This window comes from Microcaecilia unicolor, chromosome 2 (assembly GCF_901765095.1).
Source record: "Microcaecilia unicolor chromosome 2, aMicUni1.1, whole genome shotgun sequence".
NCBI classification, from domain to species: Eukaryota; Metazoa; Chordata; class Amphibia; order Gymnophiona; family Siphonopidae; genus Microcaecilia; species Microcaecilia unicolor.
The window spans coordinates 405,500,619-405,572,707 of record NC_044032.1 but is presented as its reverse complement, the minus strand read 5'-3'; the positions used below and the strand labels follow the sequence as shown (position 1 = coordinate 405,572,707).

The 72,089-nt window shown below is 42.0% G+C and overlaps 1 protein-coding gene across 1 annotated transcript; it reads left to right on the top strand.

Annotated features, from left to right (window-relative positions):
* The first annotated feature begins 17,881 nt into the window (after positions 1–17,881).
* Positions 17,882–61,308, top strand: LOC115462513 (odontogenic ameloblast-associated protein-like). The gene is made up of 11 exons (XM_030192505.1): positions 17,882–17,968; positions 22,631–22,699; positions 22,840–22,881; positions 28,035–28,100; positions 37,358–37,624; positions 38,568–38,615; positions 40,753–40,803; positions 44,980–45,054; positions 47,297–47,458; positions 54,288–54,357; positions 61,116–61,308. Exons 2-10 carry the CDS (start codon positions 22,646–22,648, stop codon positions 54,315–54,317), a joined length of 795 nt encoding a protein of 264 aa, XP_030048365.1. The 5' UTR covers positions 17,882–17,968; positions 22,631–22,645; the 3' UTR covers positions 54,318–54,357; positions 61,116–61,308.
* The last annotated feature ends 10,781 nt before the right edge of the window (positions 61,309–72,089 follow it).

Sequence of the window (72,089 nt, the reverse complement as noted above, 5' to 3'; positions counted from 1 at the left end):
ATTTTTTACAGGTGCACTGAAAAATGATTCTGCACACGCCCAAAACCCGCATCTAAGCTACCGCAGGCCATTTTTCAGTGCGCCTTTGTAAAAGGACCTCTATATGTTCCATCTTTGCTTTTACCCTACGCTGTCTATTAAAATGTTCTATTATGTATTGTGTTGACATTGTAAGTAGTATACTATGAGGGGCATAATCTAATGGGGACGACCATCTCTAAGGGAGCCCATCTCTAAGGACGTCCCGACGAAGGGGCGGGGAAACCGCTATTATCGAAACAAGATGGGCGTCCATCTTTCATTTCGATAATACGGTCGGGGACGCCCAAATCTCAACATTTAGGCCAACCTTAGAGATGTTTGACCTAAATGTTGAGATGGGCGACCTTAGAGATGGTCGTCCCAGGTTTTCAATGATAATGGAAACTGAGGACGCCCATCTCAAAAACGACCAAATCCAAGGCATTTGGTCGTGGGAGGAGCCAGCATTCGTAGTGCACTGGTCCCCCTGACATGCCAGGACACCAACCGGGCACCCTAGGAGGCACTGCAATGGACTTCACAAATTGCTCCTAGGTGCATAGCTCCCTTATCTTCGGTGCTGAGCCCCCCAAATCCTCCCAAATCCCACTCTCCACAGCTGTACACCACTACCATAGCCCTAAGGGGTGAAGGGGAGCATCTACATGTGGGTACAGTGGGTTTCAGGTGGGTTTTCAAGGGCTCACATTTACCAGCACAAGTGTAACAGGTAGGGAGGGGATGGGCTTGGGTCTGCCTGCCTGAAGTGCACTGCACCCACTAAAACTGCTCCAGGGACCTGCGTACTGCTGTCATGGAGCTGGATATGATATTTGAGGCTGGCATAGAGGCTAGAACATTTTTTTAAAATTTTTTTTTAGGGTGGGAAGGGGTTGGTGACCACTGGGGGAGTAAGGGGAGGTGATCCCTGATTTCCTCCGTTGGTCATCTGGTCAGTTTGGGCACCTTTTTGAGGCTTGGTCATGAAAAAAATGGACCAAGTAAAGTCGACCAAATGCTCGTCAGGTACGCCCTTCTTTTTTCCATTATCGGCCGAGGACGCCCATCTCTTAAGTATGCCCCAGTCCTGCTCTCGCTATGCCTCCAACATGCCCCTGTGAACTTTGGTCATCCCCGCGACGGACTGCAGTTGAGTACACCCAAAATCGGCTTTCGATTATGCCAATTTGGGCGACCCTGAGAAAAGGATGCCCATCTCCCAATTTGTGTCTCCTCTTCTCTTTTGAAAATGCCCCTGTATGCCATACTTTGTATTGTTATTTGAATATTTTTACTGCTGTACTTATGTTTGATTTATTATTATTGTACACTGCCTTGAGTGAATTCCTTCAAAAAGGTGTTAAATAAATAAATAAATAAATATAGATGTATTCTGCTTGTATTTCAGAAGAGATCTACGATGGCAGATTCTTTTCAAAAATACTATTAGAATTGCATGTTTTTTTCCTAGTCATATCAATTCTGATTTCTATGTTCTATCTAACATGGACCTTATAATTAAAATTACTTGTAAGTTAATATGAAAAGAAGAGGTTTTTTTTAGAATCAATGATTGAAGAACTGACCGTATGAGTTTTTAACTCTGGAATGGAGGATATTTCTGAGGCCCTTTTCTTCTCTATGAAGTGACCATACTTCTTCCCGTTGCTGCCGAATTGATATAGATATTGATTGACTTATGTAAAGGCAACTGTAATTAAAAAAAACAAAACAAAAAAACAATGGTTTCCCAGGTGGGGACCACAAGGCATTCATAGATTTTTGGCAATGTATAAATAATCATTTGTGTGGATGAGTTGAAGTAAAAATAAATAAATAAACGCTAAATATGCTTAACTGAAAGTAATACAACCATTATGCAAAGTTATTGGAATAGACTTCAAAGTAGTTCCCAAACAACTTATTGTTCATTTGGAACAAAAAAAATTGGGAAATGACTCATAGAATTTGTAACATATGTATTTTAATTTGACCTTTATGTAACCATGAATATGTTACCAAATTACACAGACTCTCACACAGAAAAGCAAAGTTAAGACAGTAACTTGACACTTAGCACACACTGATTCCCATGTTAACCGCATAGAAGGGCCTAATCGAACACGAACGCCCATCTCCATGGGCGTCTATGTCCGAGAACGGGTACATGAAGAGGCGGGACAAACTGTATTTTCAAAAAAAATGGCCGCCCATCTTTTTTTTCGATGATACGGTTGGTGCCCGGCAAATGCATCAGATTTGTGCGGATTTGAGCTGGGCGGTTTCGTTTTTCAGCGATAATGGAAACCGAAGGTGCCCAGCTCAAAAATGAACAAATCCAAGGCATTGGGTCGTGGGAGGGGCCAGGATTCGTAGTGCACTGGTCCCCCTCACATGCCAGGACACCAACCGGGCACCCTAGGGGGCACTTGTAACAAGTAAAAAAAAAAATTAAATACCTCCCAAGTCCATAGCTCCCATCCCTTGGGTGCTAAGCCCCTCAAATCCCCCCCCCCCCAAATCCACTGCCCACAACTCTACACCATTACCATAGCCCTTATGGATGAAGGGGGGCACCTACATGTGGGTACAGTGGGTTTTGGGGGCGGTTTGAAGGGCTCCCATTTTCCACCACGTGTAACAGGTAGGGGGGGATGGGCCTGGGTTCACCTGGGTGAAGTCCACTGCACCCACTAACAACTGCTCCAGGGACTTACATACTGCTGTGATGGAGCTGGTTATGGCATTTGAGGCTGGCATACAGGCTGGAAAAAAAGTTGTTTCTTTAATGGTGGGAGGGGGTTAGTGACTACTGAGGGAGTCAGGGGTGGTCATCCCCGATTCCCTCCGGTGGTCATCTGATCATTTAGGGCACTGTTTTGGGACTTGTTCATGAAAAAAAGGGTAAAAAAATGACCCAAATTCGCGCTAAAAATGCCTTTCTTTTTTCGATTATCGGCTGAAGGCGCTCTTCTCTCCTTGGCCGATAAACACACCCCAGTCCCGCCTTCACCACACCTCCGACATGCCACTGTCAACTTTGTTTGTTCCCGCGACGGAGTGCAGTTGAAGACGCCCAAAATCAGCTTTCGATTATACCGATTTGGGCACCTTTGCGAGATGGGCGCCTATCTCCCGATTTGGGTTGAAATCTGGGCGCCCATCACTTTCGAAAATAAAGCTGATAGTGTGAAATGGGCTGGGGAATGGGCACGGACCACACCTTGCAGTTAACATACGGTAACTTACTGCATGTAACTGTTAATGCTGCAGGATAATGCAGCCCACTTAAGACCAGTTCAATAAGTTGTGTTAAGTGTATGGCAAGTTTATTGTTTCTGTGTTACCTCATGGGCAGATGCTGAGTACACCCTTGCACAATTAACAAAGAAGTTTTGCAGGTCCCACACAATAATTTGGACAATTATGTATGGTAATTATATAAAACTCTACTACACTTTAAGGGCCCTTAAGTGTCCTTGCTATATTGCTAGACGCAAAATGTCAGGTGCATAGTTCTGAAGGTTTTAAATGTGCAAAGATAATACTTTCAGGCAAAAACCTCAGCACAAAGCTATCTGATCTCATTTGCAATTGGACATATACCCTCCTCTTGGAAGCATGCCCTAATTACCCCTTTGCTGAAGAAACCTAATCTTGACCCTTCTCTGTCCTCTACCTCCAATCTCTCATTCTTCAGGAAAATTTAGAGAAAATTGTCCTTGAACATTTTCTTGATCAGAGGAACATTCTTCATCCTTATCAGGCGGGCTTCTGGATTAATCATAGCACTGAAACTCTCCTTGTCTCCTTGTGTGATATTATCCGTGTGGCCCTCGACCAGCATTCTTCTGTCATAATTGTCTCATTAGATTTATCTTCTGCCTTTGGTCTGGTGGATCATTCCCTCTTTCTAAAGTATCTTTGTGCTATTTTAATTTGTGGCTCTGTTTTCTCTTGGTTTACCAGTTATCTCTCTTGTCACTCTTTCCAGCTCATTCGCTCCGATTTGCATTCAGCCATCTTTCTGGTCATGTCTGGTGCTCCCCAAGGAGCACCCAATGTTAAACAGGCATATAGCATCCTGTTTAACATATTTCTCACCCCATTGCTGTCATTCAAGAACAAGGTTGCTTGTCATTTTGTTATGCAGATAATATCTAAATTCTCTATCATACCACTGATCCCACCTCTTCTCCTGATCTCTTAAGTTCTTGCCTTGCCACTGTCTCTACATGGTCTCTCACCGGTCCCAAATGTTTCTCACCTCCTGTGCAAGTTTTGGATAATATTCAGCTTGCTTTTCAAAGATTCTGTCAGAATTTTGGGCGTAAGTTTTGACTCAAAACTCACCTTTAAGAAGCAAATAGATAATGTGGTCAAATCATCTTTCTTTGCACTACATCAGATCCATTCAGTTCGCCCTTTTCTCTCCCCCAAATCCATCAGCTCCCTCATCCTGGTCTTGGTCATTAGTCGAATAGACTATTATAATTCTCTGTATGCTGGCCTCCCATTATTCACTTTAAAACGCTTACAATTAGTCCACTCCATGGCTGAGAAACGTATTCATCGTGCTCATCATTTTGACCCTGTGACCCCTCTCCTCCATTTGGAACTGGCTCCCCATTTCATATTGCATCCGTTATAAACTCCTCATACTCACCTTCAAAGGGCCATTCACCTGATGCCCCTGTGTATTTGCACAGACTTCTTGTTCCCTATTATACCGCAAGACTTCTTCAGTTTTCCTCAGATAATCTTCTCCGTGTTCTATCCCTCATGGCTCTCCATCTCACACTCTCTCATGACACAGCTTTCAGTTATCTGGGTCCTAGGTTGTGGAATGATCTTCCTTCCTCTCAGAGTTTCTATGCCTCTTCAATAATTTTAAAGCCCTTTTAGAAACCTTTTTATTTTCTTCTTCTTTCCCTTCTGCTAATTAGTTGTCTTCCACCCTTCTCCTTCCTCTTCACACTTCCATCCTTTCACGTCCATCAACGCATCCTCAGTGCAGACTTTTATGATTAGATGGCTGTATGTAACCCACTTAGTTTACCTGTAAAGGACTAATTTGCGGTATATCAAATGACTGGAATAAATAAAATAAATAATGCTCAAATATGAGCACTATTCTATAAAGGGCACATGCCCTTTATTAGATGCACTTGATATACTGCTCAAAGCCTACACATAGGCACTTTCTGTCCCAAATGGGCTCACAATCTAAGTATTACTTGTACCTGGGGCAATGGAGGGTTAAGTGACTTGCCCAGAGTCACAAGTAGCTGCGGTGGGAATCGAACGCAGTTCTTGAGGATCTCAACACACTTCCCCACTTGTTAGGCAGCAGCGGGAATTGAACCCAGGTTCGCAGCCCACTGCATCTAATCACTAGGCCACTGCTGCTGATTCCTTTGGGTGCCAGACTTATGCCTGCTGAAACCTGGTGTAAATGCTGGCAGAGTTATGTGCACTTGTCCAGTGTTCTATATATAACTACATGTGTAACTTTTTGGGATGCCCCTGACATGCCCATGCCACTCCCATGGCCACACCTCTTTTGGTATACACGCTATGGGAGTTAGGCATCCTGCCTTACAAAGTAGCGTGTAGCCAGATGCATGTGCAATTTTTAATGTCAATTAATATCAATAATTGTTTGTTGGCACCCAATTATTGATGGTTACGAACTCGTTAACCAATTTATTTGCAAACACACATCTCAGTAGTGCGCTCAAATTTGGGTGCCATATATAAAATCTGGAGGATAATGTCAAAGAACTATTTCACTCTAATGCATTTTTAAAAATCTATATTTAAAGCATATCAAAAGCTTCAGCACACTGAGGCATCCTGGAGTTTAGTATTTGAACATATTAATTCCATCTTTTCAATGTCTGGAACAGCTGATGTACCAGTTCTACTGATTTGGGTGGTCAGCTCACATGTATTTTTTGTTTATCAATTTTCTACAGCTGTTTTTCATGTTTTTGAGAGTTGGCTATAATGAAAGCTGAAGGAAAACAATTTGATCTTACTAAGTCTCCCACCACAACAATAATTAAGATGAAAACAGAAAACAATACGCCAGCAGTTAATGATTGATGGCCATGCTGAGCAGCTCATGCCAGGTGCAGAGGAGATAGCAGTGCAGTCAGGTCATTTTGCAGTAATGATGAATTTTCTAATCCTTGACGTCATGCTAAGGGTCCCGCGAAAGTTTTCTGTTCCCACTTACTGCATGTCACTGAACCACACTATTCAGTAATTACACCCTGTGGCTCAGACAGGCAGCTTACTGTTCTGTTCTTATTAACTCGACAAAAGAGTCCCAGACAATGCTGCTAATCAGTTTCTCAACATTATCACAGTCTTGTGCTTTACCTTATGGACTAAATTGTGATCTCTGTCTGGAATGTCTGGAAGCAATACTCAGCCTCAATTTCTGGAGATGGTGCACAGAGTGCATGCATATAGAATATATATAGTTCTAATAGTTTTCTATAGTGCTGCAAAGAGTATATGTATAATTTATATCTCTTTTTTTATTAATTATTGTTCCACTAAAACAAATTAATTTACTGTATCAAAAATTTACAATATCATAACATTATCAATTTAATGCAATTGAAGGACTACAGATTAATAACTTAGGAGGGTAGTTATCAAACTATGTTAGGGCACTAGCCCATAATATTTGCCCCTTAGTGGGTGTTAAAGAGCTCTGACTCTGGTTTCAGTGCCCTAACACAGTTCTTTGCCCTTATATGGAAACACTAGTAAAAAAGGCCAGTTTCCGAAACCAATGAAACGGGCGCTAGCATGTGTTTTTTTTTGTGTGTGTGTGTGTGTATGTGTCACAGAGTTATTTTGTGTGTGTGTGTGTGTGTGTCACAGAGTTATTTTGTGTGTGTGTGTGAGTGTGTGAGGGTGCGGTGTGTGTGCAGGTTGTTGATGTGTGTCTTTTTTTGTTTTGTTTTTTGCTTGGGGGTTGGGGGATGTGCTGTGCTGTGCTTTGCTGGCAAAGTGGGTTGGATTGGTGTGTGGCTTTGACTGTGTGTTTCTGTTGTATTGTTATGTGTGGTTTTGTCTGTCAAGGAGGTTTGTGGAGGGGGGTCTTTCTGTTGGTGAAATGTAAATGTGGTTGTAGGGGGGTCAGCCTTTGTTGAGTGTTGGTTTTTTTTTCCATGTTTTTTTTTTTGTGTGTTGTGCTGAGGCAGCAGTGTTGTTTTAGATGGGCGGAAGGTAGAGGAGCACGTTCTTTGTCTGTCGGTATTTTTTGGCCGTTTCAGGGCTGCTGTAGGGGAATGCTGGAAGAGAAATGTGCTGTTGGAAGCAGCGCCATCTTTTTCCATTGGGCTGGGGTTCTGGGCATCCTGGAGGTGGGTGACGGCTTGCCTGAGGACGGGGATGGTTGTTTTAAGTTTGCGGAAGGGAGAAGAGCACGGTCTTGGGCCGTCGGGGGGTGATCCGGTATGTTTGGTCCATTTCAGACCGGCTGCAGGGGAATGCTGGAACATTTATGCGCTGCAGGAATCAGCGCCATCTTTTTCTGGGTGCTCGGGGAATCCCCGAGGTGGGAGACAGCTTGCCTGAGGCTGGGGATGGTTGGGCACGTCCTTGGCCGCTTCGGCAAAAGGGGAAGAGGAAGGGGGTGGGGAGTTACCTGCAGCCGCCTGAGAAACCATGTATTCTTTGTTTGTTTTGTATTATTAGTTTGCATTTCTGTTGAAGAAAGAGTGGATGCCTTTCGAATGATGGAGGTGGTGCGTCGGTGTGCGGTTTTTTCGTTAGTTTGGCAGCCAGTCTCCAGCGATTCCTAGGCAGGGAAGGAGTACTCCTCCCCCTTCCTTGGTCGCTGTTTGCTGCTGGCTGGGTCGTGGGTAATCCTTCCAGCTGGGCCGCAGCTTGTCCTGTTCGCCCACGTCCCAGATGGTGACGGGCACGTTGTTTTCCGGCTCCTCTGACTCCATGTCTAGCAATCCCAAATATAGTCTGTGCTATAGGCCCTCTGGCACTCTTCAGTACTGGCATTAGGCATTTAAAAATTTCTCTCCCCCCCTCCCCCGGTCTATTTTTGCACATACCCACAGCAGGAATATTCTTCTCTCGTTCCAGCGGTGGTTCTGTGCTCTCCGTGCTGCACAGATAATGAGCCATTCTGCTGGGGAATGCTCCTCCCTTATTGTCACGTAGTTTCCTCTGATTGTTCCGTCTTACGTTGCCTAGTGTTGCCTGGGAATGGTGTTGTGATGGTCCTTTGTGTTACAGAATGTTGAGGGTGTTTTTTCTGATTGGTCCATCATGCGAGGGCGGGGCAGAGAGACATGGTCAGTGTTGTGGCTTCACCACCATGAATCCATGAACCCTTCAGTGAGTGACTGAGTGACTTCAGAACGTTGTCTTAAGAACGTTGAGGGTGAGTTTTATTATAGTAGATGGTCTCTAGTGCAGTACAGCAAGACTGCCACTAATGATCACTGGTGCCATTTTTAACCTGGCGCTGGTGAGGGCAGGAGCAACTGAGGTAGGGATCAGGGATTTTCAAAGGTAGGCCTGGGGAGCCTTCAGGATTGGGAGGCTGGCAGGGGGCCAGGAGTGTTTGAAGACTTGGGAGGTATTTTAGTTAGGGGGAACCTTCTGGGTAGGGGGTTCTACATGGGGGGGTCAGGTTGGGGGAGCTTCTGGTTAGGGGGGCTTGATTTGGAGAGGGTTTTTGTGCTTGAGGGTATGCTTGGGGAATAGTTATTTTGAAATGTTGCTGGCCTCTTTAAGATGTGGCCTGGAAGATCAGGCTTCAGCTGTGTGGCTCAATCCTCCTATGACAACGATATAACACTGCTTGTGAGGTGGTTCATAAACAGTGCTACTCATTTTACATGGGTATCAACAACCTAAGGTATTGAGATACAAGTTGGTGACTCTTGTGGTACATCAGGGTGCAGTAAAAGCTTGTCTTTTTTTAGTGCATCTAGATAACTAACCCCTTAGAGGGGCATAATCGAACGGGGCACCCTTCTATAAGGGTACCCATCTCTAAGGACGGCTCCGTAAAGGGATGGGGCATAACATATAATCGAAACAAGATGGGCGTCCATCTTTCGTTTCGCTAATATGGTCAGGCCGGCCAAATCTCAACATTTAGGTCAACCTAAATGTTGAGATCGCCGACCTTAGAGATGGGCGGCCTCGGTTTTCGCCTATAATGGAAACTGAGGACGCCCATCTCAAAAATGACCAAATCCAAGGCATTTGGTCATGGGAGAAGCCAGCAATTCGTAGTGCACTGGTCCCCCTCATATGCCAGGACACCAACTGGGCACCCTAGGGGGCACTGCAGTGGACTTCAGAAATTGCTCCCAGCTGCATAGTTCCCTTACCTTCGGTGCTGAGCCCTCCAAAACCCACTCCCCACAACTGTACACCACTACCATAGCCCTAAGGGGTGAAAGGGGGCACCTACATGTGGGTAAAGTGGGTTTCAGGTGGGTTTTGGAGGGCTCCCATTTACCACCACAAGTGTAACAGGTAGGGGGGATGGGCCTTGGTCCGCCTGTCTGAAGTGCACTGCACCCACTAAAAACTGCTCCAGGGACCTGCATACTGCTGTGATGGAGCTGGGTATGACATTTGAGGCTGGCATAGAGGCTGGCAAAAATGTTTTTTAATTTTTTTTTTGGGGGGGGGGTGTCAGGGGGTTGGTGACCACTGGGGGAGTAAGGGGAGGTCGTCCCTGATTCCCTCCGGTGGTCATCTGGTCAGTTTGGGCAGCTTTTTGAGGCTTGGTCGTGAAACAAAAGGGACCAAGTAATGTCGGCCATCTCTTAACCACGCCCCTGTCTCACCTTCAGTACACTGCCAACACGCCCCCTTGAACTATGGCCGTCCCCGCGATGGAAAGCAGTTGAGGGCGGCCAAAATTGGCTTTCCATTATGCCGATTTGGCCAGCCCTGAGAGAAGGATGCCCATCTCCCAATTTGTGTCGGAAGATGGGCGCCCTTCTCTTTCAAAAATGAGCTGGATAGTCTCTGTATGCAAAGAAATTAAAACTTGTAACTTAGTTGAACAGAAAGCACATAACATTTTGGCAGTCTTAGGGGTCCTTTTACTAAGCTGCAGTAAGCACTAACGCATACTTACCGCAGCTTAAAATGCCTTACCATGGGTTGCGCTCAGGAGTTGCACGGTTATTTTGGTATCACCATGTGCTTCCCTGGCGCTAATAAATAGTTTTTATTTTTTAATGCTTGCGAGGATCCCGGGGCAGAGAGTAGGTGTGTCTTTTGCTAATTGATTAATGCAGATAGATTGGCACATGCTAGCCAATCAGTGCGTGGTTAGCGCATAGGTCCTTATCTCCTACAAAATAGGTAGCAGTAGGGGCTCGCAGGCTAATGGCCACGTGCAAATGGGAAAATTAATATGTGGCCATTAATTGAATAAATAGGAAATTTGGCCATTTTACCCATGCAGGAAAAATGGCGTTAGCACGTGGGAATGACCCATGTAAGCATGCGTAAGGCCAACCTTTACAGCGTAAGGTCCCCTTAGTCTAATAAATAAAAATCCTTTTCAATTACAAAACCACAAAATACAGTAAATAATCTTAGGTCAGCAAAACACGAAGCACTAATAATACTGTACTCTCACAATAAATACCATTGTATTGGGGTGCTTTTGGTTTGAAGATGTATACTATGAACAAAGATATGGTGTGGCTATGAGAGCCTTCCACTGTTACTTTGCATGTAGCACTCTTCGAAGAAACATATTATGCTTCTTATTTTGAACACATGTTGGTCTGAAAAGCTTCCCTGGATGATGTGTTTTCCCTTTTTACAGGTTGTGCCTTGACCTATTATAGCTTTCGGGGTATACCAAGGTTGAATAAATGATAAATTTGTGGTTTGCTTTAATATTTTGGATCTCCATGACATATGATTTTATGGAAATAGATTTTTTGGATTTACATATCTATAAGTCAAAGGGAGTTTTGCATACTACTTCACATCTTTATGGAAGCAGGATACTGAGCAAGATGGATCACTGGTCTGACCCAGTATGACTATTCATATGTTCTTAATTATAGCCTGCCTTTATCCAAGGTGGGTAACAACTCAACATACATAATCTAAAATACAACAAAAAACAGATTATTCAAATGTAACAAATAAATAAATAAATAAGACTGTAGACCTTTACAAATTAACTAACATTTCATAGTTTCCATCTTTATTGACTTAAAGCCAGCTTACTTATAAGTCAGTTCCTATACTTTGCTTTGGAAGAAATTAAATTTCAAGTTTTTTTTTAACTTACAAAATGATGCTATCAGTGGGGATACTCAAAAGCTATTGTTAAAACGAGCATACCTTAGAGAGAGATGTACTTTTACACTCTCAAACAAAGCAGTCAGTGGATATTTTGTCATTTGTTCTACCATACTCTAGGCTATCTTGTGCCATCAGTGATATTGTGCACAGACATTGGTATTTATCAGGGCTGTTCCATATATTTCCAGAGACACTACAGTGAGGTAAGAATGTAAGAAAATTTCTGTGGACTGCCCATAGAAAGGATATTGGAGATACCCACCCTGTCATCATGTGAAATGTGGATGTTGTCAATGGTGTACCTACACCTTGGAGGGACCACACTGGATTCATCCTACCACAAATATGAACACGTCACGAATCCCTACCTCCTGCACAACTAACTATGCTGTGTACTTTTTATATGTACATAAGTAATGCCATACTGGGAAAAGACCAAAGGTTTAGTCTTTGTACTGTGCACCACTCAACTCAATCAACTGGGGCGAGCAATGCACAGTATAAAAAATACAAGCCTACGGCTAAACTGAAAACTTAATGATGTAGTCAGTACAGGGCAGTGCATTGCCTGCAGACACATTCTTTGACTAAGAGCCACAACATGCAAAGGACTGTAGCCCCTCACTTGTCCTTTGCTCTCCCATTCTCTCTCTCTCTCTACCATTATAATTAGTTGATTCCAAAACATTACTTTGCTTCTAATCCAGTGCACTCCTATATCTTTTACTCACCTTCAGAAATGAATAGGTTATCATTATGTCCACATTTTTCTATATAGCCGTGTAATATCATTATGAATTTTGCCTTTAGTAATTAGCGTCTGTCTCCATGGTAATAGATTATTAGTATGAACATCTGTACTGAAGTGACCACCTTGCTAACTATTGAATGCAAGCACTTTTTCCATGACATCAACATTAAAGTATACAAAGTACTTAATAACTGTCATCTCATTAGGTCATGAATTAGCAAACCGGAAAAGTGTTCTCTTCTTCAGTTCACTTCAGACCACTTTTCACTGCCTCAATACACTTGTTTTTACACATTTAAGATGCAGTGTTGCCCACTGATATTTTGTGTTATTCAGGGTTCTGGAATCCTCTTACACAGAGAAAAAAAAAAATCCTTCCTTCTTTTCAATTATAGGATGATATCATAGAAAACCATATCAGTTTGTCATTTGCAATATGCTGACAAGGCAACAAAAACCTGTCTATCATAACTCAAAAAAAGTAGCTCAGGTACAGATGTTATGTTCTGGATGTGCTCTTTTCTGATTCATGTTGTCTGGATCCCATGGATTTTGAAATGCAATATCGTCAAATATTAATAAAGGACATTCGGGAACTGAAAAAGTTTGAAAGACATATCTAGATGGTACATTTTGTTTATGCACATTTGTGTCTCTGTGCAGTATGTGGTGTGTGTATTGTTTATGTATGTGTATATCTGCGTCTATGTGTTTGCATACGTTGTGTCTCTATTGTGTATATGTGCTCATCTGTGTGTGTGTCTGGTGTGTATATTTGTGAGTACGTATTTATCATCTAACATACAAGAGTGAGACGCCCCAGGTGTAGACAGCAAGGGGATGCACTGAGCAGTCGTGTGGCTATCAGCTTTGCAGGTCCCCTGCCTACTCTGTCAATTTCCTGTTCCAGGGCAGGGGATCGGCAGCAGGACTGCTCAGTGCACCTCCCTTGCTCGGAGGAGGGGGAGGCAAGAGGCTCCACCCCAGGTGGCAACCAAGGTAGGTACACCACTGTATATATCCCTGTCTGTTTCTGTGTGAATAGGAAAGGGGAAAGGCAGTTTGAAAGGAGTAATTTTTTAATTTCTGTGTTTCAGTGTATCAAAGTTTCTATGCCTTAGAACGTGGAACTGATTCTTTTTTGGGAAGCTTATTTTTCTGAAACTTCCATTGTGATGCAGCTCATTTTAAAACACAGACCCGTTCCCCCCCCCCCCCCCCCCCCCCGATATTCAAAACCATTTAACCAGCTAGGAGATAACTGGCCATATCATGCGATATAGCCAGCTACCTTTGAATATTCAGCGCATAGTTGGCTATTGCAAACAGCCACATTGGGCCGCTTAAATAGCTGGAATATCTTTGTCCAGTTTAAACTTAACTGGTTATCTCCAGATATCATCTTAGCTGGTTAAGTTTAAACCAGCCAAAAATAAAATGGATATTCAACGCTGGTCACCGGAAACAGCCCGGCATTGAATACCTGGGCTGACTGTTGACCGAGGAGGTTGGCCGGGCTCCCTCCTGCAATCTGATTATCAGCCCCAGTGTCTTTTCACCATTTACAGAAACAAAACATAGAAGAACACCAGAACTTTGCTGTACCTCGTAGGAGAAGAAAAGGCGGAGATGGCCAAAAGGAAAAAGGGATGTCACAGGAGCCACACTTTTGGAATCAGTTTATTGATGAGACCCGATACGGACGTGTTTTGGTGTGTGCCTGCATCTGGGGTCCTTAATACACTTAGCTCAGAATGATCTGTATAATCTATCAGCACAGTGACGAATGTTCAGAAAGATGTATGGTCCCAATAACGTCTTTCCTATCTACCATGATGGAATAATAAACTTCACATGAAACATAAAATCACAACTGGCAATCATCTGTCAAGCTTTTTGTAAGAGCTTCAAAAAAACCTGACAGACTATTGCCAGTTGTGATTCGTTGTTTCATGTTCAAACCTAAATACTCCTCCCCCAATGAGGATTATCTTCCGCCAAATAAACACAAAATACAGCAGAATAAAACTCATTTACAGTTATACAAATACATAAGTACATAAGTATTGCCAAACTGGGAAAGACCAAAGGTCCATCAAGCCCAGTATCCTGTTTCCAACAGTGGCCAATCCAGATCACAAATACCTGGCAAGATCCCAAAAAAGTACAAAACATTTTATACTGCTTATCCCAGAAATAGTGGATTTTCCCCAAGTCCATTTAATAATGGTCTATGGACTTTTCCTTTAGGAAGCCGTGCAAAACTTTTTAAAACTCTGCTAAGCTAACCGCCTTTACCACATTCTCTGGCAACGAATTCCAGAGTTTAGTTACACGTTGAATGAAGGAACATTTTCTCCGATTCGTTTTAAATTTACTACATTGTAGCTTCATCGCATGCCCCCTAATCCTAGTATTTTTGGAAAACATAAACAGACGCTTCACATCTACCTGTTCAACTCCACTCATTATTTTATAGACCTCTATCATATCTCCCCTCAGCTGCCTTTTCTCCAAGCTGAAGAGCCTTAGCCACTTTAGCCTTTCCTCATAGGGAAGTCATCCCATCCCCTTTATCATTTTCGTCGCCCTTCTCTGTACCTTTTTTAATTCCACTATATCTTTTTTGAGATGCGGCAACCAGAATTGAACACAATATTCGAGGTGCGGTCGCACCATGGAGCGATACAAAGGCATTATAACATCCTCATTTTTGTTTTCCATTCCTTTCCTAATAATACCTAACATTCTATTTGCTGTCTTAGCCACAGCAGCACACTGAGCATAAGGTTTCAACGTATCATCAACGACGACACCTAGATCCCTTTCTTGGTCCGTGACTCCTAATGTGGAACCTTGCATGACGTTGCTATAATTTGGTTTCCTCTTTCCCACTTGCATCACTTTGCACTTGCTCACATTAAATGTCATCAGTCATTTAGATGCCCAGTCTCCCAGTCTCGTAAGGTCCTCTTGTAATTTTTCACAATCCTCCGGCGATTTGACTTTGAATAACTTTGTGTCATCAGCAAATTTAATTACCTCACTACTTACTCCCATCGCTAGGTCATTTATAAATATGTTAAAAATGTTCACAATGGGGCTCTGTTTTCATCAGGCTCACCCTTAGTGCTTTCTGATTGCAGTTTACACCATCCTAGTGAGCTGTTTCATCTGTCTCTGTCTAGGGAAATGTATAGCACCAGACTTACTTGGCTCCTGGCTTTCCTAAGCCCCATCCACGGGCTGGCATTCCTTGCCTTGTACAGCTCCTCCAGCTTACCTAGGAGAGAATAGCACTAGGAACTACATTTCCCACTATTCCCTGGGACTTCTTTCTCTCTAAGAGCTGGAGTTGTCTGCTTTCTGGAGTCTTGCAACTAACCCTCCCCTATCATGGATCACAGCAATGCTTTTCTTTAGACTCTTACCTGTGACCTGGCTGCTGCTTCTTCAGGTAGGTAGGCTTATCTCAGTTTCTTATTGTCTTCCTTTCTTCTAAAAATAGAATTTCGGTGGTGCCTTATGGAGAAATACGCAACCCTATCCCTTGCAGCAGGCTGTGAGTGAGGCACTCAGTCACAATGCGTGGAACACCTTCACAGTGTAGGTAGTGGACAACTGTATCTGAATTCAGGAAAGCATGGGACAGGCACAAAGGATATCTGAGGGGAGGACAAGACTATAGAACTTGATAAGCTGTATGATCTTTATCTACTGTCATTTTCCATGTTTTTGTGTAAGGAACAACATAGTTACATAAAATTGTTTCAAATGAATTTATGAAAACTTCACAAAATAGAATCATAGGTGCCAGCTTTCTATTCTTTCCTGTAACTTTGTAAACTTGCAACAGAAAACTCCATGCAGCATAGCTACAGAGAAAGCAGGAAGAAAGTTTTCTGTATCCTAGCTACTGCTGCTCCTGCCTTCACCTGCAGCCTATTGGCTGACTGTGTCTGACCAATGGGCTGCAGTGAGAAGAGGGACCTGCTGCAGCCATTGGCTGGTTGTGTCTGACTGATGGGCTGTAGAAAGAGAATGAAGTTGTTGTAGCCTAGGATACACAAACTTCCTGCCTACAGCTGTTAGTGACGGGAAGGACAACAGGTAGCTACTGAGGAAAAGAAAGGAGAAACAAAAGATAACTATATTGACATGACAATTTTTACATGTGTTGCCAAAGTAACACATTTAGTAGTTAAGGTGAAAAAGACATAGAAACATTGGGAGATAAATAGAAAAGCCAGGAAGTGGTGAAGGATAATGTGAAGGGCTGGAAGAGGCAGAAAGGAGCTATAAGGAGACTAGATGATAGGATAGTAGCTGGGAGTGGAGCTGTGGGAGGGAAATAGGAAGGTGTTACTGCCTTGGAGATAGAGGGGTTCTTTTACTAAGGTGCGCTGAAAAATGGCCTGAGGTAGTTTAGGCGCGTGTTTTGGCCGCGCGCAGAATCATTTTTCAGCATACCTGTAAAAAATGCCCTTTTGGCTGAAAATGGACTGCGGCAAAATGAAAATTGGTATGCATTAATTTTGGGTCTGAGACCTTACCGCCAGCCATTGACTTAGTGGTAAGGTCTCACATGTTAACCGGGCAGTAATGAGCAACACACGTTCAAATGCCGATTACCGCCCACGTGCCAGAAAATAAAAATATTTTCCGGTGCGCGTAGTGGACGCACATAAAAAATGAAATTACTGCTTGAGCCACACGGTAGTCGGGCGGTAACTCAGAATTGATGCGCATAGGCGCTTAAGCGGCTTAGTAAAAGGAATCCAAAATGGTGCTGTAAAGGGTTGGAAGAGGCAAAAAGGAGCTTTAAGGGGAAGATAGGCTGGATGATGGGGATAGGGACTGGGATTATGTAAAGGTTTAACTGAAATCTGTGCTGAATAATTTAATGAATAAGCAAAGTTTGCAGAACATTTGCAAAACTGCAATGTTCAATTTTCATTCTGTACAAATCCTTGCTGTGCCTTTTTGAGAAAATCGATCTTCCAATATTCATGTGTCTTTGTTATGTATTGGTGTGCATCTGTATATAGTATTTATAGAAACAGATACTGTAGATATAATGGCTTCTCAGAATTTGTCTTGGTGACCCGACTGTGCCCTAACTGGGCTTTTAAGATATTCACACAGAATTTGTATGAGATAAATTTGCTTATGCTGGAGACCCAGTATATGAAAATGTATTATATGCATATCATTGTGGAAATTGTGAAACCCAACTGGCTGCGGGGTCACCAGGACAGGTTTGGAAAGATCTTAGGTACATTCTCTCTTTTTCTCTCAGTCTCTCTCTCCCCCCCCCCCCCCCATTTATATTGACACAGATATGTAGAGAAATGCATACATAGATGCACCATTCAATTAGAACGCTTTTAAAAGTACATTTGAAAAGACTTATTATATTGTATACTATAGGTTGAAGCATCTCCACTGTCATCACTATTTGTGCTGGATTGCATAAAAATTCTGCTGAAGGGGGGATGTGAAATATAGCCATATTAGGAAGATATCAACTGGATTAATTTGCTTCTTGGCTGGGAATGACTCCTCCAGAGCAGTTACTATAAGTATAAATTACTGACGGAATACCTAAATGAGGTAATAATCATTTTGCTGAAGAATGGGAATCAACAAAATGCCTTGCAGATTATGGAAGGGGTAGTTAGCTGAATAATTGCTTGACACTGAGTCATCTTGCTCTAGGAATTATGATTGGCTGTTTGGAAGTGGAGACAGAGTTTAAAATGCATGGAAGAAGAATTTGCAAGCAAAGCCAAAACAAGAAGAAAGGAAGGGTGACCCTATCACTGTTCCATTTCCTATCATTGTGAGGCTAAAGGCAAGGTAAGGTTATGAATGAAATACAAAGCAAATTGAATATTTTTGTGTAAATATGTCCCTTTGTTGCACTTTACAATGGTTTTCTTTCAAGCCTTATTGAAGGGTACAGAAGTTTTTTTTTTTAATCAGTTCTGCAGGCAAAATAGTGTTTTACCGATCAAAATGAGTGGTTTCAAAGAACATTGTTCCTCAACATTGCACTACAACTCGGGCATTCGGCACACACTCAGACCCTTTATCGTATTCTATCGACCACGCTGCGAGGCCATATGTTTGTTAAAGTTGGATTTATTTTGGCTGCAGCCAGGAACATCAAACATTGAATGCCTGATCTGTGCCACAGGTTGGGCCGTCCCAAACCCCTGTGGCTCCACTGTGCTGTCTCTCATAGCACACACTGTCACTTTGTGCCTTCCCTTGAAGGAGGCACTTGCCATCTTTTACAATCCGACCTTCTAGTCCTCCCGGCCGTCGAAACCGGGAGACAAGCTGTGTCCACGTTGCTTCCTGTTTATAAGGCTGCTAACATGCAAGCCTAACTTTGCATAAACTTGTAACTTGTTAAACAACTGTTTCTGCACACGTAGTTACCACAACACTTGCAAGTGTTAACTGCTAAGCTGCTGTGTACCCACTGCTGTCCCTGGGTAAAATTGTAGCCAGACGCCTTGCTGCGACAAGTTAGCCTTCGCAAAGTGGGTGGGTGGGCGGGTGAGAGCTGCTCTTCTCCTGCCTCCTAATTCTAAAATGATTTCCCTGTGTTTTTCCTATCCCTTGCCCCTGCTCCTCCCCTCTTCCTCCTCCCCTTCCTATCCCTCCCTTATCTTGTTAACCCTTTGTTGCCCTATCTGCTCCTACCTATACTCACTAGCTGGCCCACCCCACCCTATACCCTCCCTTTCTCCTCTGTCTTCGCCGGCCTTCAGCCCAGTTGTGTGTGTCCCCCCTTAACGGGTGTGCCTATTTCTTTACTTTCACTCACATTGAGAGAATGCATTCCCAGGGAAGTGAGTAGTTAGGGTGGAGATTATAACCCAACCAGGTGTCTGTATTTACAACACTCATCCTGTCATTTTAGGCTGGAAAACATACCTTCAGAAAAAGTATATGCAAGTGTCAGTGGGTACTTTCTCTGTGGAGGATTTTCAAAGTAAAAGCATACACATGATTTCCCTTACAAAACTGATGAAAAATCTGCCAGAAAATAAGTCTCTACAAACTTCAACAATATGGGCAGTTTGAAACTTGCATTCTAAAAACCTGTTTTTTTCCCCATTGATACAGAATGGGGAAAAGTCTTTTTTTTTTTTTAATAAAGTCCTTGTATGGGAAAGGTTCTCCGAGAATTAGAAATTGTAGAAGTGAATTCTTTGCCAGTTATAATACCTTTGCTTGAATTACTATAACAATTATTACAAGCAATAATGTTGTTCCTGAGTGTTTGGGACCACAAAAATTGCAAAAATCTCTTGTACAGGACCATCTTTGGATAATTTTACAGTTTGTTAATTACATTTAACAACATAAAAAAGATACAGTTTCCTTCAGTAAAAGCATTAACTGAAATTTTAATTTTGATGGCACAAAGCAAAATGCATTTATGTAGATTTAAGTGTAGATTGTTTAATCTGTGAATATGCAGAATGCTGTAAAAAAGTGTGGTCCAGCCTAGTGGCTCAGTGGCAGTGTTGTGTACTGCCATGCGCAAAATCCCCAGTTCAGTTCCCAACTTGGGTTTTCCAAAACCCAGATCAGCTGGATATAAGGATATTGTGCCCATATGGATGCCCACCTTGCATTTACCTGCTGTGTCTCTTACGTGCGCCATTACAAAATAATGAATAGGCATGCTGCTGTCACTTTCACAGGTACATGTACACTATGGGTGCTCAATGTCATTCCTCGAGGTCTACAACTTAGTCGGATTTTTAGGATTTCCACAATGAAGATGCATGAGATCTTTTGCATACAATGGAGGCATATGCACTGGGGAAATCCTGAAAACCCAACTGGAATACGAACCTCGTGGACTAATGTTGAGCAACCTGGTGTACACTTACACGTGGAACTGCTAGTATTCTAATCATTTACATGCACAAGGGATGTATGAATACAAGCACGTAGATTATAAGAAGTGCCCTTCAAAAGGGCAGGTCTGTAATCTAGGTATCCCTATTTGCATCCATTATGCACATAAATGTCTAGAACAGTGGTTCTCAAACCTGTACTGGGGGAGCTCCAGCCAGTCGGGTTTTCAGGATATCTGCAATGAATATGTATGAGAGAGCTTTACATGCCTATTACCTCCATTATAGGGGTTTGTTGGAGGTGTGTTTTGGGTGGGACTAGGTAGGCCCAAAATTAGGATGTTTTTCAGCAATAATGGATTGGGAAGAAATGTCCAAGGCAAAAAAGGAGGAAGTTTGTATTTCAATCATGTCCATTGTACAGAAAGGTGCCCTGCTTGAGCAACTGACCACTGGAGGGATGAAAGCATGACCCCTCCAACCCCCCCCCCCCCCCAAGAAGTGAAACTGACAGTGGATACCAGGCTCTGACAGCTTCAGGTATTATGGCCATTCCTAATAGAGCAGCACGCAAGTGTAAGGAGTTGCCTCAGAAGCATAGCCAGGTTGTGTTGTCGGGGGTGGGGGGTGGGAACAGAGAGAAGATTGCATTGGCACACGTTTACTGCATAGGCATGGCACACTGCGTGAAAAATAGGCGCCTGTGCCGGCTCCAGTCCATTTGGGGGAGCAGTCGCTCCCTTTGCGCCCTACTAGCTACACCACTGAGTGGCCTAGTGGTCAGTGCAGTGGAATTTAAACAACAGGACCCAGGTGTAACTCCCACTTTAACTCTTTTTTTCTTTTTAAATATGTGAGCCCCCCCCCCCCCCCCCCCCCCCGGAACATAGAAATACTTACTGATTCTGAATTTATAAGACACCTGCAAGCTTGATGGCTGTTGTAGTGGTGTACCTTTAGTTACAGTAGGTTTTTATCTGTTCCTAAAAGGCTCACAATAACATCATGGAATTAAGGTAGGATCTGTATCTGGGTCACGTTGTTTAAAGTCCACTGCACTGACCATTAGGCTGCCCCTCTGCTCTTCAGCATCATATATGTTCATTTTTGTACACATGATGCCAGACAGATGTTTCATTTTGGGAAATGGCTGTTCATTTTGGATGTTTTCAAGAACTTCCTTCTCATGTATTTTTGAACAGGAAATCTTAATGTTTTTTCTCGCAAAAATGGCTGCGAGATGGTCGTTTTGGGGGACATTATGAGCAAGACATTCTTTCACAAATGCCCCTTTAAGTATTATATTAAGAGGACATATTTAATAAGGGCTCTATTAAACTGCAGTCAGGTTTTGCAGTTACTGAGCGTAGTAACTTTAAAAAGCCTGTGTTAACTCTAAGGCAATGACACCAGCTGTTTCACATTCATTTAATGCATAGAAAATGTCATTACCACCGTAACTTCATTGTTGATAATGCAATGCACTCAGCTACATTATTCATGTGGCATTAACTGTGCTGCCTTAACAGTTAACGCAGTTTAGAAAATATGGCCCTCAATGTTTTTCTCAATTTTGTGTCTATGGGAAAATGTTTAGTAACCATGGGGATCGATATTCAGCTGACAGAAATCAGTGTTTTGCCAACAGCCACCAACACTATACCTAGAAATTCAATGCCAGGCCATGTTTGGGCACTGGCATTGAATTTCTAGGTACATGGCGCTAGTGAAAACATAGCCAATTGAGTGCGATAATCGGCACGTAACCAGCTATGAAGAATTGCATAAAGATAGGTCTGTTTTTTATGTAGTCCCAAGGCCGCTGAGAGGGAGGGTAGGAGGAGCAAGATTCTCTTGGGCTCAGCCTCCAAGGTGGGCCCGGTGCCGGCAAGGCTTCTGATGCAGGCAGGCAGGCACACACAGATAGAAGAAGGCTGAATTGATCTCCTTCTCTTGTGTGCCAGGCCCAGGACCTGTGTTAATGTGTTAACTCTGCTCTTCCACCACAGGTCCTTCTTCCTGCCTTGTCCCACCTCCTTCTTGTGAAGTACTTCCTGTTTCCGCATAGGCAGGAGGGGACGTGGCAGGAATAAGGACCTGTGGAACAGAGCACAGTACGCATTAACACGATAAATTGGGTCTCAGAACACAGGAACAGGAGAGAAAAGACAGACCAAGGGAGCAGACGCAGTAAGTGGGGGTGTGGGGTGCGAGGATGGCACTGCGGGGGAGGGCACAGGGGGCCCTTAAGATTGTTTGCTCCAGGCTCTGCCCCATCTCTCAGCAGCCCTGTGTGGTCCTATTTCTGTAGTATCTTAGCCGATTAAGTGTTGAATATTGGCACTTAACTGGCTAAGTGCTGACTTCACCCCTGGAACACTTACAAAATAGCTGGTTTCAGCTTGAGCGCTAACCGGGCATTTTCAGCAGCATTATGCAGTTAAGTGCCATTTAAAATGCCCAGTTAGCCCCGGACAGGTAATTTGAACAGCCAGGAGCCTTTCCTGACTGTTTTCATCATTTTGATTGTGGGATCCATTATCCTTCAGCTTTAATCAGTTCAATTGCACAGTAGTATCAGTATAATTGTAAAAATAAAGACAAATGTCACTGAAAAACATTTATTAATCTTTTTCAGCATTTTTCTTGAAAGATGAAGATTGTGACTCTTTTTGTTTGCTTATTTGGAACAGCATTTGCGTTACCAGTAAGTACCATTCTCAGGCTAAGATGCTGCATGCTATGTGCATGATAGTTTTTGGCATATTACATGTATACAGAATTTGCATATGTAATCTGAACAGTAAACCATCATTGTTATATATCTTTTTGATTTTTCTTTTTCAGCTTATTCCACAACGCTTTGCATCTGGAAGTGCCAGCAATGAGGTCTGCCTAACACCTTTCTAAAGCATTGCATTTTCAAGTTTAAATCTCAAAATATGTTTAAAACTGAAAACTCTTCTTAACAGTAGAGCATTAACATATATACAAGCTGTATGAACCAGAAAGATTATCTGAAGTGAAATAAAATTTTATGATAATGGATACATCAATCAAATTTTCCGACAAATTAGGTTATTCATTTAGGGCCCTTTTACTAAAGGGTTGGTGTGTGGCAGTGGGCTTGCCGCTCGCCAATCTGGAACTACCGTCGGGCTACCACAGGAGCCCGTCAGTAGTTCCCACCCCCAGCATGCACCATTTCCGTCGCTACAAAAATATTTTCTATTTTTGTAGCGCTGGTGCTTATCCGGCGGTAATCGGGCAGTGCTGCGTGTTACCGCGGGAGCCCTTACTGCCACCTCAATGGGTGACAGGAAGTGCTCCCCCCCCAGTGGCGTAGCTAGGGGACACACAGGGGGAGCAACTGCTCTCCCAAACAGATTTGGATAAAAATGACGCCTATTTTGCTGCTGGACCCAGTCCCTTCACTGGTCTCTCTTCCTCCCCTCTCTCCTGATCATCTTTTTACAGCTTTCAAGTTCAGCGGCAGAGCAGCAGCGATGTCAAATAAGAACAAATTGAAAGCACGCGGGACCATTTTCCTGTATGCACTGCTGCTGCTCTGCCGGTCACGCGGCATGCTTGGTACGGGGTGGGAAGAGAGACAGACAAGGTGATGCTGTACGGGGGAGGAGAGAGGGGCTGATTTGGGATAGGGAGGAAGAGGGTGAGATGCTGGATGGGGGAAGAGAGAGAGACAGGGAGATGGTGGATGGGATGAGAGATAGATGGGGTGAAGCTGAATTGGATGGAAGAGAGAGAGAGCAATGATGGATGGGGGAAAAGAGACAGATCACAATGCTTGATGGGGTAGAAGAGAAAAAGACACTGTAATGGTGAATGGGGGAGGAGAGAGATATGGGGCAATTCTGGATAACAGGTAAGAGAGAGAAAGATGGGGCAATGCTGGATATGGGGAAGTGAGAGAAAGAAAGAGAGATGTAGTGATGCTGGTTGGCAAGGGGAGAAAGAGATAGAGTGGTGATGCTGCATTTAGGTGGGGAAGAAAAAGAGATACTAAGAGGAGATGCTGCATAGTGGAGGGGGGGGGGAAGGGAGAGAAAGAAACAGAGAGGAGATGTTATATGATGGAGGAAAGAGTTAATGAAAGACTGGGGACTAAGCAAAAGGGGAATGGATAGGCTTGAGTGAGGGGAACATATGGAAAAATGTAGGTAAGATTCAGTGGAATAAAAGGGAGCTTAGTACATAAGTAATGCCACACTGGAAAAAGACCAAGGGTCTATTGAGCCCAGCATCCTGTCCACGACAGTGGCCAATCCAGTCCAAGGGCACCTGGTGAGCTTCCCAAACGTACAAACATTCTATTCATGTTATTCCTGGAATTGTGGATTTTTCCCAAGTCCATTTAGTAGTGGTTTATGGACTTGTTCTTTAGGAAACCGTCTAACCCCTTTTTAAACTCTGATAAGCTAACTGCCTTCACCACGTTCTCCAGCAACGAATTCCAGAGTTTAATTATGCGTTGGGTGAAGAAAACGTTTCTCTGATTTGTTTTAAATTTACTACACTGTAGTTTCATCGCATGCCCCCTAGTCCTAGTATTTTTTGAAAGCGTGAACAGACGCTTCACATCCACCTGTTCCACTCCACTCATTATTTTATATACCTCTATCATGTCTCCCCTCAGCCGTCTCTTCTCCAAGCTGAATAGCCCTAGCCTCCTTAGTCTTTCTTCATAGGGAAGTCGTCCCATACCCACTATCATTTTAGTCGCCCTTCGCTGCACCTTTTCTAATTCTACTATATCTTTCTTGAGATGCAGCGACCAGAATTGAACACAATACTCAAGGTGCAGTTGCACCATGGAGCGATACAACGGCATTATAACATCCTCACACCTGTTTTCCATACCTTTCCTAATAATACCCAACATTCTATTCGCTTTCCTAGCCGCAGCAGCACACTGAGCAGAAGGTTTCAGTGTATTATTGACGACGACACCCAGATCCCTTTCTTGGTCCGTAACTCCTAACGTGGAACCTTGCATGACGTAGCTATAATTCGGGTTCTTTTTTCCCACATGCATCACCTTGCACTTGCTCACATTAAACATCATCTGCCATTTAGCCACCCAGTCTCCCAGTCTCGTAAGGTCCTTCTGTAATTTTTCACAATCCTGTTGCGAGTTAACGACTTTGAATAACTTTGTGTCATCAGCAAATTTAATTACCTCGCTAGTTACTCCCATCTCTAAATCATTTATAAATATATTAAAAAGCAGAGGTCCTAGCACAGACCCCTGAGGAACCCCACTAAGTACCCTTCTCCATTGTGAATACTGCCCATTTAACCCCACTCTCTGTTTCCTATCCTTCAACCAGTTTTTTAATCCACAATAGGACATTTCCTCCTATCCCATGACCCTCCAATTTCCTCTGTAGCCTTTCATGAGGCACCTTGCCAAATGCCTTTTGAAAATCCAGATACACGATATCAACCGGCTCCCCTTTGTCCACATGTTTGTTTACTCCTTCAAAGAATTGAAGTAAATTGGTCAGGCAAGATTTCCCCACACAAAAGCCGTGCTGACTTGGTCTCAGTAATCCATGTCCTCGGATGTGCTCTATAATTTTGTTTTTGATAATAGCCTCTACCATTTTCCCTGGCACTGACGTCAGACTCACCGGTTTATAATTTCCCGGATCTCCCCGGAACCTTTTTTTAAAATCGGCGTTACATTGGCCACCCTCCAATCTTCCGGTACCATGCTCGATTTTAAGGATAAATTGCATATCACTAACAGAAGCTCCGCAAGCTCATTTTTCAGTTCCATCAGTACTCTAGGATGAATACCATCCGGTCCAGGAGATTTGCTACTCTTCAGTTTGCTGAACTGCCCCATTATGTCCTCCAGGTTTACCGTGAAGTCAGTAAGTTTCTCTGACTTGTCCGCTTGAAATACCATTTCCGACACCGGTATCCCACCCAAATCTTCCTCGGTGAAGACCGAAGCAAAGAATTCATTCAATCTTTCCGCTACGTCTTTATCTTCCTTGATCGCCCCTTTTACCCCTCTGTCATCCAGCGACCCAACCGATTCTTTTGCCGGCTTCCTGCTTTTAATATACCGAAAAAAAAATGTTGGTATGTTTTTTTGCCTCTAATGTTATCTTTTTTTTTGTAATCCCTCTTGGCCTTCTTTATCTGTGCCTTGCATTTGCTTTGACACTCCTTATGCTGCTTCTTGTTATTTTCAGACGGTTCCTTCTTCCATTTTCTGAAGGTGTTTCTTTTAGCCTAATAGCTGCCTTCACCTCACTTTTCAACCAAGCCAGCTGTCTTTTGGACTTCCGTCTTTCTTTTCTAATTCGCGGGATATGTTTGGCCTGGGCCTCCAGGATGGTATTTTTAAACAGCATTCACGTTTTCAGGCCTTTCGCAATGTATACATTTTTTAAAAAAAAGAAAAACATCCTTCTTTTGGTAGCTTGAAAAAAATAGAGGGCTGACTAGCCTGAATTGGAGGTTCCATGGACCTCCTCCCTCAGAGGACTTTAATGCTCTAGTGGCACAATGAGTTTGATGCCCCTCTAGTCCTGGCATAAGACTAAAGGAATGAAACCTCCTCTTCCCCAAAGCCTTGCCCCTTAAAAGTTGAGGGCAGTGGCATAGACACAGGTGGGGCCTAGGAAAACCTACCCCATCCTTTTTTGGCTGAAGCCTATGCAATAGAGGCGCTCCATTGGTTTGTCTGGAGGGGAATCCCCAAGTCCTGCCAAGTGAAGAGAACTGAGCATGTACAGGGTGCTGATGTTGGCAGCTGGGACTGCTGCAGCTGACTGCCATGATGCTCTCTGATGGTTCAGGGGTTCAGTGGGCTGAAGATGTCTTCAGAAGGTAGGACTTGAGGAACCCTGCCCGCTAAGGTATTCAGGGGATCATTTACTAAGGCACACTCATGTTTTTAGCGCGCGCTAAACGTTAGAGACGCCCAAAGGAATGTATGGCATCTCTAACGTTTAACGCGCGCCCAATTTTAGGGTATGCTAAAAACGTGAGCATGCCTTAGTAAAAGGGGGTCTCAGTTTTTAATTCTGGTAGAGTGGGGGAGGGGGGCTTAATGTTCAAGTAGCACTTGCACATGTAATAAATTTACATATGCAATTGGCACTTAGTTTTGGGCACCAAGTTTATTTATTTATAACATTTATATCCTACAATATTCCCGCCCATGGGCAGGCTCAATGTGGCATACAATAGTAAATAAACAAACCATAATACAATAACATAAAGTATAGTGGACAAGGGCCACAGGAGGGAGAAAGAGATGACTGATGAGGGAAAGGAAGAGAGGGTGTGTGATAGGGAGTCACGGAGTGAGCTGTGGGCTAAAAGGCTGCAGCTCCTGCAGGACTCGTGGTAAACGCTCTGCCAAAAAGGAAGGTCTTGAGACGCTTCTTAAAGGTCGGGTGATCTGAAGTGAATTTGATCTCACGAGGCAGCCCGTTCCACAGTTGAGTGCTGAGATAAGGAAAAGAGGAGCCATAGATGGCCTTAAGTTGAGAATAATGGGGGTATATGGATAATGCTACAATGAACATAATGTCTAACTGCCTTAGCACTATCTATATAGTGAAGGGGTGGAGAGAAGTTACATAAGAATATAAGAGTAGCCATACTGGGTCAGACCTATGGTCCATCTAGCCCAGTATCCTGTTTTTCAAGCAGTGGTCAAGCCAGGTCACAAGTACCTGGCAGAAACCCAAATCATGCTGCATTTAGTTTAGGCCTACTGAATAACAGGACTAAACTAAATGGACAGCAGAGGCAGCAATCAGTGGCAAATCACTATCTTTAGTGACACTGGCTATACATAATTTGACACAGAATGTATAGCAATTTAATGCCATGGCTGGCATTTAAGTTAAAGCACTGACTGTCCGCTCTCCCCCATATATTGTCCATAATTTCTTAAGTAGAGGAGGAATGGTGAATTTGTTTGTAATATGTTTATGTTCTTTAAACAAATATTTTATTCTTTGTTTCATATCCTCTTTACTTTTTTTTCACAGTTGCTTGTAGGCCTGGGCTTAGGATTGGGTGCCGGTGCAGGTGGCCTGGTGCCACCACTGCAACAGGTACAGTTATACCAACTATCAAATCTTTTGTCTATATAGTAAAGAAATTTATTCAAAGTTCCTTTTTCCATAAACTCTCATTATCCAGAACAAATCACTTCTATTATCCACAACTCCCAGGATCCAGAACATCATCCACGTGAGCACTTACTGCCACGCATTTTATACATGATAAGGACTGAATTGGTATTTCTGTGCTAACCAGATAGCACATGGTATTATAGATGCGCTGTTTAATGCAGAAACTCCCACTCTCCACCCCTGACCCGCCCCCTCAAAAAAAATATTTTTTTAATTGCATAATTGGACCATGCTAATTTGGCAGTTATCGCTGGACGCCTGAATGCAATCTGTGGCACACAATTTTTAGCTGCCTTAGTTGCACATTAGCACTTAACACAGCTTAGTAAAAGGACCCCTTAGTAAGTATTTTTAATATGTTATAGTTTTAGCAGAATTAAAAAAAAAAACTGCAATATACTTCACTATAAGTCAAATTTAAAACAAACACAAGGGTTTCAGGCAGTAAATACAATATGGAAAAACACCCTTGTGAAGAAACTAGGTTAGATTGGTGTCATGCAATACATGTTTATAAATATAAATTAACTTTAAAAAAGAGTATTATTCCAAATTAATAGGTGATGATCTATGAAATATAAAAAAAAAATTTGCTAGTGGGGATGCCAAAAGCCTTGCCAGTCGAAAGAATCCACTACCAAAGCAGTCCCCTTCCTCCTTGTTCTGCCTCAGAAGAGAGGAAGTCAGCTGGGTACCTCCAGCCACCGATGCCAGCACTCCCAGAGCATGCTCAGTTCATGCACGAACGAGGAGGAAGAGGGTGACTCAGGCAGCGGATTTCTTTGGCTAGCGGGGATTGAGCTACCTCACCAGCTATTGAACAGGTACTGCAGCTCTGGAGGGAGCCTGAGCCCCCAAAGGAGTTCTTCAAGGCCTTTCCCCTTCCCTCCCATTTCCTGTGCCTATGCCAAACATCTTCTTTTCTCCCACCTCCATGTCCAACTCTCTCTCTGTCCTCTTCTACCCCCAGAGGTCCATTATCTCTCTCTCTCTTCACACTCTCCCAACCTCCCCTCCTCTTTTTCTTCTTTCTTTCCAGACTCTCTACCCCAGGTAAATTATCCTTTCTCTCTCTCTCTCTCTCTCTCTCTTTCTCTCTCTGAGCCTAACATCTCTCCCTCTCTCTTCTTCCTCCACTTCCCTCCCTCCATCCTTCTCTCCATCAATTTGGCATCTCTCCCTATTTCCCCCTTCCCCCATGCACAGCCCAGCATCTCTCCCTCCCCTTTTAGCACTGCCTGAGGTTCTTTCTCCCTTCCCCCAGCCACCCAATGTTCTTGTTCTCTCTCTCCTCCCCTCCAGCCACCTGAAGTTCTCTTTCCCTCTCCCCCGGCCACCCGAGGTTCTCTTTCTCTCCCCCCTGGCCACCCAAGGTTCTCTCTCCTGGCCACCCTTCCCACCCATTTTACCTTTTCAGTAAGTCTTTGGCCCAGCAGCAGCCATACTGAAAAGCTGCCTGCGGCTTGCACTAGGCTTTCCCTCTGATCTTTCCCGTTCCCCTGATGCAACTTCCTGTTTGGGATGGGTCAGAGGAAAGGCCAGGTGTAGGCTGCAGGCAGCTTTTCAGTACGGCTGCTGCTGCTGCACGGCCGAAGACTTACTATAAACTGAAAAAGTAAACCAGGTGGGAAGTGAAGGGGAGAGAGAGCCGCCGGCAGTCCAGGGGAGGGAGGGAAGGATGCCAGACCATGCTCAGCAGGAGTGAGGCAGAAGGTTAATTATTAATTGTAATTACATTTTTTAATCACAATTAATAATTAATGTGTTAATCACGTTAATGCAATTAATGTGCAGCCCCCCCCCCCAAAAAAAAAAAAAATCAATGCAAGAGTAATAGGAATGCGGCGGAGAATCAAAAGTATATTCTTGATCTGTTGAATGAAAAAGTCACCATGGATCAGAAAGATTAAAATGTTTTATCAAATTATGTAGTTCATGCCACTTTAGATAATCTGTCTAATGTAGGGTCTAGAATCATATTATAATCACCTCCAATTATATATGGAATATCAGTATCAGTGGAGAGTTGGTTGGCTAATGCATGAAAAAATTCAAGCTGATCACCATTAGGAATCTAAGGGCCCTGTTTACTAAGCCACACAAGCATTTTTAGCGCACAATAAAATTAGTATGTGCTAAATGCTAAAGTCAACAAAAAACAAAACAGCGAAGATAACTAACAGGAACAAAAAAAATAAAAAATATAAAACATCAAAATTTAAAAATAATCATAAAATATGTATTTAAAAATACATAAAGTGATAAAAATTACATTAAAAAGACAACACTTTGGTTGTTAAAATTAAAAAATCAACTTTATTAGCCAAAAGATAGGAGGGAGAAAAGGATTCGACACAGCTGTGTTTCAGCCGTACAGGCATGCGTCAGGAGTCTATACAAATCAAAACACATAAATAATGTGAAATAGATAATAACATGTTTATATAGTAATATAAAGAGACAATACAAATATCTAAAACATAATCTTATTGCAAGAGATGTTATCAAATTAACATAAAACCAAATACAGTAAACAAGTACTGACTTAACAAATCTATTACAGATCAGAAACAGTCATACTTCTAGAAACGTTCATGATATAGGAATAATATATGAATATTGAAACAAAAATCTTTTTTAATTATATTCTATTGACTGTACACAGGATTGTATATATATATATATCCCTACCAATTATCAAGCGCAATGGGCCATAAACAATGCACAGTAAATCATTTAAGAACTAATAAAAATGAAAACAATGTTCAATAACAGAACCTAATATCAAGTTAAGTATTAACAATTTTTAAAATAAATTTTTATATAAATAAAATTTTATATGAGCAGTATCTAATATTACACATTGCGAAAATCCAAAAACATAAAGAAAAACTAAAAAACTAACAACTTATGTTGTGTTAACAAAGCCTGTTAACTGTATGGAATAAAAAGAAATATATAATTTACCTTCTCACCGTATGCTGATTTCTAATTCTATCCAATTGTAGAAGGAATATATGTGTCTACAAAAGATTGTCATAGTAAAGATTGTGGAAACCTAATGAAATTGTATAGAAATGTAAGTACTCTAATAAAATGAAATCTTCAAGGGTTAATCATATGATAACTTATAGAAACTTCCTTTTAAGCTTATAGTGGTAAAAAACGTATTATCAAATATGTTTTAAGTGCTTACCAATATCATAGTCAGAATCGTTATTACTAACCTAGATCGCTTTTTTTTGAAAATATGATAAATTTATTGAAAATAAATGTTTACCTTCTATAGACAGCAAACTACACTTTTCTGATATTAAAAACACGTTATAAAAGATAGCGAATAAAATAAAGCATTGCTGTTCAGAACCGCTAATCTTCCCTTCTTACTGATGTAATAGCGCTAGATAATACTCAGGACAATTTTACGCAGAAAAGCTCAAGACAGCATAACATATCTATGCAACCAAACAGGGCTAGTGTTTTTTGTACCAAATGCTAAAGTCATCCATATGTTCTTAAGGGCGACTTAGCATTTACCGCATGCTAATCAGCGTGTGCTATAACTGCTACCGTGCTGTTAGTGCTGCTTAGTAAAAAGGGCCCTAATTGTGATAAATAGATAAGGAAAAAGCACCCAGTTTCAATGTGTAAGGTCTCTTTGCCTTCCCCACGTAACAAACAACCAGTTATCTATGGCCTGGAGTGTCCACCATTCCAGACAATATCTGTACTTATCATTTACCAAGTGAGGAGACAAAAAGATACAGAAGGCTACGGATATATGAGAATACTCATTTATTTTTACTTACCAAGCAATGTAATGGTACAGGATATAATCAGATAAGCTGAGTAGTATAATCAATTCTCATATGAGAGACTAACCGTGACACAAGCGTGATCACTGACATCAGTTCGTTGGTTACTTTGGTTCATGGTTCTAACTTTTATAACTTCATGTCCCATATACTTATCATTGAAACTGCAAAATCATCATGCCATAGCATATTTCATTTGGGTTACAATGGGTTACAAGTCAATCAAATTGTTATTGCAGATTCATCATATAATAGTATTTTTACTTAACATCAGCAAGTCATTCTGCTTTGCAAAATCATCTTCCTTGTAACCATATTTGTGTTTCTCCACCCATCTGCTTCCGTGATTAACAGAAACTTCCCCTTACAGAAAATTCCCCTTGCATCAACAAAGTTATTAATCATGTTCTCCAGCAAAGCATATTTCTATTATTTGTTAATGTCAGCTTATTTTTCCTTAACATAAGCAGAAAAGTACATGATATTCTGTGTCACCCTTGTTAACCAGCTTCTCAGTAACTTGCCCTCTTGACCTGTACTGTGAGGCCTAGCTTTACTCATAACTGTTAGGCTGCCATATCAGTCCTGTCCTTTAGGTTCATGTCCAGCATGTCCTATATCCACAAATGTGATCTTAACCCAGCAACCATTAGGATCAACAACTTGTGACAATAATCAACATCTGTCCTCTGTCTTAATAGAATTAAGACACCACACTTTTTGTGCACAGCAAGTGAGAATATAGAAGGTAAGGACCATGATTTTTTGATTTCAGAGATTTCACATCAGTAAGATATGTCTCCTGAAAAAGTACAGTCATAACATAATAACATAAAATTAATATCGTTGTAACTTAAAAGTCAGGATTGGGACAACCCACAAAATATAGGCAACGCTTATCCTGTAAAAAATATAAAATTTCTGAGCAATGAAGGGAAAAAGTACAAATAACATATGAATAAGCTCATTCAATAAGTCAAACCTATCATAAAAACTAGAAACAACAGTGCACATAACCCCCAGTGTGGAGAGACAGCAAAATAAGATGGCCTCCTGTGTATAAATCTACCATAATGCAAAAATATTTTCAGTGTTCCACAACTAGTGTTGAAGTACAATGCAATCCATAAACCAAGATCAAAAAGATATGCTAAATAGGTAGAAAAAGGAATACAATGGAGCAGATAATCACACTATCAGTGCATAATATCATTAAGGTATAGAACTTGCATAGTACAACAAGATATAAAAAAAATGTAATCTATCATTCAAGTTAAAGTGTTGAATCATCTGGCAAAAGTAAGGTAATATAGAAAAGGCAATTCAAGAAAACCCTCACTCAAGCATTTTAGGATGATCAAGTTGCCTCCATATGCACAGAAGAGTTTTCATTCAAAAAACCTCCAAATGTTTTGGATCATCAACAATTTTTGTACAATTAAACAAAGTTATGCGCATACGTGCCAGAATAATCCAAAACGTGTATCAAAGATCTAAAAATTGTTTCCTTTTATGGACTGTCGTCTTATTATGATCAGGTAAGAATAATAGCGTGTGACCCTCGTATTTAATAGGAGATTTAATGCGCACTTTCTGCATAATTTAGACCACATGCGTATAATGCAAAACTTTTATAAAACAATGTCTGGGATATCTCTCTTGTTGTTTGTGTTGTGTTGGAATTCTATGTACACATTCAATTTCAAAATCTCTCTGAAATATTAAATGCAGAATAAGGTCTTCAAAATCTTTATAGGAATGCACAGATTATGGATATTATTCCTTTGTGCACTATTATTCATATCATCCAGGGTTTTTTTTTTTTCAAAGTGTTTCACAGCTTTAGTGGTGTGTTGTAAGCCTGTAATAGTTTCTATTGCTACACCAGCCTTGATATCAAGGGTTTCAATGCATGAACAATAAAAACTCAGATCAGATCTCAATTCAGAAAGTTCAGCTTTTATTGCAGTTGTATCTTCTTTCATGTTGGTACATAATGATTTTAATAAATGCATCTCTTTAAGAAAGAATTTAAAGTAAGATCACTGCCCTTACTCAGTTCGCATTTCAATGGTGAAACTGTGTCAGATCTATTTCTCTATTACCAATTGTGAACAATGCAGAAGTGTCTTGTTTTCCAGACTTGCCAAATGCCATACTAATTGTAAGTGGTTATAGATTGAAATTTGAGGGTTAAAGAAGAGAGTTATGTGGAGGAAAGAAGTCTCCAGGAACTCACCAACTAAGTAGCCATCTCTTCCAGTGCTCACTAGAGCCCCATTAGGAAATGTTTTGATTCCTTTACTTCCAGGCTTTTGGTTCAGACTCTGATTTTATCAAAAATCTATTATTGAAATATTACTTATTCAGGATGCTAAAAATGGCAATTAAGTAATTTCAAATTATTCAAAATTCAACTGTCCGCCTGTTTTTTCAACTGTATAAATGTGATTCTGTTTCTCCTTTTTACGTTAAACTTCACTGGCTTCCACTAGTTGCTATTGTGCAATTTAAACTATGTGTTATGATTTTTAAAATATTCAATAGTGAAGCTCCCTGCTGCATGTCAAGCTTAGCATTTCTTCAGGGGCCTAGTAAATTTTATTCTACACGAAATTCATTACTATTATGTTACCCAAATGTGAGTAAGATAACTGATAGACAGCATTCTCTTTTGTTGTTTTACCAGATTGTAACAGCTTGGAATTCTCTTGCCTTTTGAGATTAGATCATGTAATCATTATCTTATATTTCAGAAAAGGCTTAAAACTTTTCTTTTTTGTAAATATCTGTCTCTAGATTGTTGATGGAATTTTCAGAATATGTTTGAATGTTTATTTATTTATTTTTTTACATTTTTGCTGTTATTCCTGGATTGTGCTCTGGCTTCTTTAACTGTAAGTCACCTAGACCTGATGTGGTATTTGGCAAACTATAAGACTTGGATATAATGTAAGATTGGGCTTAAAATTTGGCACCAAACAAAAATTGTCACTGAATGGTATTTGTAATGGGCATTCTGGGATCAGCGTCTTTTATAGAATAGCACATAACATTGGGATCCACACTCAACTTGGGCATGAGAAGTTACAACAACCAAAACCAGGTGTAAATTAGAGAGCTGCTTCCGGACACGAGTCCATCCCTGCACATCCCCGTAGACCTGGAGGGGATCTTCAGGGATCCCCTCCAGGTCTATGGGGATCTACAGGGATGGACTTGGGTCCTGTTGGATCCCTGCAGAAGTGTCTTCCCTCCCCCAGGTGCAGGGTGCCCTCCCAGCACATACCTCAAGGTACCCTGGTGGTCTAGTGGCTTCTTCAGGGCAGGAAAGATCCCAACTCTTTCTTGCCCCTTTCTGCGGCATTGAGCCTCTCGTGTCTGCTTTTTAAAAATGGCTGCCAAGACTTCCAGTGGCGGCCTCGTGAGACTTCCGCTGAAGTTTTGCAAGGCTACCACTGGAAGTCTCGGCAGCCATTTAAAAACAAAGCAGAGACAGCAAGAGGATCAGCAGCAACAAGCAGGAAAGAGTGAGGCTCTTTCCTGCCACAAAGAAGTCACTAGTCCATCAGGGTGCCTTGAGGTATGTGCCAGGGGGGCACCCAGGGCCGGAGGGGAGGTGGATGGATGGAGTTGGGATGATAAAAAGTTAAAGCCATTTAGGTGAGTCTCTGTTTCCCCTTTCTCACATAGCCATCATCACCGTACACTCAAAACAAAGCAACCAAAACAATGAGCTGCTGCATCCACGTTGTCACTCTTTATTGTTGGTAGCATTTTTATTTAATCTCACTTATATTTTCAAACATGCTTACTTGTCAACATACGGATGAACACAGATGAAGTATAATAATAGAATAACTTTTCATAGGTAGAGTAATAATTTGTTATAAATCGTAATCAGTGTGTCATTTAGAGGGGCTGGTTATAGGAACACCCAAGGACTGTTATATTCGTGCAGAGATTATTTTCTCCTGATAAAGGGCCACTAAATCAGACATCATATTATAAGAATCAGGTGTTCAATGTTGAGTTTCTATTTATTTATGACATTTATATCCTATAGTAAACATGAATTAGATTGAAACCTGGGAGCATTTAAAATCCTTTTTTTTCCTGTGCCTATATCAAAAGAAAAAGATGGCATGTGGGAACTTGCTTCTTTTGTTTTGTGGATTGCAGTGGTATATTATAAAAATACACTTGCCTTTTTTAGTACTACTTTTTCACAGAGAGGTATTGAATAATTAGAGAAGGGCTTCCTTCATGCAGAAGTTTTGTCCAGCATCATCATCAGTCTAAATGTGCCAGCATTTTGCAGTTCAACACACTATTAGCCACCAAGTTCATGCAAAGTTAATTATGTTCAGTAGAAAGTAAATCTGTTGTCTCAGGCTTCTTGCTATGTGAATAGTCCTTCACTGTTTCATTATTGCTACCAAGTATTTCATATTAAGGGCATTTGCTTTAAACTTTGCTTTAATTCATTTATCCAGTCCTTACATGCACATGATTTTTAAACCCAAAGGTGAATTCTAAGGGTGATTGAACAATTAGGTATAAACTGTGTTGTTTCTGACTTGTTTTTGAATTTGGACTTCTTTGGTTCCTGTGCTGATCTGTACATTTGCTGTCTTTGCAGAGTATTTTTACTGCATATAGAATTTGGCTTTCTTGGGAGGGGGGTCAAGATGACTGCAGCATGGCAAGGGTTGGGTAGGCCAGGAGCTGGGGTGGAGGAAATTACTTGTGATGGGGATGGGTTAGATTCCTGCGGGGACAGGTTAGATTACCCATGGGGACGGGTTAGATTCTGGCGGGGATGGGTTAGATTTCTGTCCCCGTGCAACCCTCAAGTGTAAATCCTGGCACACAACTTGGGTGCAGATCCGCACTTTTTTCTAATACTGTGCACAATTTAAGGGAATGCTCCTCACCTGCCCATGCCCCTCCCATGTCCACTCCCCTTTGCAGATCCATAGGGAAGCACTTAAGCATTATTCTGTAAATGTATTCTATAAATGTTTTGCATGGATCTGCTGTTTCTGCCCCATTTCAGTGCCTTCATCTGTTAGAACACTTTTCCGATCTGAATTTAGCACCTAATATTTGGCACCAAATATAGAATTCCCCCGATTATGTGTAATTACATATGTAGTTTGTTTCTCAGATTAATGTCCAATAATTTTGTGCTCCCCTTGTGTTTGAAATATCTAGATGAAGAATGCATTACTGTATGTGGCCATCTGAAACACAGAACATTCCACATGGGAATATAATAAATCTCTATTGTTTTGCCTAGATGAAATGCTACATATAATATTGTGATAAATTGGTATCTTTGTATTTTTACTTTTTTAGCTGCGTACCATGAACCCATTCATCCCTCCTATTTTGGAGCTTGTTCAGCAGCAACAGCAGCAACCACAGAACCCTGTTATGCCCCAGAATCCGTTTGCAGTACGGATACCATTTGCTGCTCGACTCACAAATGCAGTTGGCTTCCCAGGACAGATGCCTTTCCCAGGCCAGGGTCAATTTCCTCAGGTTCCTCAGGGAACCCAGCAAGGCCAACATGACCCCATGCAGTCTCAAATACCTCAACAGAACCAGCAGCAGCCTAATCAGGTACTGTAACATGTGCTTGCTTGTGTTTCAAGTGCAGGGCAAGAACCTCTCAATAATCCATTAATATACTTACTTCAGAGTAGATGGGATAATGTGTCAATTATAGTGAAAAATGTAAATAAATATTTCTAATAGTAAGGAATATGCCAGCCCTTATTCATAGAGCCCACTACTCTCAAGTCCCAATGCATCTGGCTACCCTTATCTCTCCTTACACTCCGTATCAGTCAATATGCTCCTCTCAAGCTGCTCTTCTTTCCCTTCCCTCACCTGTAGACATATCCAGAGACTCAGTATTGTCTTATTTGGACCCACACCTCTGGAATGCACTTCCTATGCACATTTATTTTGAACTGTCCTAAATGTAAAAAGCCATTAAAACTTGGCCGATTCAGCAGGTTTATTTATTTATTTATTTATTTGTGACATTTGTATTCCACATTTTCCCACCTATTTGCAGGCTCAATGTGGCTTACATAGTACCATAAAGGAGTTCGGCAATTCCGCACTTTTTTCTGATACTGTGCACAATTTAAGGGAATGTTCCTCACCTGCCCATGCTCCTCCCATGGCCACTCCCCTTTGCAGATCCACAGGGAAGCACTTAAGCATTATAAAGAGCGCACTTACACAAGCGCGCTCCAATGCCAACCTTATACTAGTGTTCTATAATGCAATATTGGCACCATTATAGAATTGGCACAAAACGCGAAGCATTGAAGCGCATAGACTTTGGTGCCAGTTTATAGAATTACCCTGTTTGTAAACTAAATTATGAAACACCTTGTGCAGTGTACATGCATTGTAAAGGACGGGGACTAATCTTGCACTTGAAAATGTTTTACCTTGACTTACTTAGCAGTATAGAATATCAATTCCAGTATGCTCGTCCTTTTCAGTATTCCTAGTTAGCACCTCTAATGGCTTCATTCTCTTTCATTAGTTGATGCCATACATTATCTCATATGGAATGCCACCAAGAATGGACCAGGTAACTTCGGAGTTATTTTTTTTCCAGTCAACTGACATTTTCAAAATGTTATGTTTGATCTTATCTTGAAAGATGCCAGGGAATATATTTTATAGAGTTTTGGAGGAGTAGCCTAATGGTTAGAGCATCAGGCTGAGAATTATGGATGTCCCATTCAAATCCCACCGTGGCTCCTTGTGATCTTGGGTAAGTCGCTTAACCCTCCATTCCCTCAGGTACCTGTATATATATACTATGCAAACTGCTATGAATATAGTTGCAAAAACCACAGAAAGGCGGTATATCAAGTTCCATTTCCCCTTTCAACTATTTGGAGGGCTCACGGTTTCCACCAAAACAGAACTAGATAAAGCGGCATTTGCACTGACCACTAGGCTACTTCTTGGACCTGCTTGCTGCTGTGTTGGGTTTGCCTACATTACCTGAAGCTGTCATAGGTCCTGGTATCCCCTTTCATTTTCACTTCTTAGGGGGGGTGGGAGGGAGACAGCAATCACTGGGGGATTCATGATTGAAACATGTCTAGATAAAAGTGCCCTTCTTTTACCCCTTGGGCATTTCTTCTCTTTCCATTATTGCTGTTGGATATCCTAAATTTGGGCCTTCTCTAGCCAAGCCCTAAACATGCCCCATTGCTACCGGATGAACTGCAGTTTAGGATGTCCAAATTTTGCCTTTCAAAATTCATGATTTGGTCATTTTTTTGCAAATGGACTATTTTTTAGGCATTTTGAGAGGTCCATCTGCTTCAAAAATGAGCTCAATTAGCACGTATGCTGCCTTAAGAAATAAAGTATGTAGGTGTCCTTCTATAAAATTACCCCCCATGTGTGTACATCGTGCATTTTATACAGTTGAATTGCATATCACAATGCTGCCCTAGCTCCAAAAAATCTACATCCCTGAGTATGCCTATGTGCAGTTGCTCTCTTTCGAAGTGCCTGAATTTTACAGGTTTGATTTTATAACAGGATGCCTATGTGAGAAGTCTGTAAAGGTGCTTCGTTTAAGCCTGTTTTAGATAGACAACATAGATACCTACCTGTCTTTATGAAAATATGTATCTCCGATCCAGCTTCAACAGCACACAAATGCCAATGCATAACTTTACATCTGCTCTGAAAAAGGTACACATTTCAGCATGTACTCTACACTTATACACATGTATGTATGTATGTATGTGTGTATTTATTTATTTTGCATTTATATTACATTCAAAATAAATTGAATAGGATAAAAGATTAATACAGAAAAATTAAATCAAATTAAGACATTAATTACTGTGCCAAAAACTAAGAAAACATTAATCCTATATAGTCTACAAATAGGGAGAGTCAAGATCCAATAACTTCGAGGGAATGGGGAAATCAAAGAACCATGTACACATGTATTTTATAAAATATGAGCTTATATCACAATTCTGCATCCACTCCAGCTAAGGTATACCCGCAGGAACACCTACATACAGAGGGAGAAATTCAATAAGTGGCATCTGAAGTTAGATGCCGGGGTGATCTGTGCTAAGCTAGTATTTTGTAAAGGGCGTGCTAAATGCTAGAGACGCCCATATGAAAGTTGTTGGTTGTGATACAATTTGAAGGACTAATAGAAAAATAATATAGTACTTTAGATTTTAAGACCACCTCATAGGCTTCTCTTTTACAGGTTCCTAAGGTCTTGGATAATAATGTGCTCCAGCTTGAGTTGGTCCTTCCCTTGATATCGCAACTATGAAGATTCCAGTTTTCTCTAGAATGCCGCACTAAACTAAGGCCCCTATGTACTAAGCTGTTACCATGACAATTAACTCTCACTAACAACACAGGGTTTGTTTTACAAAGTCGCACTACCGATTCTTGGTGCGGCAAATGAGAGGAAGCCCATTCAATTCCTAAGGGCTTTGTCTCAGTTGCCAAGCGGAAATTGCTAGTGTGGCTTTGTAAAAGAAGCCCTCAGTGTCTTAGCTGTTAGTGTGTCATAATTTCCATTGTAAGCTAAATTTGTTCATACTTGTGCAATGTATATTTTTATAATGATGATGATCATCCTGATGATCCATGTTAGTCTGGAAAGTTATTTTGTGATTACAGTATAGAAAATATTTATAAACATTTGAATTTTGTTGTTGTTTTGACAGAACATGCCCCCTTTCACTCAGTTTGGATTCATTCCTCAGCGAGGAGGTTTTGTAAGTAGAAAACAAATAAAAACAATATTGCTTTTCATTCCTTTGTTTATGTCTGACAAAATGCTATGCTATCTATCAAGCATGGTTATGGTAAGAAGAAATTAATGAATAACCAAGGAAGAAGAGGCCTTGTAGTTAGAACAATAGACTGCAAGCTAGGCAGTGCCGTAATGAGAATTGAATATACTCTTGGAGGAGAAATCAAGTTGGGTTCCTAGGAGAAAATGAAACTGATTATAATTGCTGAAGTCAATTGTCCATCCTGCAAAGTTTTAGTAGCCATATTTTTCATTGAACAAATTGGAGTCTCTGTAGGCTGTAATGCTTTATAATGGACCAAAACCAACAAAAGAATAATGGATTGCATAGGGTTTTGAGACCATATAAGTAGGTCACATCTGAAGAAGACACTTATGTGGTCTGGTAAAATAATGTTGCATACCTGTAACAAGTTTTTGTCTGTAGACAGCAAAATTGATAGGGCACACAAGTAGGTGGCATCATTTGACAGTGCAGGACAGAACTGCTCCCCCAGAACTCAGCATCTTAAAAATGACATGGAGAGGAATTCACATATGCAGGTCAGGGAGGATATCCAATGTTTGTTATGGTCATCAAGAGGGGATGTGATCAGGGTGGCCCAAACCTTAGTCTTTACATTTGCCTCATCAAGCAAGCACTTATGTGTATTTTGCAGCAGCTGCAATGCCAACATCTACTTTTATAATCACCATGAATTTCCCTTGTAAGATGGGGGATCCATGTCGATATTGTAGGACTAACCTTACCATTCCATCTCACTACCATCTCCATACCTCCTAGAAATCTAAACATGGTACATCCTCACATTTAAACATCCCCTGCTTTAAAATGGCATTTTCACTTGTAGGTCAATCTACATGTGTAAATGCTACCATCTACATGTGGGGATGCTTGTAGAATAACCTCCTTAGTATAAAGTTCTGAGCATATGGATCCTTCCCACTCACCAGCAGTCTCTTCAGCTCGCCAGTTAGTTTCAAAGCTAGAAAAGAAACAAATAACAGTTAGGGAGGGGGTGGGATTGTGTGCCAATTCAGTCCTGCTGTCTGTGGAAAGCCCCTATTACAAGTAAGCAATAGTGCTTTTCCTGTCGACAAGCAGGATTGAATGAGGTGCAAACTCCCTAATCCTGTGTAGTGGGCCACAGCTTAGGTGCCAATTAGGTGCCTCACTTCAGGTGTTGAAAAAGAAGTTAGGCGCACAAATGAGGGTAAACAGCAGTCAGACGCCTAAGTGCACTAAGCCACCTTTCTATAAGTTAGTGCCTAAGTGTTTTGGTGCGTAACTGCAAAGGGGTGTGCATGTAGGTAGGTCATCGGTGGGTCACATATTTAGGTGTCAAACTTATAAAATACTGTAAGTTGACCACTTATGTGCCAACATTTAGGCATTAATATTCAAACTTATCTTTTACGTGGAGGGGCATAATCGAAAGGGGCACCCAAGTTTTCCTGAGGATGTCCTCGCAGGATGTCCCGGTGAAGGGGTGGGGAAATCCGTATTATTAAAACAAGATGGGCGTCCATCTTTCGTTTCGATAATATGGTCGGGGATGCCCAAATCGTGAAATTTAGGTCGACCTTAGAGATGGTCGTCCTTAGAGATGGTCATCCCTGATTTTTCGCTGATAATGGGAACCGAAGACGCCCATCTCAGAAACGACCAAATCCAAACCATGTGGTCATGGGAGGAGCCAGCATTCGTAGTGCACTAGTCCCCCTCACATTCCAGGACATCAACCGGGCACCCTAGGGGGCACTGCAGTGGACTTCAGAAATTGCTCCCAGGTGCATAGCTCCCTTACATTGGGTGCTGAGCCCACAAAACCCACTCCCCAAAACTGTACAACACTACCATAGCCCTAAGGGGTAAAGGGGGGCACCTAGATGTGGGTACAGTGGGTTTGTGGTGAGTTTTGAAGGGCTCACATTTACCACCACAAGTGTAACAGGTAGGGGGGGATGGGCCTGGGTCCACCTGCCTGAAGTGCACTGCAGTACCCACTAAAACTACTCCAGGGACCTGCATACTGCTGTTATGGAGCTGGGTATGACATTTGAGGCTGGCATAGAGGCTGGCAAAAATATTTTAAAGATTTTTTTAGGGTGGGAGGGGGTTAGTGACCACTGGGGGAGTAAGGAGAGGTCATCCACGATTCCCTCCAGTGGTCATCTGGTCAGTTGGGGCACCTTTTTGAGGCTTGGTCAAAAGAAAAAATGGACCAAGTAAAGTCGCCCAAGTGCTCGTCAGGGACGCCCTTCTTTTTTCAATTATCAATCGAGGACGCCCATGTGTTAGGCACTCCCCAGTCCCGCCTTCGCTATGCTTCCGACACGCCCCCGTGAACTTTGGTCATCCCTGCGACGGAAAGCAGTTGAGGATGCCCAAAATCAGCTTTCAATTATGCCAATTTGGGCGACCCGGAGAGAAGGATGCCCATCTTCCGATTTGTGTCGAAAGATAAGCGCCCTTCTCTTTCAAAAATAAGCCTGATAGTGTACATGTTGGTGCCTAAATGCCAATGTAGGATTTATTCTATAATGGAATCTAGACACCCAGATGCCCTTATAGAATACTGTCTTAGCACACAGATTCTAGGCATCTAATTTTTAGTGCTTTTTATAGAATTGCCCCCAAAGGGACAGATTCTATATGTGGCGCTTAAAAATCCACACAGAAAACATTTCCACCTAAGCATATTCTATAAGTGGCACCTAAATTTAGGTGTGATATATAGAATACGCGTAGTTGATATCCTAGCACCTAAAACTACATGCATCCATTTACACCAATGAAAATTGGCATAAATCCTGGCGTGTAGATTTAGACGCAGAGGGTCATATTCTATAACAATGTGCGTAAATGTTGCAACACCCACGAAATGCCCATTTCCCCGCCCATAACGCCTCTTTTTGCCTGCACGCTAATGGTTATCATATGCTAAATGCTAAGAAACCCATTTTAATCCTATGGACTTCTTATCGTTTAGCGTGCACTAATCATTTGTGCGTATTGAATCCATTAACGTGCACCTTAGTAAAACGAGCCCTTATAGACCTATTTATTAAGGGGCACTATGGTTTTGTACCTAATGTGCCAACAGCAAATTCAATTTCATAAGGTACAAAACCTCTGTGTTAATTGTTGGGGACATTCTCAGGATTTGGCAAAAATCACTATTCAATTACTGGAGAGAAACCATTACTAACAAGAGGTAATGGCAAGGTCAATGGGTGGCAGTAATTGCTCCCCTGTAAGACCATGTGGTAAGAGCAATCTTACCGCATGGCTATGTCTTTTTTCAGCATTTTTACCCGCTGCAGTAAAAGGGGCCTCAGCGCATGGAACAAATGGCCCCAGCTGCTAGCGCAGGGCCATTTTTACCACATCTTAGTAAAAGGGCCTCTTAGACTGTAAACTCCTTTGAGAAGAGGCTTTATAGTATTGTTTCAAAGGTTATAAACTGTCCTGAGCTAATATTTGGAAAAGCAGTCTAGAAATTCAAAAACATACATGGAGCGGCATTTTTGAAAGGACATGTAAGTTGGAATTGAGATGTCCAGGTCAGGATGTCTCCAGTTCTGCTAGTATTTTAGAACAATATCTCCCGACGTGGAGCCTGTTCTTAAATACATGGAGAAATGGATGCTTATGTGTTGGGTACATGTGGCATGAACAGCTATTTTGCTGTAAAATAGCAGCGTAAATATTTATGTGCTAGAATATAAACATTTATTTTGGCTAGAAACAAAAATGTTTATTTTTCCTGAAGCTGCCACAGAGCCGCTATCCCCTTGGCAGCTTGGCTTTCAGAGAGGACATCAATTGGGAGATTAAGGGGTCAATCTAAAACATGAATGGTGCTTCTAAAATAAACACCATAAGGTTATACAATATCAAAAAGCAGAAGAATTTAATCAGTGGTAAAAAAAATTCCTAAGCCTTATGGGTAGCCAAAACACACTATTTTCTAATGCCAAAAAAAAAAAAGATCAGGAGCATTTGACTGTCCTGTGGAGATTTATATGTGTAAATGGCACGTACATGATTTTTAAAGACAAAATTGTGGCTGCTCAATCCTTTTCTATATATTTTAGTTATGTACAATTCATCATTGTTTTCTGTATGGATTAGGTAATGCCTGGAGGGCAGCAACAGCCAATGCCAAATGACGTTGTACCAGGAGGTGCTACTGTGACCCAAGTCATGGTAAGTTCACCCTTAATTCATCACAAATTAAGTTCTGATAGAGTTAGTCTTTTTGTCCATTAGTGCTCATCAAAGTATTATATAGGTATTATATTTTTAACCCATTAATATTTGACTATTCCTCTAGCAGTATCCGGCTTAGCTGTCATTCAAGAAGGATAAATGTTTAAGACATAGCAATATCTGCTGCATTAACAGTTAATGTGTGATAACCATCCATACATTAATTGTATGTCACATTCTCCACCTATCCCATGCCCCTTACCTGTTATGTGGCTAATGTGGGGATTACTTCATGCTAACATTGTGGATTGCGCAGGTTATAAATATTTGTTAAATAAATAAATAACGTGAATAATTGTTGATCAATGGCTATAACTTTGGAATCCAGGGTCCTTCAGGGTTGGTGTTGTCATGATCTATGGCTGTCCCCTTTCAATGAGTTAAACCCTATGTGCTGGAATATTTTACATACACCGATGGTGTGCAGCTGTATTTGGCAGCGGGTTCAGATCAACAAGCAGCTATCCGTACTATGAATGATTATCCTGCTTATAATCGAACGAGAAAAACGCCCAAGTTCCGACCTAAATCGGGAGATGGACGTTTATCTCACAAAAACGAATAAAGCGGTATAATCGAAAGCCGATTTTTGGACGTTTTCAACTGCACTCCGTCGCGGATGCGGACAAAGTTGATGGGGGCGTGTCAGAGGTGTATCTCGGGGCTTCGCCGAAGATTATTTAATGAACTAGAGTGCAGATTTTGAAAGTGATACGTTCTTTGATTGGGAGCCAGTGTAGTTTTTCACGGAGGAGTTTTGCGCTTTCAAATTACGTTTTTCCAAATATAAACCTGGCTGCCGTGTTTTGAGCGGTCTGAAGTGTCTTTAGATTTGTTCTTTGCATCCCGCATAAATTCCATTACAGTAGTCAGCGTGACTTAGTACCATTGATTGTATCAGGTTGCAAAATGTTTCCCTTGGGAAGAATGGTTTCAGTTGTTTGAGTTTCCACATTGAGTGGAACATTTTCTTTGTTGTGGATTTCGCTTGGCTTTCTAGTGTTGGGTTATGGTCCAATATGACACCGAGGATTTTCAGGCTGTCTGAGATAGGGAGGTTGTGATCTGGGGTGTTGATGCTTGTGGGGTTGTATGCATTGTGTTGGGATGAGAGGATGAGACAATGTGTTTTTTCTTTATTGAGTTTTAGTTGAAATGCGTTAGCCCATGAGTCCATGATGTTCAGGCTGAGCTTGATTTTGTTGGCGATTTGTCAGATCATGTTTGTATTGAATGTATATTGTGACATTGTCTGCTTAGATAAAAGGGTTAAGGCCTTGGTTGTATAATGCCTTGGCTAGTGGGGTCATCATTAGGTTGAAGAGGATCGGTGATAGTGGTGATCCTTGGGGTACTCCACAGTCTGCTTTCCACGGTGATGATATGTTGGAGTTTGATTTCACTTGATATGTTCTTGTGGTTAGGAAACCCTTGATCCAGCTAAGTATATTTCCACTTATTCCGAAGTATTCTAGTAGTCTTAGTAATATATTATGGTTTACCATGTTGAATGCACTGGACATGTCGAATTGGAGGAGAAGGATACTTTTGCCTGTTGCTATTTCCTGTTGAATTTGGCTAGGAGCATAATTAGTACTGTTTCTGTGCTGTGGAGGGGGCAAAATCCTGATTGTGATTCATGTAGTATTGAGAATTTGTTTATATAGTCAGTAAGTTTGGTTACCAGGCTTTCCATCAGTTTGACTACCAGTGGGATAGATGCTACTGGACAGTAATTAGTGATTTTGTTAGTTTCTTTCTTGATGTCTTTTGGTATTGGGGTGAGTAGGATGTTGCCGTTTTCCTTAGGGAAGAGGCCTTGCTGTAATTTAGGTGGGATGTCAGGTCTGTTGTGAAGTGGTCAGGGGCGGATATTATTAGGTAGCAGGGACAGGTATCTAGTTGACAATGGGTGTTGGTGAACCTACTAATCGCCTGGGTGACTGTTGGGACACTGTTTCCTCCTGAGGGATTAAGCCATTACTGGAATTAGGGTCAGGAGATGTTAATGAGTGAAAGATGGAGTAGAGTTCTTTAGATGGGTTAGGGGCAATCTTTAAGGTGGGTGGAGAAGTATTGAGCCTTTGCTTTTCTGAGATTGAAGTTTTAGTCTCTAAGATTGAGTTCAAAGGCCATTAAGTCAGTCTTAACGTTGTGCAATGTTTCCTTGTCCTTACAGCCAGCTGTAAACGTGGTACCTCATTTTCCAAATGAAATATTGAATTTTGGAAATGCAAACCCTGGGGCTCTAATTCTCTTACCCTCTCAAGCGCCCACCACTCCTGGTGCCTTGACTTCCTCTACAGATCCTGCTGTGGACCCTTCACATGTAGAAAACAAGGTAATTTAGTTCTTCGTACAAATCTATATTTTGGAACAGGAATTGACAACGTTTGTACAGTGGCAATATTGTTATATGAAAATTTATAGATATTAAAAAATATCACAAAATAACTATGGAAATACATACTTTTGCATAACTTGCATAAATAATTGTTTATGAATGTCAGATCACAAGAACTGTGAATACCATTGAATTAAACTGATTATAATGAACTTATCTAAATCTTTGTGAAACATGGTGAAATTTTGTAGGCACAGTAAATGAACTTCCTAGTGAAGTGATGCCAGTCTTCATGGCTAAGCTGACTGACAACATTGTTGCATTTACTTTACTTGGAAAACTGTTTCCAAAGCCCTGGGTAGATTAGACTTGGATTATCACGGACATTAGAGTAAGGTATCTTGGTGTGTATATAGTGAATCCCTCAGGTGAAGGTCTTCCTTCCAAATGCTATAGAGATAGAGGTGGAGACCAGTCCTTTCCTTCTGCGTATGGCCCTTAAGACTTATTTCAAGGCCTTCCATCTGTGTAGGACCAAACATGGTCAACATGATCTCACTTTCTCCTCAGTTTCACCTCCACTTACCCAAAAGATTTAAACTCTAGTTCACTTTCAGGCATATTTTCGAAAGTGATCGCCGGCGATCTTCCGACATAAATCGGGAGATGGCCGGCAATCTCTCAAAAGCGGCGAAATCCGTATAATCAAAAGCGACTTTTTTGACACCATCGCTGCTTTCTTGTCGCCGCACCGGCGAAAGTTCAAGGGGGCGTGTCGGCGGCGTAGCGAAGGCAGGACATGGGCGGGCATGGGCGTGGCTACCAGATGGCTGCCTTTTGCAGATAATGGAAAAAATAAAGCGGCGCTAAGCAGTATTTTGTCAGGTTTACTTGGTCCTTTGATTTTCACGACTAAGCCTCAAAAAGGTGCCCCAACTGACCACCGGAGGGAATGGCGGATGACCTCCTCGTAGTCTCCCAGTGGTCACCAACCCCCTCCCACACTAAAAAAATAAAAATAAAAACCTTTTTTACCAGCCTGTATGCCAGCCTCAAATGTCATACCCAGCTCCCTGACAGCAGTATGCAAGTCCCTGGAGCAGTTTTTAATGGGTGCAGTGCACTTCAGGCAGGCAGACCCAGGTCCATCCCCCCCTACCTTTTACACTTGTGGTGCTAAGTGTTGAGCCCTCCAAACCCCCCCCCCCCAAAACCCACTGTACCCACATGTAGGTGCCCCCCTTTACCCATAAGGGCTGTGGTAATGGTGTAGAGTTGTGGGGAGTGGGTTTGGGGGGGATTTGGGGGGGGGCTCAGCACACAAGGTAAGGGAGCTATGCACCTGGGAGCTTTTTCTGAAGTCCACTGCAGTGCCCCCTAGGGTGCCCGGTTGGTGTCCTGGCATGTGAGAAGGACCAGTGCACTATGAATGCTGGCTGCTCCCATGACCAAATGCCTTGGATTTCGCCGGGTTTGAGATGGCAGGATTTTTTTCCATTATTGCTGAAAAACAAAATCAGCCATCTCAAACCCGGCGAACTCTGGCATTTGGTCGGGCTAAACCGTATTATCGAAAAAAAAGATGGCCGGCCATCTTTTTTAAAAATACGGTTCCGGCCAGCTGTTGCGCCGCCACCAAAATAGATCGCCAGCGATCTATTTCGCAGACGACGTTCGATTATTACCCTCTTTGACTCCATATAGAGAAGCATATTGTTTCCTGGGTGATTTAAAAGTAGAATAAATATTCTGTCAACTCCACAAACACAGTAGTCAAAAGACAAAAAAAAAAGAGTAGATACTTGGAAACTTCTTCTAATCTTCTTTTTTCTTGAGTGGGAGTGGGGCTCCTACTCCATATGCCAGTCCAAAATTGGCAAGCTCCTCTGTCAAAATTCTCTCTTCTTTATTTCACAACAGGAAACTCCTCCTGGAACCTACAAAACCAGTTCATCACAATTCTAAGTTTGCAGGTTTATTAAAGGCTTATATCCCGCCCATCATAGTAGTATCTGGGCGGCTTTTAGGAAGAAGGTAGAGAGAGCAGAGTGACAGACTGTGAGGGAAGGGGGGGAAAATACAATGTTTCTCTCAAGTTTCTTTGAACCACAAAGGAACGCCAAATAAAAAATATCCCAAACTTGAATATTAGGGGATGTGCATTCGTTTGAAATGGCATAGGAAATGTACACCATTCAAGAATAGCATGCACTTTGGAAGAATGGTATGTGTTGTTGAGAACTTGACTACCCAATACAAAATTCCTTTTAAAACAAATCCAAACAAATAAGAAAAATGAAAACAACAAGACAAAGAGAATGAAACAAACAAAAATTTCCAATGTACATCCCTACGAAATGTACTTTCTGGCATGCAAGGCACTTCCTAACCTGGGCCATCTTCCTCTGAGGCAGACTTAGGCTTGAATGAAAGAAACATGTTTCATGGCCCCTACTCTAGCTGACTCCAACCTTCACTAGCTAGAGGACTCCAGCAGCCCCAACTATTTTTTCTTAGGGTGAAAAGGAGGTAAAAGATCACTACCTCTCAACTTTTCCTTTGACTAGGGACCAGTGGCCATGACCCACCAACCTGGGTAGCTTGTCAGAAAGGAGGCAAAGACAACTTTTCTCTCATAAACTTCTCGCTTTATACTTTTAATAACATCAATAACTCCTCCCCTGGCATATATCCTAGTTAGGAAAGCCAGAAAATCAGTTCTACATAATTTCTAATTCTTTTAAACCTTTGTGAGGGCAAGTGATACCCCTGCATCACAGTAGCACATTTCAGGCCATCAGCACTTGAATTAAAACTGAGGCAAATACATAGGGGGCAATTCTATAAAGTGGTGCATCAAAGGGGCCATTAATTGGCAGGCACTATTCTATAAGGTAGTCCCTAAGTACCATAGTGCCTAACTGCAAGGGAGAGCTTATACATGGGCAGGGCATGAACATGTTTCTCAGGGACATGTATAGCTTATAGAAAACGACTGCATACATATTATGTCTTATGTGTTATAGGGCACTGTCACTTCTAAGGTAGTGGGGGCCCAGCAGGGGGGAGAGGGGGGGAGAGGGGGTTAGATGCACATTTTGCAGAGCTGACATATTACAGTTAATAAATTCAGGAAAAAAATACTTTTTTTTTCTCACTTTGTGATCCGAGTATTGCTGTGGCCCCACTGTCTCTCTTCTGCTTTTCTCTAGTTTTTCTTAAGGGTCTCCAGTCCTTTTGACATTTCTTGTCTCTCTATATCCAGCAGTCATCTTTTTGGATGTTTGTATCCCCTTATCCATCTTGTCCAGCATCTACCCTCTGTGTCCCTGTCCCTATCCCTTTTCTCCCCCCATGTTCAGTATGTGTTCTCTGTGTTTCTATCTTACTCTGTCAGGCATCCTACTCTGTGCCCCTATCCCTCCCCTTGTGTCCAGTATTGCCCCTCTGTGTCCCTGTCCCTGTGTTCTTTCCACGGTCAGCATGTCTTCTGTGTGCCTGCTCCTCCCCATGTCCAGTGTCTGTCACTCTTTTCCCCTGGTTCAGTCTTTCTCTATCTCTTCACCCCCCCCCCCCCCCCCCCAGTCCAGCATCTCCCCCTTTGCTCCAGATTTCTCTCTCTCTTCCCTCTGTGCCCCTAGCCCTGGTAAAGCATCTTTCCTTTCTCTTCCCCCTCAGGTCTCTCTCTCTTTTCCCTCTGCTCTCCCCCCAAGTTCTGTATCTCTCCCCTCTGCCTTCTCCACCAGTTCAACATCTCTCCCTTCCTTCAACCTCCCCTCTCCCCCTCCCCCCCCCCCCCGTGCCGAGGTTCAACATCGCTCCAGCTCCACCGACCCCCCCCCCCCCCCCCCACACACACACACCACCAGTCCTCCATAGACTGCAGCAGGTCATGGCAGAGAAAGCACTGAAAGCTGCTTCTCTGGCTGGCAGAGCCTTTCCGTTGCCATGTCCTACCATCAGGCAATTGTATCAGAGAGCCAGAATGTGTCAGAGGTAAAGCTCTGCTGGCCGAAGCGTCAGCCTTTAGCGTTATTTGTGCCACAACCTGCTGCAGCATGTGTAGGACTGTTGTGGGATGGGGAAGAAGCTGGAGTGATGCTGAACCTCGACATGGGAGGAAGGGAGGTGTTTAGGAAGGGATAGGGTTACCATATTTTGTCCCCCCAAAAGGAGGGTGCATGCCCCGCCCCTTTCATGCCCGCCCCACCCCTTTCACGCCCTTGCTCTGCCCCTGTCACATTTTCCCCTCCCCCTGACACACACCCCGTCACTCCCCCTCCCCGTCACCCCCCTCCCCTTACTACTTCCCTGATGGTCTAGTGACCTCTTCGGGGCAGGAAAGAGCCCCCTCTTTCCTGCCCGGAGCGCTGCCCTGCATGCATACTTTCTGTTCGTGATCTTGGCGCTGATTCAAAATGACCGCCGAGAGTTGAAGTCTCGCGAGGTCACTTCAACTCTTGGCGGCCATTTTGAATCGGTGCCGCGATCACAAACAGGAAAGATGCATGCAGGGCAGCGCTCCGGGCAAGAAAGAGGGTGCTCTTTCCTGCCTCGGTCGGAAGAGGTCACTAGACCATCAGGGCAGTAGTAAGTAAGGGGAGGGGAGGCTAGCAAAAAGAGGACATGTCCGGGTAAATCCGGACATATGGTAACCCTAGGAAGGGAGAGATGCTGAAATGGCCAAGGGAGACTTGGAGGAGAGCAGAGGGAAAAGAGAGCGAAAGAAGGAGTTGGAGATGCAGCTGCAATGGCACCTATGCCATAAGGACTGTAGGAGGAAGAGCAGAACCCTTAATACCAGCACTGCAAGCACATTCAATATTGGCAGGTTAGCATTGTTCAGCGGCTCAGCATCGGGAAGTGATCCTGTGATCACTGACTAAGCTCACAATGCCAGCCATGCTCCTGCTACTCAGGGCCATGCCTAGGGTCTCTGGTGCCCCCCTGCAGACTATCAGTTGGCGCCCCCCCCCCCCCCCCCCCCCCGTCCAGCAGAGCAGGAACAGAAGGGAGCAGGCAAGTAAGCCGGACCTCAGGAAAAAATAGCACTGTATGTATCCCTCATTGATAAGTCTCTGACTCTAAAGTTTAGCAATTTCATTAAAGCAAAATATATTTTCACACATCACATCCTACCCAAGGAGAATGTTTTATATATGTCACCCGTCTGTGGTAAAACTTCACACAGTATCAAAAACCTCTAATATGTAGTCGTGCCAGCAGAGGAAACTAACTGTGCTCAGCTCACAAGAGACAGAGTGAACATAAAATAAAACTTCATTTTTAAAAGATAATATCGGATGAATGCATAAAGGTGAATATGAATTCCTGTGAATGGAATCAATTTGATTTACAATAAATCCAGATACTACTCCCTCATATATATAACAAAAAATTATTTAAGTGGAATGGAATTATTTGACTGTACTGGTAAACAGAAAGAAATACTCTATTGCATTCTAATCTCCTTTGCACCAAAGGATATAATTCAGATCAAACATTTATCTCTGATCAACTATCTCAGATCAAATATTTATTCCAGATCAAATATTAAGGTTTCCTTGCTTACAGTCACTTAAATCTACCTAGCCTTTATATAGCTTATAGGATTTAAACACTCTTAAACTGAAATTCACCCTTTTCTATTCTTCATAAACTTCAAGTAATCCTGAAATATTCAGATCCTTTTTCACTAGAGAAACCTCAAACTTCAATCTCCACCAATCTCTTTTCACTTATATTTTCTCATTTACCACAATCAGGCACTCTTTTATAACTTCAGTCAACAAACACAGGAAGTCACAGCTGGATGTCTCTCTTGGCAAAGGACAGCTCTCACTCTGTTCACTTCCCGGGCAGATTTCTTAACAGAAGCTGATCATCCAATCAGAGAGCGCTATTTGAATGCAGATTAACATACAGACACTCATGGGAATGTTTAGTGAAAAACACCGGACTAATTTGCATATGATTTACACAAATCTGAGCATATGACAACCAAGTACAGACTCCCAGCACCTGAATTCTGCAATTAGATTTAAGGCAAATACTTTTAAAACTTATTTTTAGCACTTTTAAAATTTCAGGTTCTCTTTAATTTGAATGCTGTTTCAAGCTCTGAAACTCACCCTGACTGAGGAGCTAGCCCCAAACCGAAGTATAAATAGCAATCTGGTTGTATTCTCACGTAACTTGAAGAGCGTGCCTGCCTCAATTAATACTGCTCCTTTGCATGAAAAGGGGAGGGCAGCGGAGATAGGAGAATCACAAGTTCAGGTGAAAGATTTTGCAAGTGAGCAGACGAATGGCAGGGCAGTGGCGCCCCTCGAAGGCAAGCGCCCCCCTGCGGCGCTTACTGCATCAGCACGGCCCTGCTGCTACTCCTCCTGTAGTTTTCATGCTGGTGTGGTGCTGCAGCTGCTGCGCCCAATTTATTTTCAGTTGCCAGGCCCTAGGGATCCCTGCAAGCTACAGTATAATTCAAGAATTGTGCAATCCAGCTAGGGAGTGAGTTCTAAACCAAAAGAGGAGGGGCCCAGGATCCCAAGCCTCCCCCCTTCGTCAGCACAATATTACTTAAAGGTATATTCTGTGCTACTCTTCACCTTCAAATTTATCTTTACAACCTACTTTTATCGGTAGTTCAAAATGGGGAACAATAAAATCACATTAAAATGAGAAAATTCAGCCTCCCCTAGCTTTATAATATATATGGATTAAGGCAACTGAAAGTAAAATAGATAAAGCATTTAGGGTTAATGATTTTGTGTGTGTGTGTTTTTTTTTCTAAATTTCATTTACTTATTGGGATTGTCTTCATCAGGTCAACACCAATCTCACTAATGAACCATAAAAGAGATTAAGCAGAAGAATGGAAATCAACCAATCTCCCAGTAAGTATTGTTGGAAAAACCCTACCCAGTACTCCTTATCAAGCCATTAGAAATGCTATGAGCTCTGTAGCCATAATGAGAACAGTTCTATAAAGGGAACCTGTACACCTACCCCCGGATTCTATATATGGCAACTAAAGTTGCACACGCAAATCAGCGTACATTGCTGATATGCACATGCAACTTGTTTAACAAGCTAATCAGCGTTGGAATTGGCCACTTACAAGCAATTATCGGCACTAATTAGAATTTAAGCGTGCAACTGTCTAAGCGTATGTTGTAAAATGGTGCACCTAAATCCTAATGCACAGATCACAAAAGGAGGTGTGGCCATGGGAGGGTCATGTGCAGGTCATAGGCATTCCTGAAAATTACATGCACTGTTACAGAATATGCCCGATCCGCACTTAAATGAGACACAGGCATTTGCACCAGATTATAGTTGACGTAAATGGCTATGCCTAAAGTTTAGTCACAGGGATGGCCACTATGGATATTCTATAAACCGTGCCCAACGTTAGACAAGGCTTATAGAATACTACTAAGGGCAGATTTTTTCAGCACCATAGATAGAATCTGTCCCTTAGAGGGTGCCTAATTTGAACCTATTCTGTAAAAGAAAAGAAGCCTCTATCTTCCTTTATAGAATCCTAGTACAATTGGGCATATACACATGTATGTGGATAGATATGATCACTGATGTAAATGCTTGCACCTAGAATTGGGAGATACACACATAACTCTCACTATTTTAGAAGTTACGGGTGTAAGTGTGAGTCCTGCCCATGCTCTGCCTAGACTCTGATCTTGTGAATACCCACTTGTCAAATACATGCTTTCAAAAATGTACACATACTTATAAAACAGTGCTTAGTCATTTTTGTTTTTTTTTTGTTTGAGCATTTATGTGCATATGTTTATTTATTAACTTTTTAAAAAAATTTATTTTATTGAGCTTGTTATACCGCAAGGTGCGTCTATACAGTTTACAAGTAAGACTAAAAAGAAAAATAGAAATGATGGTGGAGGAGGTAGAATCAGAGAAAGGGGAGTGTGACGAAACAGTGGGATTCTCTGTCTATAAACTGTATTGTTTTGCTGATATATGTGTTTCTCCTGGTTGGCCAGCAGATGGCGATTGTTTTCTTTAAAGCTGTACCAAAAGTGATTGTTTCCCCCCGCCTAACTGAGGTAATTAGTCAGTCTCATTTTGGAAGTAGAGGGGGAAAGACCTCTCTGCTGAGACCCTGTGATCAGTTATATTCTGTAACTGGTGACAGGCTATATTTCCTGTACTTCACAGGCATTATTCAGGTAGTGATAAAATGTTTAGATAGTTTATAATTAATCCTTTTTCAGTTACCTGTTATTGAGGGGCATTTTCGAAAGAAACGTCTAAGTTGGAATTTGGACATCTTTGTAAAACGTCCAAATTCGGAGGCAGGGAAAAGATCATTTTCGAAAAAAGATGGACGTCCATCTTTGTTTTCAAAAATACTATGGACGTCCTTGGATGTGGATGTCTTTGTTTTTCTGCCATTTTCAAACACAAAGACGTCTAAATGCAAGATGTCCAAAACAGAGGAGGAGTGGTTTAATGGTTAGTGCAGTGGGCTTTGATCATGGCAACATGGGTTCAATTCCTACTGCTGCTCCTTGAGACTTTGGGCAAGCCAAATACAGAGAGGGCATTTTTAGATATGATATCTAAGTCTGAATTTGGACGTTTTTTTGTAAAACGTCCAAAATCAGAACAGGAAAGGTCATTTTCTACAAAAAAAAGTCTATCTTTTCCTTTTGAAAGTGCTGTTTGGAAAAATGGTTTGTGATTTGGGGGAATAAGGGGAGGTGATCCATGAGTCCCTCCAGTGGTCATCTGGTCATTTGGGGCACCTCTTGTTTGAAGTAGAGGAGTAGCCTAGTGGTTAGTGCAGCAGACTTTGATCCTAGCGAAGTGGGTTCAATCTCCACTATAGCTATTCATTATAAAAACAGGTCTAGCTCTAAACGTCTAAGTTTTAGTCCTGGACATCTTTGTTTTGTTCCATTATTGCTGGAAGACGTCCATGTCTTAGGAACACCCAAGTCCCACCTTGAACAAACCCCTGGCATGCCCCCTTGAGATTTGGACGTCCTTCTGACGGACTGCAGTTGGAGACGTCCAAAATCAGGTTTCGATTATACCGATTTGGACCTTCCTGGGAGATGGATGTCCATGTTCCGATTTATGTCGAAAAATGGACATCCATCTCTTTTGAAAATGAGCCCGATTGTGTGCTTTTTTTTTTCCATCTGTTTTATAGTTCACTGTTCAATAATGTATGAGAATAAATGTAATTGTTTGTTCACTCTGCTTGTCTGGACTGACTAAGAATCAATGGGGCGAATTAAATTGGATTGTGGATTGTGGTTTGGGTCTGTGAGTGCTTTCTGGGAACTGTGGGACCCCTGGGAGTGTGGCATCCAGTAACCTAGAAATCACTGGGAACTAATTTGAAAGCAGGAGACTCTCCCAGAGGCGGTTGTGACCCAGTCGCTGGGAGGAGGATGTTAGCGTAGAGCAAAAGCATCAGGTGCAGTCGGACCTGAGCAGTGCTGAGGACACACCCTACATGTGGCCACAGGGTTAGCCTCAGTTGGGTGACTAGGCGTTTCATAACAGGGAGGCAGAAGGAAAGAGAAAGAAGAGGTTTATGGTAGTAAGGTGCCAAAAGCTTTTGAGAAAAGATGTGCCTTTGAAGAACTTCTTTAATAGGTTCATGGAGGGTTGAGATTTGATATGTTGAGTGAAGTGTGTTCCAAAGTTTAGGTCCTATATAACTAAATGCAGTTTCTTGAGAAATAAGTGTAGGGCTGAGAGTGAAGGGAGGGTGAGTAAATTGCTGGAGGCTGACCGGAGGGAACAGGAGAGGATGTAAGGAATGAGCAGGTTGCTAATGTAGGATGGGGCAGAGGGACAGCAGCACTTGTAGACCATGCATATATCTGCCTATATTTGGATTAGTTATGTGCATATTTGCCTGGTAAATATTAGCACCTTGTTTATAAATTTAGGCGTGGGGTTATTCTATAAAGAGCTGTCTAGTTTTAGGCAGCAAGAACACATTTGAATACCAATATTCTAGTCAGTTATGTACATATGGGGACATAGGATTGCTTAAATGAGCAGTTGCCGTATATGCTGTATTCTAATATTTGATGATCCATGCTTTGCAGGAGGCAATCACATAATCAGAGTTTGGGCAGATTGTGGGTTAGGCACACATTTCTAAGGGTAATTTAAAAAATATAATCTATGCACATTCTTTCACAGTCAGTCAACTTAGTGAAGACATACAAAATATCAGTAAATATGGCTCTTCAAATCAGTGTTTGATAATAACTGCAGAGGCAGTCAATTATAGTGGAAACATCTACATATATAATTCTGAGTGAAAAAAGTGGACATTCAGTATAAAAATTTGATGGGAAAGCACCAACCAGTACTAAGTACTACATACCAGCGATTGCAGGACCCCAAAAGGTCTCACCCGCTACAGTGTACATACCGTCATAATAAACTTACATCCTTGTGTTCCACAAATATGGTGAAAAAGAAAGACTTCACACTGTAGTGTTTCAAACCCACAAGTAATGTGATTTAACATGCCCAAATCAAAATGCTAGAAACCACACAAAATCTCCCTAATGGAATGTTTTTTGGTAAACACAACCAAATACACTACAAAACCAAAAATAAGAACTAACTGTCTGCAAATAGCAATGATGTGATATAATCTTATACTTGTATCAGGGAACCCTCGGAAGATACCACTTAAAAAGACAATGTCATAAAATCTTTTGCCTAGTGGCATAGCATCTCTTCATTGGGCTATCCCTTAATTCATTTTTTTGTAAGTGCTATTGCAAACACATAAAAGTGCTCAAACTATATGTGCTCTAAATAATAAACTTATCTTATCTTTGAAGCCGTGTCCATGTCTCTTAATGCTAAAATCCACTTGGGCTTCCCCTGATTGCGCCCGACACCGCGGGTTTCAATACTTTCATCAGGGACTCGGGTTAATTGCCCTCGGCAGATACACAATGACTTGTTAGTTGAAACATCGGCGTTGAATGCTTGTGCTGCACTCTTGCGTTCTTTGTAGGCGCTATTTAAAGGCTACCAACTGCTGTCGCTTCAATGTGACGTCGTTCAGTCCACACACTCCACACCACATAATGGTCCAGATAGGTTTATGTTGACTCCAAATCAAATCAAAATGCTAACAGTAAGGGCCCTGTTTACTAAGCAGCGCTTAGCAGTGCTAGCGTTTTTAGCGTGTCTTTAGCATTTAATGCGGGCTAAAGACGCTAGCGTGTCTTAGTAAACAGGGCCCTAAATGTCCAGATAAAACTGAATGAATAGTTCAAATAATACTGAAACAATAACCCAAACAGACTTATTGTAATCAATCCATCAATGTGGGACATTCACAGGCAGTACAAAAATGGACCCAACAAGCCTTGCTTCACTTCTTCAGGAGTCCAATAGTTATTATAATCCGCTTACACAGCCCCTTGCCAGAACAATCCAAAATCCTGAAGCAAAGAATGCCTTCTTGAACCTTCGAAGCACAGTAGCATTTATAGTGCACCAGGTTTAAGCCTGTAAGTCCTCGCACCTAAAATATAGGTATTCAGAAGCGGAGCCAGGTTGCGCCAGGTTGGTGCGGGGGAAGCGAGAGTGGACTTCCGCCGGCGCACATTTTCAGTGCAACATGACAAGAAAAAATAGACACCGGCAGAGCTCCATTTGGGGGAGCAGTCGCTCCCCTGGCGTCCCACTTAACTACGCCACTGCTGGTATTCTATAAAGAAGCTGTTAAAATTCTTGGTGTTACCTTTGACTGTTGACTGTCCTTGAAGCCTCAGATTGACTCTGCTGTCCGTTCTGCCTTTTTTGCTCTCCATCGCATTTGTCCTGTGGCTCCCTACTTGATCCTTCTGTTATACGCACCCTCCTCCTTTCCCTTATCTCCCACATAGACTATTGCAACTCACTCTATGCTGGTCTCCCGCTTCAGTCTTTTAAACGTCTTTAACTTGTTCAGTCTACACCATAAAAATTCTCCACGCCGCATGTTTTTTTAACCATATCACCCCTCCCCCCCATTTCTTTGTTCTGAGCATTGGCTTCCCGTTTCTGCCCACATTAAATTCAAGCTTCTTTGTCTTGCTTTCAAGTCTCGCCTCTCTTCAGCCCAACCCTATCTTTCTTCCCTTTTTACTCCCGATGTTCCTTCATGCTCCCTCTGTTCCTCCTCTGGTAACCTTTTTACCATCCCCTCTCTCCCCTCCTTCCATCTTTCAATATCCCGAGAGGCCAGGTTCAGCTGTCTGGTTCCCTCTCTCTGGAACTCTTTGCCATCTTACATCTGCTTAGAAACCTGTTACCCCAAGTTCAAATCATTACTCAAGACTTATCTGTTCACTGACAGGCTCATTTTCAAAGCACTTAGCCTCCCAAAGTTCCATAGAAACCTATGGAACTTAACCTCCCAAAGTGCTTTGAAAATATGCCTCCAAGTCTTCTGGCTCATCCTCTTAGCTCTGGCCCCCTTCCCTTTTGTTTTCACCCCAAACTGTTTTTCATATTGTAAAACATATAGTCACCTCTGTGGATAAATTGCGGTATATGAAGCACTGGAAATAAATAGTTGGTGTAAACCTGTCACGACCCTGGCTGTGATCCCCGCCCCAACCTACCAGAGACATGCCCCATGGTTAGTTCTGGGGCTTCAGGCTGCTCTTTCCATGCAACAGACTGTTGGCACCATGGCTTTCGGTGTGTCGGGACTTCCTATTGCTGGGTGTACCGTTACTGTGCTGCTTTCCCGATGCCAGCCGACGCTGGGCTCCTCTAGGTGTACATGCATGCCTTGGGGCAACATTTAAAGGGCCATGGTGGGAAGATCTCCAGAAACAACTGTTGATGACATCATTGCTAGGGCCCATATAAGGATTCCAGGGACTCTACTATGATGCCTTTGCCTAGTGTGAGTTGCAGCCTTCTTCCAGTCTGAGTCTTCAACCTTGTTCCAGTCTGAGTCTTCAGCCAACTTGTTCCAGTCTTGTTCCAGTTGGCATCCTCTGCCTTGTTTCAGCCAGCTCACCTAGCCCTGGGCCTCTAGGGTACAGTTCCTGTTGTCTAAAATTGTGTGCATAAATTTTAATTAATGCCAATTAATAGCACCCAATTATCGGCACTAATTGGCTTGTTCAGTTAAATTGCATGCGCAAATTGGGGGTGCATCCAAGTTTCCATGTGCAATCTTTAGCATCATATATAGAATTCAGGGGTTTATGTTTGAAAATATAACAGTGAATGCATGCTATAGCTCATAGCAAGACAGGCCCAAAATACTTCTGTTCATTATTTCACAATTTATCGATATATATGACCTTCTGCACAGCCCCTTTTATTTAAAGGTTTTCTCAGGTAGATATTCACCTCATTTTCTTTATGATATTTGCTTTTGGTAATCAACCTGTTGATCAATCCCAAAAATTTGATCACATATTGGTGGCATGAATGGTTAATATGCTGATAATGTTTGATAGTGTATAGGTCTAAAAATAGTGAAAAAGTTTGGGCGTATGTTTTGTCAATAAGAAACAGAAATTTGAAAGTTAATTTTCTAATATATTGGAGTTATTAGTAAGAATGAATAAGGTGGATGAATGTTTAGCTAATGATGTCTTTCTTTATCTTTTAGGGAGAAGATTCCTAAATACTCATTCTTTAATATCAAATTAAAGCCACTACTCAAGCTTTTTAATGTTAGTAGCATAGGTCAGTAAATTTTCCACTGACACTTCTAAGCATTTGTATTCATCAACTTAGAACTTGTTGTTAGAAAAGTAATATGCTTTATAGCTAAAGGTTAGAAGAATTGTCAAGGCCCAATGGTACTGTAATTTGTATATCTTTATGTATCTAGCATGACAAAGTAATTGTTAAAAGAAATTGCTGAACTTATTGTACAAAAGGCCAAACTGAGTCAGCTGTGACAAATGTGATTAATAAATAATTATTAAAGCAAAATGTAGCCTTCTTTCCCAGCAGTTGTGAAAAATACTCTGTAAGTTCAATGTGAGCTGGCCTTAGAGTTGGAGAAGTGGACTGCAGCTGGCTGATTGTGTTGTGCATCCAAGACCATGCATTTGGTTTGTTTGGGTGCCTAATAATTTACAATGCATACAAATCTCTTATATGCACTGAGGAATTAACACAAGTAATTGCATACATTTGTTAAGGTCATGTAAACACTTAAAGGGCAGTTCTTGATAAGCCACCAGAAGTAGGAGTCCAGAGAGCACCTGGCAAGAGGTTATTCTGTAAAGGAAAGTAGGCACCTACCCCTCAATATTCAAAGCTATTTAACTGGCTAGAACGGCTCCTGGCCAGTTATATAGGGTTTAAGCGCCTAATTGCAGATATTCAGCAGGAGATAACTGCTAATCTGCTGAATATCCCAGTTAGTGGCTAGCTATATTACGTGACTTATCTGGTAAGACATGGATATTCAGCTCCAAACTAGCTATGCTGAGCAGTGAAAATAGGCCACTTAAATAGCAGACCTATCTTTGACCTCTAAAAAGTTAACCAGTTAACACTGAATAGCCCCAGGAGTAACAATTTCCTTGCCTGTGCCCCACCTGCGGTAAGGTGGTTTAACTTCACCACCAGTGAGGGATCATTCCTAGGAACACCTACTGCTATAATGCTCACTCCTTCTCTGTGTGTCCCCCTTGCACATTTATTTTACTTTATTAAGATTTTGCTTACACCTTTTTCAGTAGTAGCTCAAGGTTAGTTACATTTATTTATTTATTGTATTTGTATCCCACGTTTTCCCACCTCTTTCAGGTACACTGGGTATTTCCCTGTCCCTAGAGATTGTACCTGAGGCAAAGGATGGTTAAGTGACTTGCCCATTATCACAAGGAGCAGCAGTAGGATTTGAACCAGCCACCTCTGGATGTCAAGACTGGCACTCTAACCACTAGGCCACTCCTCCACCAGAGTCATATAAGGCAGGCAAGATGTGCACATATTTACAGAACTTCAGTTAGGTGAAATATAGGCATACACATATATGTGAATATATAAATGTGTATTAGCTAGTATTCTAAACATTTGTATGTGTAACATGCATGTAAATGTTAGCATTTATTTTATAAAATTACCTTCATAATGTATCCCTAAAAGAACAAATTAACCAAGCGAATATGAAAAAATGCCACAAACAGAAACATTCATTTTAAATAAGCAAAAACCAACATTTTTTTGGCCACACATCACTAGTGGTTAAACTGTTAAGTTACCCAGTCCTCAGAGAACAGTTACTTCCTTGTTATGATTCCTCAAAACTGCAAGCCATATCCATTTTGCAATCCAAACTCAAATGATTTTATTTTCAAAAGTTAAAAATGTAAGAATATATTAATTGCCATACTTGGTCAGACCAAAGGTCAATCTAGCCCAGTATCCTATTTCCAACAGTGGCCAATCCAAGACACAAGTACCAGGCAGGATCAGAAAAAGTAGCAAGATTCCATGCTACTGACCCCCAGGCGTAAGCAATATCTTTCCCTAGGTCTACCTTTAAAATGGTTTATAGATTTTGTCTACAAGAATTTGTTCAAACCTTTTTTAAGCTCAGCTACGTTAATTTCTTTTACCATAACCCCTGCCAATGAGTTCCAGAGCGTAACTGTGCATGAGTGAAAAAATATTTTCTCCTATTTATTTAAGAGTATTACTTTGGGCCTGATTTTCGAACGAGATCGCCAGCCATCTTCCGACACAAATCGGGAGATGGCCAGTGATCTCCTGAAGTCGGCCAAATCGGTATAATTGAAAGCCGATTTTGACCGGCTTCAACTACATTCCTTCGCAGGGCTGGCGAAAATTCAAGGGGCGTGTCAGCATGGTAGCGAAGGCGGGATGAGGGCATGCGTTGAGATGACCGGCTTCACCCGATAATGGAAAAAAGAAAGCCAACCTTCACGAGAATTTGGTCCGCTTTATTTGGACCCTTTTTTTCAGGTCCAAGTCCCAAAAAAGTGCCCCAACTGACCAGATGACCACCAGAGGGAATTGGGGATCACCTCCCCTGACTCCTCCAGTGGTCACTAATCCCCTCCCACCCTCAAAAAAAACAACTTTAAAAACTTTTTTTGCTAACCTCTATGCCAGCCTCAAATGTCATACCCAGCTCCCTGACAGCAGTATGCAGGTCCCTGGAGCAGTTTTTAGTGGGTGCAGTGCACTTCAGGCAGGTGGACCCAGGCCCACCCCCCCCCCCCCACCTGAGCCATCCAACAAACCCCCCCCCCCCAAACCCACTGTACCCACATGTAGGTGCCCCCCTTCACCTATAAGGGCTATGGTAATGTTGTAGAGTTGTGGGGAGTGGGTTTTAGGGGAGATTTGGGGGCTCAGCACCCAAGGTAAGGGAGCTATGCACCTGGGAGCTTTTTTTAATTTTTAGAAGTGCCCCCTAGGGTGCCCGGTTGGTGTCCTGGCATGTGAGGGGGGCCAGTGCACTATGAATCCTGGCCCCTCCCACAACCAAATGCCTTGGATTTGGTCAGGTTTGAGATCGCCGGTTTCAGTTTCCATTATGGGCAAAAACCGAGGCCGACCATCTCAAACTCGGCCATCTCTGACATTTGGGCGGCCCCAACCGTATTATAAAAAAAAAAAAGATAGCTGGCCATCTTTTTCGAAAATACAGTTGGCTCTGCCCCTTCACGGTGCCGTACTCGGAGATGGCCGGCGCCGTTCGATTATCCCCCTCTTTGTAACTTCATGGCATATCCTTTAGTCTTTGTACTTTTTGAAAGAGTAAACAATCAATTTGTGTTTACCCATTTCACTCCACTTAGCTATATCTTCTCCAAGTTGGATCCCTAACCATTTTACACTTTCCTCATATGAAAAGAGTGCCATCCCCTTAATCATTCTGATCGCCCTTCAATGTACCTTTTCTAATTTCGCTGTTTCTTGTTTCAGATGCAATGACCAGAATTGTGCACAATACTCAAGGTGCAGTTGATTAATGGAGCATTATAATATTCTTTGTTTTATTATCTGTACCTTTTCTAATAGCATTCTGTTTGCTTTTTTGGCTGCCACCACCACACACTGAGCAGAAGATTTCAGCATATTGCCACAACGATAACTAGATTTTTTTTTCTGAGGTGGTGATTTATAATGTGGAACCTCGCATCATGTAGCTTTAATGGTTGTTCTCCCCAATGTGGATCATTTTGCACTTGTCCACATTAAATTTCATTTGTCATTTGGATGCCCAATCTTTCAGTTTCATTACGTCCTCCTACAGTTTCTCACAGTCCATATCCCGTTTAACAACTTTGAATAAACCCAGATATGCTAACACATCCTCCAGCAAAGATTTCTAGAGCTTAACTATTCATTGAGTGAAAAAATATTTCCTCCTATTTGTTTTAAAAGTATTTCCATGTAACTTACTTGAGTGATCCCTAGTTTTTGTACTTTTGGAACGATTTACTTCTAGTCATTCTACACAACTCAGGATTTTGTGGACCTCAATCATATCTCCCCTCATCCGTCTCTTTTCCAAGCTGAAAAGCCCTAACCTCTTAGCCTTTCCTCATGTGAGAAGAGTTCCATCGCCTTTATCATTTTGGTCACTCTTCTTTGAACCTTTTCTAATTCCACTATCTCTTTTTTAAGATACGGCGACCAGAACTGAATGCCACATTCAAGGTGTGGTCGCAAGGGGCATGGACATCTGTGTAGCCCATATTATGAAATGAAAACAAAAGGAGTAGTGATGGACAAATAGCCTTTCAATAAAATCAAAAATGAGGCACTCAAGGATAAATATGGATATATTTCTTAAAGCACCAATATTAGAGGACTCGCTGCAGTAACCAAGGTCTCGACATGGAACCGTGTTTCATGTAATCTATACATAATCAAACATATAAAAAATAACAAATTAAAATATATAAAATAACAATACTGTAACCTTGGTCCTCCTTCCACTCAGGAGCCAGGGCAAACCCTGCTTAGCTTGGCTGTTTCATCAAGGGATACTGAATCCAAACCACCTCTCCATCCAGTAAGGGGGGGGGGGGGAGGTGTCCCGGCTCTCGCCACCTCGCTGTGGTTATGACCTTTGACAACCCAGCAGTAGGGTCAGACAAAATCTCAGCACGCTCACAGTCTTTTAAAGTAAAGGTTTATTTAGTGGGCTGGGTTACCTTCTCCTTAATACAGCCTTAGTCTTGGTTTAGTTCCATAATCAACAAAGAAAGTTACAGTCCCAGTTTCCATCATTCACTTCTTTAACACAGTTCAGTCTTAAATCCAAAAAGGCAAAAAAAAAAAACCACAGTGAATCCCTCCTTGTTCTCAATGATAGCATAGCCCTCACAAGCACTATCTTCTGTCTTCAGATGGTCAATTGGTTAGCTTACCCCACCAGTTCCTTCCCCAGTTTACCATTTTCTCCTCTCCAACCTTCAACAGTCTGGGTAAAACTGAGGCCACAAAGCCCTTTATGTTTTCAACCGGAGTCTGGGCTAAACCTGAGACTTCCATCTACTCCTCTCCCTCTCCTTCCCCTACTTCCTCTTTATTCCATTCCATGGCTTCCTCCACCCAGGGTTCCCCCAGCTGCTGCTCATTCCCCTGATCTGAACTAATTTCCCAATCATTCACCCCTCCCTCTATTTCCTGGGAGTCCTGTATGTGTACTGATGGATTCTGGGAATGGTAGTTCCTTCCCTTATCTAGTAGTCTTACTGGCGCCTTGGCCACTAGAGGGCGAACCTTTCCTCTAGAAGAACTTGGAGAGTGAGATTCATTACGTCTAAATAGAAAACTTCTCCCCTGTCCCGGTTTTGGCGCTACCGGACTGGGTCTCTTTTCCAACCCCTCACAATACAATTAAACATATGAACATATAGGTATAAGATAATGGTAGCTGATAACTTAAAACAATACCATCATGATGATAATGAGAATAAAAGACAATAATTGTATATACTGTATATCTATCTATCTATCTATCTATCTATCTATCTATAGCACCCATATGACTAAAAATATAATAAAAGCAATAACAACAATTTAAAAATATAAGATGGCCACACAGACATCTGTGTGAAGGTATAGACTAGAGCAACCTGTTGAAATCAGGGCAGTACACCTGAGGTTGTTGGTTCAAGTCCTAGTGCTTCTTTCTTTCTTTCTTTCCTTCCTCCAGGGACAGGAAAATACCTACTATGGCTTCCCTTACTCCATTCAATTGGAGCACCTTTCTGTAACCTAGATGTGCCAAATACCAGGTCTAAATATGGATGTCCCTTCCCCTTCTGCAATTGGTGTTGGATGTCAGTCTTTTGACCCCTCACTAATCCCACCCAGACTATGCCCCCTTATCATATGGACATACTGCAATTTTAGATGTCCATATTCTGGCTGTATAAAATCGATATTTAGACATCCATGCAATATGGATATCTAAATGCCAGGTTTTAGACATCTAAAACACAAATAGAACTTCTAAAATAAGCATCTAATACTACTACACTGTCTGAGATAGGAGCCCAATAATAATGTACTACTACTAACATTTCTAAAGCGCTACTAGGGTTACGCAGCGCTGTACAATTTAAACATAGAAGGACAGTCCCTGCTCAAAGAGCTTACAATCTAAAAGACAAGAGAACAATCTAAAGACAAGTGTACAATCTAGAGGACAAGTGAACAGTTAATCTAATAGGGTGGATAGATTGGGGCATTCTATATTTCTCAAGCGGTTAGGCGCCGAAGGCAGCATTGAAGAGGTGAGTTTTAAGCAGAGATTTGAAGATGGGTAGGGAGGGGGCATGGCGTATGGGTAAAGGAAGATTGTTCCAGGCATAGGGTGAGGCAAGGCAGAATGAGCGGAGCCTGGAGTTGGCAGTGGTGGAGAAGGGTACAGAGAGAAGGGCTTTGTCCTGTGAGCGGAGGTTACGGGCGGGAACATAGGGGGAGATGAGGGTGGAGAGGTAGTAAGGAGCCGCAGACTGAGTGCATTTGTAGGTAAGGAGGAGGAGCTTGAATTGTATGCAATATCTGATCAGAAGCCAATGAAGTGATTTGAGGAGAGGGGTGATATGAGTATATCGGTTCTGGCGGAATATAAGACGTGCGTATGGAAAAATGTTTACTGCAAAATGCATTAAAGCATTTTGCAATAATTTGCCATTTCCCACATTCTAAATGCATGTTATTTATTTTTCTAAATATTTTTTTCAGAGGTGGTTGCCGTGGGCAAGGAATGGGCATGGAAGTGTTATTCAGGTAGCACATTGTGATTAATATGCACTACCTGAATAACGCAGACTTAACACGGGGCCATTTAATGCCTCCTAACATTAGCACATGACCTGCAATTTTTTTTTTAAAGCCTTATTTTACTGACGCATTGAATAAGGGCTTAGCACACATAAGAGTCTCATGTTAAAACATGCTATGCCCCATAAATGGACCCCATAAAGAGAACAGGACTAGAGGCAAAGACAATATGAAAACAAGAGGGGTGGGGATGTATAACACAACAATAAATAACAAAAACAAAAATGAAAACCCAAATGAAAACCTTGTTAAAGCATTCATAGGTCAGACAACAGTCTCTAAATAAACTCAGGCAGATTACAAGAGAGAGAGATATGAATGTTGAAAGAGCCAGGTCTTAAAAAGGATGAAAGATGAATCAGAATATAGAGATTCTGGCAGTTGATTCCAAAAAGTAGGGGCAAGGCAACTGAATGCCTTGTCCCAGAGTGTATCAAAACAAGAAATCTTATAGGAGGGGACAACTAGCAAATTAGTGTTCCTGGAATGAACCGTTCTGGATAAACAAGAAAGGATAGGGTTTTATGCTAGATAGGGGGGTATGCCAGTGTCAATGCGCACTTAATACTGCCACTGTTAAAGTAGGTGTAAGTAAGGGGAAGGATTTTGCACTGAATCCTATGCAAACAGGTAAATAATGCTGGTTAATCACCACATTCTTCTTCATTGTTAATTTGTGACTTATCTATAAATACTACCTATAGTGCATTATATCCGACTTTGGAATCATCCTTCAGAACTATGCCTCTTTTGCGTGACAACCATGAGAACGATTCCTTTGATAAACAACTCATAGTGGATTAACTATATAATAACTTAAGCATAGGTATTATATATATTCTTATGCAAGATTGGGTGGAATTTCCTATTTACATCATAGCAGTAGAATGTATCTACTATAATAAAACGCACCCTCAACGTTCTGAAGCCATCAGCACACTCCCTGAAGGGTTTGTTAGTTCATGGTGGTGAAGCCATCCAACTGAACATGTCTCTGTGCCCTGCCCTCGCGTCAAACGTGATGACGTCGAGGAAGGAACACAGATGCTCATCCACACATCCTCCCCCACCCACACACGTCACTCCCTTCCTCCATCCCTCCCGTCACGCCACTACCAACGAATTACACACTCCCCCTCCCTCCGATTAGAACACACCCCCTCTGCGTTACTGCCCCTGGCCCCCCCTACCGCGACACTCTGGACACCACCCTTTCCTCCGAAAAACCTCCCCCGAAGCCTTCGCCTACCTCTGCTGACGGAGATGAACTTATCTTCTCACCTGCGGGGCGTGGCTTGATGAAGGAGTATCTGTCCAAGTCTCTGTGCGTGCGTCTGACATCAGACGCACAAACAGAAACTTCAACAGATGCTCATTCAACAAGGAACGCCCCGCAGCCGAGAAGAGAAGTTCGCCTTCGCCAGCAGAGGTACGCAGAGGCTTCGGGGGAGGTTTTCCAGAGGAAAGGGTGGTGTCCAGAGGGTCGCGCCATGGGGGGGCCAGACAGTAACGCAAAGGGGGGGGGTTCAAATCGGAGGGAAGGGGAGTCTGCAACTCGGTGGGAGGGGCGTGAAGGAGGCCTTGAACTGGGAGGGAGGGGGTCTGCAACTCGGGAGGGAGGGAGAGACGGAGGAAAAGAGGGGGGTATGGAACTCGGCAGGGAGGGAGGATGAGTGGGAATTTACCTTGCTAGCGCCCGTTTCATTGCGTTTCGAAATGGGCCTCTTTTACTAGTTTTTAAATATTATGGAATACAAGCAAAATGTTTAGTGCAAAAAATAAACTTGCTAAAAGATGCATAGATTCTTTATCCTAAATGTACTCAAAGATATACAATCAGCAAAGAGTGAAAAAGAAGGAAGAAATGCTTGTGATAAAAAAAAACACACCACATCAAATATAAAAGCAGATATCAATGTCTATTAATTTATAGATAATTCCAGTTAATATATAGGAAGGTCTTATAATTCAACATATACAAAATGATATTGGCAAAATATATGAAATTCTGATAAACAAGCCCAAGTTCTTCAAAAATACACATATAACTTAAATCCTACAATAGGATGAAGAAAATAAGATATGTTCAGCACTAGACACCTTATTTAAGGGTCCTTTTACTAAGCTGTATTACCTGGCTTGTTTGCCTTGGACTCCCTTCATGTTAGGTATTGGGGACAGTTCCTTGTTACTCCTCCCCCTCCAGAAACTTGAGAAGTGCTTATCTTCTCTATGGGCAAGCAGCTGCCCTACACTTTCAGGTAGGGGGAATTACAATTCCCTAGCCCATGGCTATTCACACTAGTTAGAAGGATTTCTTTCTCTCAGGCATTTACTTTGACATCTGCTTCTTCAGAGCTGCCAAGGAGGCCCAATTTTTGAGAGGGAGATTTTAGTACTTGCCCCAGCCCCACCCACTCTGCCTTGGTTTCACCTACTCTGTCTCAAGGCTCCATCCCCTACCATTCTGTTTAAGCAGTGCAGAAGTCGGCGATGCCAGCCTTCCCGTGCATGCACAATTTAGGCACTTGGGAATGAAATATAAGATGATACCTGTTTATTGGACTAGCCTAATATATTTTTTGATTTGCCTTCAGAGGCCAAAACTTCCTGCTTCTGCTCAGGTCAGGACAGTATACTGCTGTTATGGTATCCTCTCCTGATCTGAGTAAGGAAGTGTTGTTTTCTGAAAGCTAGCCAAAATGTACTTTAAAATTAGTCCAATATAAAGATAAAACCTTATTTTCCATTTTGTGTATATGTGTGCGTGTGTGTGGTTTAAAAAAAAAAATTTATTTATAAGAAAAATGTTTACATAATTACAAAGCGAACTTTGTCAAGAAAAATGCCATACTTTACAAAGAAACAAAATATCTCAGGGAGTATCCCTCTTCTACAATTATATTTTGGGGGGACTGATACACTTTTCCTAAAGAGAGGAAAAGTAAAAAAAAAAAAAAAAAAAAAAGAAAGAAAAGGAAAAGGAAAATAGTGCATAGAGAATCAACTGCATCATTACTTCTATAAGTCCAAAGAGTCATTATTAGTCAGTTTTAGGAATTCTTGCATTCAAGAAAGATCGAAGTTGTAAAGGTTCGAAAAAGTGAAACGTGGAATTATCTATCTGAAGAACACATTTACATGGAAACCTTAACTGATATTTAGCACCCAAAGTCAAAGCTTCCTGTCACATAGACAGAAATGTCTTCCTTTTTTCCTGTGTCAATCTAGAAACATCTGGAAATATCTGAATCTTTTCTCCCATAAAGAGAACTGGAGCTGATTGTCTCCGATAAATTCTTATCAAAGCCTCTTTATCTTGAAAAAATACAAAGGAGACCAACAAGGTGGTCCGAAAGTCCACCTCATCTTCCGATCTCTCTAATAACGCTGAGACATCCAGACTATCAGAAGACATATTCGCCTCCCCTTGGCCTTTCAACCTGGCTCCCTGAGTTGAAGAAGATGGCAAATAATAAAGTTTTTGTATTGGGGGAAGCCCATTCTCAGGATATTGAAGAACTTCTTTAAAAAATTTATGAAATAAGTCCTTTGAGGAGCTATATTTAACAGAAGGAAAGTTCAATATTCTTAAGTTCAATGATCTAGCTCAATTTTCTAAGTTCTCCAACTTACGATGAACAACATCAGCATTCTGTAACAATTTACATTCCACCTCTTTAACTTGGGATAAAGATGTTTCATAATTTTTCATACTTGATTCCTGAAGGACTAGTCGAGATTGAAGAGATTCTATCATTGAGGCATTCAACTTTGTAATGGCGACAAAAATAAGACAAACCTTATGCAGGGATTCCATGGCCAACCATAAGGACTCCAGTGTTACCTTTGCTGGCCTTTCCAATGGTTGGAGGGCTACCTCAGGGCTAGGCCGCATTCCTACCCCCATAAGCGTTCCAGATATTGCCTCTAGCCCGGACAAATTCTGCCCAGCTTCCGAAGGGGTAATCGGAAGGATCAGGTTTTGGGGAAAACTCCCTCTTGATGCATCGCACTAGCATGGGAAAAGCCCTCCTTAGCTCGTCGAGAAGCCCCAACTTCCGAGGGTTCGACGGGTGTTCCTCCCAACATGCTCCTCGCTTCTAGAGCCTTCTCAGGACTTTGCGGGCTAAGTGAAACCTCATTTTCCTGACCGGGACTCCTCTCTGTGCCGGTCAAATGAGCGCCCTTAGGTGCAGTTGGTGTTGCATATGCTGTGATCGGTAACTGACGAAGAGTAGGGTCCGCAGAGGGTAAAGAGGAACGTCCTCTCATCTTTCCCTTTCTC

Excerpts from the sequence above, each read along its gene's own strand:
- LOC115462513 (XM_030192505.1), top strand. The coding sequence starts at position 22,646 with ATGAAGATTGTGACTCTTTTTGTTTGCTTATTTGGAACAGCATTTGCG. Across the intron at positions 22,882-28,034 it reads CTGGAAGTGCCAGCAATGAG|TTGCTTGTAGGCCTGGGCTT; the intron begins GTCTGCCTAACA and ends TTTTTTTCACAG. Across the intron at positions 45,055-47,296 it reads CTACTGTGACCCAAGTCATG|CCAGCTGTAAACGTGGTACC; the intron begins GTAAGTTCACCC and ends TTGTCCTTACAG.